This window comes from Cornus florida, unplaced genomic scaffold (assembly GCF_030987335.1).
Source record: "Cornus florida cultivar Cherokee Brave unplaced genomic scaffold, ASM3098733v1 CherokeeBrave_3.0.0_Hap2_Chr02, whole genome shotgun sequence".
Classification (NCBI taxonomy): Eukaryota; Viridiplantae; Streptophyta; class Magnoliopsida; order Cornales; family Cornaceae; genus Cornus; species Cornus florida.
The window spans coordinates 42500559-42572647 of NW_026775572.1; the positions used below are offsets into that span (position 1 = coordinate 42500559).

A 72089-nucleotide genomic window follows, 5' to 3' on the forward strand; every position below is an offset into this window, starting at 1 on the left:
GTGCTTAGTTGCAAAGTTGTTTAATGAACATGCCTTGCGTTGAATTGTTCTCTTGAGGTTATATATATATACATGATGACGATGATGAATATGTATGATTCAGTTGATAAAATGCAAGCATGTGTATTGTCAATTTCATTCATGTATGATTCCATTCATGGCATGGGCATAGTTTAGGAAAAGTGAGGTTGAAATGATTCTTGTAAAGAAATGTGATTGAAAGGAAATTGTGAGAAAAAAATTTAGAAAGGAACCGGGTATCGTGAGTCCGAGGCTAACTGGACCTAGAGTGCGCGCAGCTCGGTGTAGGGCGTGAAAAAGTTGACATTAAGAATGTTAATCCCGGCTCGGTAAAATCAGTTAACGGCTAACATGACCTAGAGTGGGCGCCGGTATAGGGTGTGAAAAAGTTGACACTAAGAGTGTCAATCCCGGCTCAGTAAAGTCAGTTAACATAGGTGGATATTTAGGGTTGGTTTGAGACCACGCTTGAGACAGTTACACAATGCATTGCATTTCATGGCATTTCTAGCCAACTTGAACTCGTTCAACCACCCTAAACTGGTTTAAATGTCAACGTTGTTTTGTCGTGAAAATTCACTGGCCAACTTGAACTAGTTCAAGGCCTTCAGCAGATTTTGGTAACTCTGTTTCCTGGTCTGTTTTGATTCCTATTTGGTATAGACTTCCTTCCAAAATTCTATGCACGAATTTGACTTGGTTTCCAAGTATCTTTAGGTCTTTCAAACTTCTATATAATCTCTTTTTCATTCAACATTAATGGATGGCTTTTGGGAACAAAAAAAATCATTATTTTAAGAGAGCCTTTTTGAGAGATATTTCAGAAAATCAAATCTAATTTTTTTTATTTTTATTTTGAGAACACACACATATATACACAAGTGATTTAGTAGTGTTGTTTTCTATCTCATTGAAATTGAAACATAATTGAAGATTCAGATATTCCGAAAAACAGATCTATTTCTTCTGCATCAAATTTAAAGCAAATACGAAGAATTCCATATCACACTTTGAACGGATCAAGGCACTTGCAGAGTGTTATTGATCTACCAGCAACCTTTTTACAGGGTTTGAGGCATAATTCTGAAGTTAAGAGCTGTTGGACGGGAGCTCGCAAAGTCAGAGACATTCAGCAGATTGGGTATTGGTAGAACAAATAGGTGTGACCCTGAGTCAAAGTTCAGTGCATTTTGCTTCATACATAGTGGATATTTTTACACTCGGGATAGCGCAAAAATCTTTGAGGTTTCCCAGTTGGTTTCCTCACTAACTTTACTTTTTATCTTTGTGATATTGCTTAGGTAATTAATCAATCACAAAAATTGGATAAGTTGACTTAATAATTTCATCTAGGTCATTTAGGGATTTAATCACAACTAAATCAACTAACAGCTGCCGCACCACGTAACTTACAAGAGTGACATGTGATAGGCTCAAACCCTAAACTCTTTATCTTTATATATATATATATATATATATATATATATATATATATATATATATATATATATATATATAAGTTCAGTGCATTTTGCTTCATACATAGTGGATATTTTTACACTCGGGATAGCGCAAAAATCTTTGAGGCTTTCCAGTTGGTTTCCTCGCTAACTTTACTTTTTATCTTTGTGATATTGCTTAGGTAATTAATCAATCACAAAAATTGGATAAGTTGACTTAATAATTTCATCTAGGTCATTTAGGGATTTAATCACAACTAAATCAACTAACAGCTGCCGCACCACGTAACTTACAAGAGTGACATGTGATAGGCTTAAACCCTAAACTCTTTATCTTTATATATATATATATATATAGGGGTCGACTTGGTAATTATTTGAAAAGTAAAGGTAAAAATGTAATACAAAAAAATAATCGGGTGAGTTCAGGGCAGAGTATAACTTTCTCTTCTTCCATTAGGGATAGTTCCAAAGTTAGTTATAGCAAAACATAAGTATTTCTTAAATGCTTGCTAAAGTTATTGGAAGGCGGTGACTAAAATATACTGTTTGCAAATATTGATTATAATCAAATTCCAACATTTTCATAATAATGAAAACCCCCTCCAACAAATAATCTTACATATCATATAAACAACCTACCATCAGGGGTAGAGCTAGGATTTGAATTCAAGGGGGCATAGTGGGATTTTTTTTTTTTTTTAAAAAAAAAAAAAAAAAGAATAAGAAGAAGAAAAAGGGAAAGAAAAATGAATTTTGAAGGAAAAACATGATTAAATAAGAGAGATATGACCTTTTTAAAAGGGTACTTAAATAAATTTTAAAAGTAAAAGAGAAAAAATAGAAAAAGTTTAAAAAAATTTTGGAAACTAATAATTTTAGGGGGGCATAATATACTAATTTCTATATAAATATATGTAAAAAATAAAATAAAAATCATATATATACATAGGGCGAGGCCAGGCCAGGCCACGAGGGGCAGGTGGCCCTCTGGGCACACACTAGCTCTGCCCTTGCCTACCATGTAGTGGCATTCTATAAGGAAAAAAAAAAAAAAAAAACTTAGAGATCTAATATCAAACCTTCTTAACCATTGTGCCTAAAAACAGCTTACATGAACTATCCAAGATCACATGAAAACTAATTATCTCACTTAATGGATCTGCAAGAAAAAATCTTGGGATAACCAAATGACTTTACCTGGATAATCACCTAGATGAGCCTTGTCCAAGGTGGGTGGTGCATCAACAAAATTCATGCCTATAAGTGTTATTACAACTAACACACTAACAACCAAAAATAAAATTAATCAATATGTTGAATAAAAATTGCAAGCACCAGTACAAGAACAATATCGAATCATTGTGTACCAAACAAAATCAATTAAGTAGAATGCATGAGAAATTTAAACTACTTAAGAGTATATTACTATATTTATCATAACAATGTGACAATTCTATGACTAGACATAATTTTTTAGAAGCCGGACAAAGATAATTTTGGCACTAATCGACACTAAGACAGTTTTGTGAGCACATGAAGACGGAATTAGACCAAAGGTGGAGATTATTGAGTTTTGTGGCTCGAATTTAGTGTGTATGCTCTGGAAAAGATGGACATGTTCAAATTATTTGGATCAAGTTGATCAATTGTGTGAGTCGTACGCAGCGGAAATTACTTAGAAAGTTTTTGTTTGTTCTAGAAAACAGATCTGTGTGCTTAACTTTACTTATTTTATGTTTTAACAAGTAAACAGTTAATCACATATAGATAAAATAATGCAGAGTATAAAGTTAGAGATGACACCAGGATTTTAGCGAGGAAACCCAGTTGATAAAATACGTCAACTATTATGGGAAAAACCTCGTGGACTGTGAAGTCCAAAGTAAACCAATCCACTATGCTTGAAACAAAGTATACCGAACTTTGACTCCGGCTCACACCCTATCGTTCTACACCACACCAACCGCTGACGATCCTCTGGCTTTGCGACTCCTCATCCAACAGCAACTCGATCTCAGACTGACACTTGATATTTGTAGAAGAGTAGTAGGTAGATCAGACAACACTCCACGAATGCTCCAACCCTTTCAAAAGTGTGATTGCACTTACTTCTGTTCTTCAATCGTCTGAATGATTTAGAAGAATATCTGTTTCGTCTGATCATTGTAGATGCAATAATATGATCACGATCAGGATTTGAACTCCACAACTCTAACCTAACTAGGTGAATATGTGTATGTTCTAGGAAGACTATAGAAAAATCAACTTTGATTTTCTGAGAGGGATTTTCTTCTCAAGGCTCTGTATGATATATGAATAATGATTAAAAGCCGTGAATAAACCTTGTATATGACATGGTTTATATAGAGGTTTGCAAAGTCCTATACCTTCATAAAATAAAGGTAATCTCGTGCATAGGACTTTAGAAAGAAAGTGGAATAAAAAAGGATTCAGTAGGACTTGTGAAACAAGGAAACCTGTTCCCTTCAGGACTTGTGGAACCGGTTCCCACTTTGGCTACCGGTTCCCACTTAGCAGAGTGTTATCTTCGAGATGTAGCTCTTGGAACCGGTTCCCAAATCTTGAACCGGTTCCCACTTGACAAACTCCAGCTTGAAATTGGATTGTCTATATTCTAGTAACTTTGAACATAAACCATGTAGGTAATTGTGTCCCAAGTGGGAAACGATGTCTAAATTATCCTTATTTCCTGTTCAACAATCAATATTACTTTCTTCTCTTATTCAACCTCTGAATTCCGCAATCGCTGTCAAGTCTTATAAAGTAACTGAAAGTACAACTCGACTAGGACTTGTTTTGTTACCGAAATACACCAATTTCACAAATTGGAATGAGTGAAGATTGAACATGTTCAAGTTATTTGGAAGCCGTCCATCTAGGGTGCAAAAAGCTGAATATTTGGGAAGTATTAAGTTGCATTTTAGAGTTGAAAACTGATATGGGAACTCCTTATAAATAAGTTGGGGAACTCTTGTCTAACAAGGAATTGGGTTTAAACAGTATACAAATAGAAATGGGTGTGAAAGATTAGAGATAGAGAAAGAGTAAAGATGTAAAGAGCTTAAGGGTGATTATATGGGGAAAAGGTAGAGTATATATAATTCTCAAGTAGGTGAAGCTCAATATAATATGAGGACTTATATATGTTTAATAATTTATAAGTAATGATATTGATTGATTGAACAGTGAACACTATGGAGTCCATCTACAATCTACCTTCTACTTTCACTAATTCTCACAATTATAAGTTAAATATATGTCTAATAATTTATAAGTAATGATATGGGAAAAAATTTTGAAATGAGGAGAGGAAAGGAGAGTGAGTAAGCATAGAAATTTGGAGTTTTAATAGAAGATATAATTTAAGATTTTAGAATAAATTAAATTGAATCTCTACTATTAGTTGAACAAATTAAAAATATTATACAGGCTGATATATAAAAGGACCTAATATTTTTTAGGGGCTTAACTTCCCCAAAAAAAGGTAGAACTTTTAGTGGGTATCGATAAATTGGAGTCCGATAATAAAATGAAATAGAAAATTTAGAAAGTCAAGTAATAATTTTGGGGACTAACTTTCAGAAAATAAAATATTAATGCTTTGTTTGGTAGATAAGAAGAAAGGAAAAGGGGTGGAGGATATGTAGGAAAAAAGAAACAAATTTCATTCATTTGGTAGGGAGGAGACATGCAGCGAAGAGAAAAAAGGATGAATGAGCCATCCTTCCTTTTTCACAAAATTTTATCCCTCCAAATATGGGCACCTGAAAGGGGAAAAAAAGGCTACTGTAGAAGTTTTTAAATTATAAAACCTTCCTTATAATTAACACACTTTCTTCTTTACTCTCATAACAAATAAAATAAGGTATTATCTTATTCTCTTATCTTCCATCCTATCAAATAAAAAGAGGAAATGATATAATATTTTCTCTAGTGATGTCTCATTCATCTCTTATTTTCTCCATTTCATTCAATTTTCTTCCCTCTTACCAAGCATTTAGGGGCCTTGCTATTAGTTAGTTGGAGTCCAATGATAAAAGGAAATAAAAAAGTTTAATACTAATATAAGAAAGCAATAATTTTAAGGGGCCTTTCTGGTGGCCTTAGGCAGTTGCCTAAGAAGATCATGTTCCTAGTGTAAAGATGTACTCAAAAGAGATGATGAGTGAGTGTGGAATTTTGACATCTGGATGTTTATTCTTCCTTGATACATAATAGTGAGATCTATCTCTCCATAGACCTAACTCTAAAGTTAGGTAAACCATGTAATATATTGTGATTTGTATTGATATGTATAATTGTTATTTTCATATACGATTGTGTTGATGTGATAAAAGGAAATTAATATCCCTAACATTTAACCCTCTCAATCAAAGAATGTAGTCTAACTCACAACAACAACAACAACAACAACAACAACAAAAATGTGAATTTTTTCAAAGAATGTATTTTAAAAGTTAGTTACCACCTTCGTGAATTTTTTCTTTCCCCCTCAGTTATACTACATTCTTATTTTGAGTCTACTCTCTTTCAAAGCATGATCTGGTTCAATAGTAAAAAATTTCCAATAGTAGAGTCATGACTCATGAAAAGTAAACTAAAAAGATAAATAATAATAATAATAAGAGGTGAAGTGCATAAAACCAACATTTAATTTGAAAAGTGTATAGATAACATTGCTTATTTTCAAATCACATCATCATAGTATGAAAAATAAGCAAATAAGGATTTTTAATCCCAAAAAGTGACATGTGCGGATCATGTGACCGAAAACTGTTCTTTAATACCAATGCTACCCTTTTGGACTTCCTAAACTGCCCCTCATTCATTTCCCCCTCATTTTTATATAAAATAGCCCAATTTCATTATTTTTGTCTCTATACATACTCGCTCTCTCTCTCTCTATATATATATATATATATATTTCTCTCCATAATTTCTGTTCGTATATATTTTTTCTTCTGATTCTCTGTTCCTTTCTAACGGTTCTCTCCCACGTATGTAAATTCTATTTCTTTAATACTAATAATAAATAATAAATAAATTAAATTTATCTTTCTTTAAAAATTATACTTATATTTTAGTGTGTATTAGAGGCTCTCTGCATGTCTATGTGTGAGATGTTGTGTTGTGCGTATATACAATAATAATTTTTTTTATATAAATAATAATATTTTCTAAAACATAAAAGTGATTTACATATTATGTTAGTAATTTATTTTCTGATATTCACGAGATCAAATAATTAAATATTAATTTATCAAAAAAATTAATAAAATTAAATATCAATAAGAATAATTTATATACACCTAAATGTCTATACCTATTATATACTCTTTTAAGATTAAATCTATGATTAAGTATTAAGGGTTTATCATCTGTATAAAAGAAAATAGTTTATTCCATACGAAAAATATATAGTATTTTTATATTCATTTATATTACTATTCAATAAATATTTGTAGGAATATAATTTGACACTTGACTTTATATATATATATATTTTTTACTTCATAATTTTTTTTTTATTTAATGATTTTTTACATTATATTTCATTTGAATTTACTCTCTAATTTTGTATGAGCCCTTTTAAGTAATTTCAACTTCTACTCATCTTTTATTATTTTTCTAAAGAGAATATTGAGGGGCATTTTTGTATTTTTGCATATCTCACTTTATTTAATTGACAATAAATCCTTGTTTGCTCACTTTTCATACTACAGTGGTGTGATTTGAATATGAAGGATGTTATTTACACACCTTTCAAGCTATAGAGATTTTTTGCACTTCACCCAAAAAATAAGTAGTAAAGTCAAACAAAATCTGCTCCAGAGCGCCTCTCACTGGCCAATGAGGATTCAAGGGTTGAGATGAAACCACCTCTGTCCATTTACCACAACACCGCCTAATCATCTTCAACTCAGCACCCAATTAGCAACTTAGTCAGCAAAGTTACTGATGTACTTGATCATTTTTTTTTTTTTTTTACCACATGTACTAATATTCCCACATAACATACACTTTTACATTATATATATACAAATTAATCTTATATACAAAAATATATCGGTACAATTCAGTATCCAAATATACTTATAACAATATATTATATACAAAAATATTTTATTCCATTCATTTTCAGTAAAATTACAAATCCCCATACAACATACAGTTATACATTGTATATATACAAAAATATATCGGTACAGTTCAGTATCCAAATATATGTATAACAATATATTATATACAAAAAAATATTTTATTTTATTCATTTTCAATAAAATTACAAATCTCCATACAACATATACTTATACATTATATATATACAAAAAAATATATACAAATCTTATACAAAAATATATCGGTACAGTTTAGTATCCAAATATACATATAACAATATATTATATACAAAAATATTTTATTCTATTCATTTTCACTAAAATTACAAATCCTCATACAACATACACTTATACATTATATATATGCAAAAATATATATACTAATCTTATATTAAAAAATATATATAGGTACAGTTCAGTATCCAAATATACGTATAACAATATATTATATACAAAAATATTTTATTCCATTCATTTTTAGTAAAATTACAAATATTAAACATTGTTTATGTATTGGTACAATTCAATATCCAAATATAAATTTATTATTTTGAAATAATTGATTAATTATATAGATTTTAGGGTTTGAAATTGTGAAATTAAGTTGTGGAAGTTAATTTTTTTAACGTGTTAAGAAAATAAGTTGATTCTATATGCAATTCATATACGATACATATTTAAAAAAGTTGTGATAATAATAATTTGATTCTCTAACTTTTGTATTGTATATTATTACAAAAAGTAGGTGATGGAATATGCAAATCTTCCTACATATATGTTGAAAGTATTTGTGATTCTTATTATTAATTTAGGAATTGTGAAATTTAGTTGTAGAAGTTGATTTTTTAACGTGTTAGGAAAATATGTTGATGCTATATGCAATTCATACATATATATGTTTAAAAAAGTTGTGATAATAATAATTTGATATTTTCAACTTTTGTATTGTATGTTGTTACAAAACGTACGTGATAGAATATGCAAATATTCCTACATATATGTATAAAGTATTTGTGATTCTTATTATTAATTTAGGAATTGTGAAATTGAGTTGTGGAAGTTAATTTTTTTAACGTGTTAGGAAAATATGTTGATGCTATATGTAATTCATACATGATACATGTTTTAAAAAGTCTTGATAATAATAATTTGATCTCTCCAACTTTTGTATTGTATGCTATTACAAAAAGTAGGTGATGGAATATGCAAATCTTCCTACATATATGTTGAAAGTATTTGTGGTTCTTATTATTAATTTAAGAATTGTGAAATTGAGTTGTGGAAGTTAATTTTTTTTAACGTGTTAAGAAAATATGTTAATGTTATATACAATTCATACATGATACATATATGTTATTACAAAAAGTAGGTGATTGAATATGCAAATTTTTCTACATATATGTTGAAAATATTTGTGATTCTTATTATTAATTTAGGAATTGTGAAATTGAGTTGGGACTTAATTTTTATAACGTGTTAGTAAAATATGTTGATGCAATATGCAATTCATACATAATACATGTTTAAATAAGTTGTGAGCATAATAAATTGATCTGTCCAACTTTCGTATTGTATGCTACTAGAAAAAGTAGGTGATGAACTCAGCCTTCAATTTTTTTGATTATCACTGGATTATTGCCATATAAGATAAACTTTGATATATGTATATATATCATTATGAATAAAGTTACAAGAAAATCAAAATAACAACCTAATACTTATAATGATCGGAGTTTCAGCTTCTCGCCGGACCGTCGAAATTTTTTTTTAGGGGAATATCTCTTTCTTAGAAATTATAGCTTCTCGTCAGAATGTATGGTGATTTTTTCGACTAATTCTCCTTTTGTTTGTTTCAGAACAGACCTTTTTTGAACAATGAGATCCTTTTGCTTATTTGTACGTCCTCGGTTCAACTTCTTCGCCTGATAATATGACTTGCTCTGCTTTTTCTTGAAAATCTTTATGTTTATGTGTAAGAAACTCTCTTGGTTGCCTTGTCTAAATTGATACCAATGATCTTGGATGAGGTTGAGTTTGGATATTTCAAATTTCAGATAGGGATTTCCTATTTGATATTTCAAACTCAGTATATATTGCAGAGTTTTAGGGGGAACGTTAACTTTCATTTTTTTGGGGGGGGGGGGGGGGGGGGGGGATTGAAAATTGAAACTCAAATACAGTTTGCAATAATATAGAGTATAAAGAAGTATGTATAAGACAAAGTGAAGTAATGTAATACTTCTGAATTTCATCATTTTCCATTTTTTCGAAATTTTTGTCATTGCAAGGGCATTTTCGTCTTTTCTCGTTTTGTGTGCCGGATACTGTGAAGTGTGCCAGTTGTGTCCGTAAGTTAGTTTGGGGCATTTCATTGAGTTCAAGACTCTTTGAAATACAAGAGTAACTATTTTGACATTTTTCAATTTTTCAGGCCGGACGGTCCCGTGTGGGACTCGCTACCAGAATTGTTGCGTACGGGGGTGTTGGTTGAGCCCATTTACATCTCATACATTTTATTTGATGTGTTTTATATGGATGCGATTTAATATGTTTGTGTGTGTATATAATTGTGGTGTAAAATAAAAGAATAAAAAGAAAATTTTAAATTAAAAGTGGTGGGACCCACCACCATTTTTATGGCCTAGAGACCACTTTGGTCTCATTCTCCCTCTCTTTCCCCCGGCTGTGCATTTCTCTCTCTCTTTTCTTGTTCTTTTTCTTTTTTCTTCTCTATTAAATTTCAATCCTAGATTTTTCCCTCAATTTTTGGGATTTTTAAGTGCCGTTTGCGGCAAATCGGAGAGCACGACGAGATATACACATAGATACCAGCAATTCACACTTTTGGCCACCTTAGGGATTTCAAAAAATTGGACTCATTTTGCGGCTTTTTCTTTAAATTGAGGTAGGAATGTTCTAATACCCATTTCTTTGAGTTTTGTGAATTAATCTCCTTTAATTGATGTACAAGCATGTATATATTGTGTTAAATTCTTGAGATATGATTTACATATATTATATACATGATTTTTACATGGTGTAAAAAGTGTATGATTATATGATAGCTTCTTTGATAAGATGATACATGCATAGATATTTTATTTTATGCCTTACGTAATTAAGTTGTTGGACTTACTAATTGAAAGTATGTAAAATGCCATTATTTAGGAAATATGAGAATGTGATTTTGTGTGAAAATTCATATTTTAAACATGCTTGAATGATGTGGATGATATGTAGGAAATTTCTATATTGTCATGGCATTGAAGATTTGCATAACTCATGCATTCATTGGGAAAGAAAAGGGAAAATGTGTTTAAAAAAAAAAAAAATGAAATTGTTTTTGGGAAAAAGTTTCGGAAATGTTTGCGAAAACCCAGACGCCTAAGAGGTGCCTAGTGGTTCGTGGTGTTAGTGTAATCTAGTGGGGGGCTAGAGAGAGACTCTAGTGTGGTTGAGCTACCTAGGCCAGACGACGCTATGGAGGTGCCATGTGGTCGGGGAAAGCTAGCCAACCCCTCTCTCGTGACACCTTAGAGGTGCCTTGGGTTGGATTGCTCTAACGGTTTGGAAGTTGAAACGGTATTGTTTCTGAAATAGGGAGTGACATTGCATGGCATGGCGTCGCATTGGCATACATTGTGTATCTTGTGATTAGATGACCTGTACATGTACTTGTGGTTACTATTGTTGCTATGATTTTCCCTATAGCATGATCTCGTATCTCGTACTTCTTTTATCATATGCACGTGCGAGGTCATAAGAAGTGCGTCTTAGATACTTCTTACTGAGCTATATGCTCACTCCATCATTTTAATATTTTTTTTTTAGGTTTGGGAAAAGAAGGGGCGGACGACAACCCATCGTAAATTAAGACTGGACTAGAACTCTTATTTTGTTGTCTTTTGTATAGAAACATGATCATATACCTTTTATAAAAAATTAAGTGTAACTTGTATAGTGTTATAATGGTAGAATTTGTGTAAATAAATATATTTCATGAACTGTAACTTAATTAAAGTGATTCCTTGTTTGGATGAAATGGAAGAACGTGACATTTTATATATAAGTGTTGATTTTAGGGATGTTGTATATTATTGCATTGTGCGTTGGCACATAATAGATTAGTTTTGAGACCAGTGAAGCCATTGCATTTTTGTGTATTTCAACAGGTTGTAGAAGGACTTTTTCTGCGGAGGTCATGCCAAAATTTTATTTCTTATTATTATTATTATATTTTTGGTATCTTTTTGGATAGTTACAAGTAAATACAGCTTTAATCCATTTGCCAACTCAGCAATTTACCCTTCACTGGACAGTTCCAGTGATAGGTGCAAAGTTGAGGATTTTTGTGCAGTAAAATCGATACCAATACCACCAAAAAATGTAGTCTAACAACTCACTTTTTAAAATTGAAACCTGAAGGTTGAAGTTATGATAAAGATTAAAGGCAAGTGAGTGCATATGTTATTTGCCAAGATGATAAAAATAAAAAATAAAAAATAAAAAATAAAAAAAATAAAAAACAAAGTGTAGATAAAGACATTTACTTTGGATCAATGAATTAATTAAGCAAGCAACTCCACCTTCATAAATATATATATATATGGCTCTTTGGATGAATCATTGACCAAATTATTATAACAGTTCTCTACATAAGAATTGAAAGGAAAAATTCAAATTGAGTGGAATAACATTGTAGTGTACATTCGACACATCATTAGTTTGGCTAAATATATAAAAGCAAATCCATGCTTTCTTTGTTTTACTGACTATCCTCCAAAGGGAGTCCATGCCGTGGGAGGCAGATGAGCACCGCTTATTGTTCCTCCAACTTTACTATTTTTGTCTGAAAAAAATAAAATAAATAAATATAAAAATAAAATAAAATAAATGATTATGGAAGAGAGTACTTACAGCTGTCGGGAATGGAGGAAAAGTTTCTCGCACACATTGCAGGTGAAAACTTGATAATCCAAATCACGAACAAGAATGCGCAGCATACGATAGAAGAAGAGCTCGGAGAAGATTTGCTTATCATTCTAATTTGTTTTACTTATGCTTTCTTCTTTCTCATGTCACATTTCATACATATTTATACATAAAATAACACAACTGCCAGTCTTCTTTAGCTGGCCATAAAACGCAATCTCCATGGTATTTAATGTGCTTAAATTGTTTCCAATACAAGTCTACACGCCATAGCATCAAGGAGAATTATTTTCAAAGGGAATAGTCAAGTCCAATGGTTTGACCGAACCATTTGTAATTTGAAACTTTCTATGTTTCAAAGTGAACCACTGTAGTGATCTTTAATAATTTATTTTATTGTATTTAATGCTGACAAATTATCCGATCAAGCAATTGAGCTTGATTATTAAGTTAGAATAGCATTGTCCTTGTATTAAAGACCAACACCCAAGTCTAGATGCTTAAATTAAGTTAGAATAGCATTGTCCTAGTATTAAAGCTTTCCTTGTCATTTTAATTTGTTTCTGTATAGGGATCCAACGAAAAACTGAACAGAGGAAGTTGTAGTAGTAATACTATGTTTAAGGGATAATAATAATAATAATAATAAAATACAACTATGTCTAAGCATGATATATATATATATATATATATATATATATATATATATATATATAATGTGTGGTTTATTTCTGCTATTCTGAATCAAAGCACTATTATGAATCTTGGAGGAAATCAAAGGCTTCAAAAAAAACCACACATTCTATTGACATACGGTGTGGTTCATAATTGGTTGTAGCTGGTATGCATTACCAAGACTTGACCAATACCAGTCTACACTAATAAGCATGCCCTGTTGCTTACATACCCTATTTTTATCACTCTTTAGATATATACTGTCTTCTGCATCAACCAATCACATAATTCCCAGTCAAACACAATTCCCAAGCAATCCACACTAATTGATTTGACCAATACCAGTCTACACTTATAACCGTACCCCATTGCTTATAAGTTATACCCTATTTTAGTACTCTTTAGATATATTTGGTCGTCAGCGTCACCTTAATTCCCAGTCAAACACAATTCCCAGACAATCAAACTAATCCGTAGCCTTAACAATCTTTTACGCTGACCACACTCTTTAAGCACAACATACACTGAAAACAGTAACAGCAAATAAGGAAACAATATTATCCTCGTCAAAGAATGAACAAGACTGACCAAGACCAGTCTACATAAAACAGTCAAAACAAAACGTGCTTTTCAATTTTAAAGCAAGAAGGGAGACACCTAAGACATCGGCGGCTATGGACAAAAGATAACGGACGGCCAAGTAAATTTCAAATCAATTGTATTTTTTTCGGGTAAATAAATAATTTTTTTGGGTAAATTCAAATCAATGGTATGATTTGGAGTTATAGCCAAAAAAATATAGTATGGGATCTGTAGCATAAGATGTATATAAATAAGAGCTTTAAACCAACATTTGCTACACATCAAACATAAGCCATGGGGTCTTCAACCTTAGAGAAGGTCCTCTCATTAGTCTTGTTTGTTGGGTTGTTGTCTTCACCCAATTTAGCTTCTGCTTCTGTTCAAGAAGCTAAAGCTCTCCTCAAATGGAAAGCCAACCTTCAACAACAAAATATTTCTGTGCTAACTTCATGGATTTTACCTTCTAATTATAATGCCACTAGTTCTTCAAGCCCTCCAAAAACAAGTGCCATCCCATGCACTTGGTCTGGAGTTTCTTGCAATGTTGATGGAAGTGTCACGAGACTGAACCTCACAAATTCAAGTGTGAACGGTACTCTCTATGATTTCCCATTCTCATATCTTCCTAATCTTGCATATATTGATCTCAGCATGAATGGTTTTTCCGGTAGCATCCCACCTCAAGTTGGTAAACTCACAAAACTCATCTATCTTGATTTGTCCATCAATCAGTTTTCCGGAATAATCCCACCACAAATTGGCCTGCTAACAAATCTTCAAGTCCTCCACCTATTCCAGAATCACCTAAATGGCTCAATTCCTGTAGAAATAGGCCAGCTACAGTCCCTTTATGAGCTTTTTTTGTACTCTAACGATCTTGATGGTCCCATTCCCACTTCTTTGGGCAGTTTGAGTAACTTGGCTTATTTGTATCTCTATGAAAACGAACTGTTTGGTTCCATTCCTCCAGAAATGGGAAATCTCATCAATCTTGTCGAGCTTGATTTGAGTCAAAATTTGCTCACAGGTCCCATCCCTTCCACTTTCAAGAAATTGAATAAGCTTACCATGTTGTACCTATACCAAAATCAGCTCTCTCATCCAATTCCCCCAGAGATAGGAAACCTGAAGTCCCTTGAGAGTCTGATCCTTTATACAAACAATCTTTCTGGCTCAATCCCGGCATCCTTAGGTGATCTAAGCTTCCTAACTCAACTATCTCTCTATGAAAATCAACTCTCCGGTCCCCTTCCTAAAGAATTAGGGAAGTTAAAGTCTCTCAATGATCTACTATTGAGTAAGAATCAACTCAATGGTTTTGTTCCTGCTTCATTTGGTAATCTGAGCAACTTGGAGAACTTGTTCCTCCGCGACAACCAACTCTCTGGTCCCATTCCACGAGAAATTGGGAATCTGGAGAACTTGGTTATACTGGCAATGGATGAGAATCATTTTTCTGGCGATTTGCCTGAAAAGTTTTGCCAAGGCGGAAAACTGAAACAATTCGCGGTAAACAATAACCACCTTACTGGTCTTATTACCAAAAGCTTGAGAAACTGTTCCAGCCTAACCCGAATGCGCCTGGATGGAAACCAGCTCAGTGGAGATGTATCTGAAGTTTTTGGTGTCTATCCAAATCTTCAATTCATAGATTTTAGTAACAACTTCTTTTTTGGTGAAATGTCTTATAGGTGGGGACAGTGCCGAAATTTGACTAGCCTAAAGATGGCAAGGAACAATATCACTGGACGAATACCACAAGAGTTGGGAAATTTATCTCGACTTCAGGTGATTGATCTTTCTTTGAATCAATTAGCTGGGGATATTCCAAAGGAACTAGGGAAGTTGGACTTGCTAGTGCTTGATTTGAAAGATAATCAACTTTCTGGCAGTATACCTAGAGAACTCAGACTACTAGTTGATCTGTTGTATCTTGACCTGTCCAAAAACAGATTGAGTGGTGCAATAGCTGGAATTCTAGAAAATTGCTTGCAGTTGCATTACTTGAACTTGAGCTACAACCGTTTTAGCCAAAATATTCCACCAGAGATGTATAAGTTAGCTCAACTGTCCGAGCTAGACTTGAGCCATAATTTTCTAATGGGAGAAATATCTTCGCAAATTAATAATTTGCAGAGTTTGGAGGAGCTAAATCTCTCCCACAATAACCTCTCTGGTTTCCTTCCAGAGTCTTTTGAAGAAATGCATGGGTTGATATATGTTGACATATCCTACAATGGGTTTCAAGGTCCCATTCCCAGCAACAATGCCTTTAGAAATGCTACCATAGAGGAATTACAAGGGAACAACGGTTTGTGTGGCAATCTTACAAGATTGAAAACTTGCGAAGATGGCCAACACATTGTGAAAGAAAGCGACAAACCCATGTTAGTTCTTATAATTGTATTACCTCTTATGGGAGCACTTTTACTTCTTGGTGCATTCATTGGACTCCTCATCATGTATGGAAGAAGAAAAGGTAAAGCACTAATTGAACAAGGTGATTTGCTGTATGATAACAATCTGTTTTCAGTTTCCAATTTTGATGGAAGAGCAATGTATGATGAAATCTTAAAAACCACCAACAATTTTGATGCCTCAAATTGCATTGGGCAAGGAGGATATGGAACTGTCTACAAAGCAAAGTTGCCATCAAACAATATAGTGGCTGTGAAAAAACTTCACCCGTTGTCTGAGACAGAAGACGGTAAAGGGTTTTTGAATGAGGTAAGAGCACTGACAAAAATTCGACATAGGAACATTGTAAAGCTATATGGTTTCTGTTCACATGCTCAACACTCTTTTTTGGTTTATGAGTATTTTGAAAGAGGTAGCTTGGCCACGGTCCTGAGGAGAGATGAAGAGGCTAAAAATGTCGATTGGCCCAAAAGGGTGAATATCATTAAGGGGGTGGCTCATGCTGTGTCTTACATGCACCATGATTGCTCACCACCAATTGTTCACAGGGACATATCAAGCAACAATATTTTGTTAGACCCCGAGTATGAGCCTCATGTTTCAGATTTCGGCACTGCTAAGCTTCTAAAGCTAGACTCCTCGAATTGGAGCACACTTGCAGGCACATATGGATATATAGCACCTGGTAAACATAGCTTTGTGTTCTTCTAACTGATTTGACATATATAGTACTCCAGATCAATTATACATCATCATATTTTACTTTTTCTTTGCAGAGCTTGCTTTCACAATGAAGGTAACTGAAAAGTGTGATGTGTATAGCTTTGGAGTGTTGTCACTGGAAGTGATCAAAGGAAAGCATCTAGGCAATCTCATCACCTCATTATCATCTTCATCTATTGATCAGAATATAATGCAAAAAGATGTGTTGGACCAACGCATTTCAGCTCCCTCAACCGAAGCTGAAGAGGTGTTGATGTCAATTATAAAACTGGCCATTGCATGTTTAAATGTCAATCCACAATCCAGGCCGACCATGCGCATTGTCTCTCAGATGTTGTCAACCCTAATACTACATTCTTAGAACCATCCAACTCAGTTATACAATGTGGAAGAATAGTTACCTAGTGTAGTATTGATATACTACTAAATAAAACAAAATATGTGCTCAACATATTTTGTCACCTTTTGTACCTTTTTTTTTTTTTCATACTCCATGTCTATATATAAACACTTCATATCAATAGAATGTCTAGTATGTTTGTTCAACGTTGTCCTAAAATGTGCATACATAAGTTTGGGTGGCGGTTCTCCGTGGGTATCTATTGCAAAAAACCATTACATTTCAAATCCCATCTTATCATTACACAAGATAAGAATGAATACACGACAAGTACGAAGAACTAGAAATCCCATCTTATCATTACATAAGATACGAATAAATACATGGCTCTAATTACAAAGAACTAAAATCCCTAACTTTTAAAAAACTTGATGTTATGATTCATAGCATCGAAATCGATTATCCCAAACACAATATTAGGGTAAAGTGCAAGAAACTCCCTATTATAAACATACATAAATATACATAGATGTGCAATAAATCGTCATCCTATTCAGTATAAAGTATATAACCTCTTAACATTTGAAAAATGTGTATAAATTGCATATCCATCCTATAACCATTCTCAACAAATTATAACCAAAAAGTCAAAAATCCAAAATTATCCTTTTCAAAATTACCACAATGCCCTTCAGTGACTTATATATATTGTATAAAAAGAGAGGGTAAGAGAGTTCGAAGAGAGAGAGAGAATGGTTAAATAGTTTAAGACATTTTGAGTTTTTTAACAAATATATCAGAATGACCGGTACAACTTCATCGAGTGACATGTCCTTTTGAACATTTTCGCACCTTTTACGAGTTTTTTTTTAATTATTCTAATCATGATTCATCGTCGCAGGTGTAGATCAATATCATTGTAACAATACAAAATTAGTTATTACAATCGTGAATCTTTTGTTTGAGCACACGAGTCAAAAAAAGCACCAATACAAAGCATAATTCGATTTTAATTTGGGATTTTAATGATTTTTTTTTTTCTTTTTCTTTCTTGAATGCTAATGATTTTTGTTGAATTTTTTACTGATCTTTAACACACCTATATATGAATCTGAAGTCGATGTCCTTTCTTAAAAGGTTTGGTGAGTGTATGTTTTACTAAATTTATGAATTATAATAGATTTAAGTACAAAATAAATACAAATTAAACAATATATAAAACGTGAGAAGAGAAAAAAATAAAATGATAAATATGAAACTTAATATATATTAAAAATATATAATACAAGTCAAAAGTGTAAACTATAATTATTCGTGTTAAGCCATTCATCACAAATAAATATGAATCCCATGTCTTAGAATTTCATGATTTTCACATATCTATAATGCATAAATAAATGGTTAGATATAAATACCTCGATTCATAATATCAAACCTTATTGAGATTAAATCTAACTTTTAGATCCTTTAACCACGAACTAATCTGCAACTCTGATCAACAGGCAAAGGTGGAAACTGGTTTCTCTCTCTTGGCCTTTTGCACACATAAAACTTTTACGTGTTGTATCATTAATTGTACATAATTGATGGAGTATATGCACTTTTATATAAGCAGAGAGAGGACCAGTTTTCCTTTTAGTAATACAATTGTACTTTCCATCAAAGTAAAGAATAAGAAAGGAAAACACTTCGCCAATAAGTAATTACCAAAAAGGTAATTATAAGTTGACCAACTAATATAATATTAATCTGATACATATTTACTTAACCATTATTTAATGAAATATATCACATGTCCAAAACATGTGGGCCAGACAATTAATAAATAATCTTACATTCTCCCACTTGGCCCATATGATAACTTCTGTAGTGGTTTAGTAAAATAGTCATTAGTGTGCACCATAAATCAGATTGACTCATTAAGTTGATCATCATAAATACCATGGTAAATAAACTACCAATGCGAGTCATAGCGGTTATATGTTCTTAAATGACACAGTCCCTTCCATGTACCACAACATTAATAATCTATTCAACATAGTCTATAAATGAGAAATTTCGATAATGATCTAACAATAATGTCTTTTCCAAGACTATTCCTATTACCATTTATTAAAGTTATACGTACATGTACATTAATTAATAGGAAATATCATAAACACATTTAATCAGCGTAAAATGTCAAATATATATAAACACTGTTAAACAATCCACAATTACAAATAATCATCACTGACTACATTCAAAACTCATTCTTTCAACATTTTTCATGAATGGGTCTTGGGTAGTAGTTCATTCGTTAATGGATTGCAATCATAAATTGTGTGCTTATATATTCAATAGACATTTGTTGTTTCTAAATATCTTTTTTAATGATAAAGTATTTCAACTTTAGAGTACCTATCATTTTTCATACAAGAAGATCAACAATTGCAGCATAAATTTTCAACAATCTAAAAATAGTACCCATAATTCTAAGTTCTGAAATAAATTCTGCAACCATAAATTGTAGCCTTAAAGCATGCTACAAATTAAAATTTCATAATAGACAAAGTAATAATAAATTACTTTGCACTTTTTCATAATATTGTTCCTCTAACCAAATCTTCTAGAACTCTCTTAATATATGCTTTATGAGACAATTCTAAAAAAAAAATCAATGTGATTTATTATGAAATATTTCTATTCCTATCACGTATGATACCTCATCCATATATTTCATTTCAAAGTTCTTAGAGATAACTTTTAGTCTCATAGAATAAACTAAGATCACTACTAGTAAATAAAATATCATCAATATATAGAATCAGAAATATAAACTTACCCCCACTAACCTTCTAGTATATACACTGATTAACAGTGTTTTCCTTAAAACTAAAAGAAATAATGGTATCATTAAACTTAATATACCATTGTTAGAAAGCTTGTTTAAATTCATATATTGGTATCTTAAGTTTACAGACCATGAATTCTTTACCCTCTAATGTGAAACCTTCAAGTTGTTCTATATGGACTTCCTCTTATAAACTCCTACTCATAAAAATTGTATTCACATCCATTTGATATAACTCTAAAAATAAGTTACTAATGCCATGATATTTTAAAAGATTCCTTCTTAAATACTAGAGAGAATGTTTCTTTATAATCTCTTTATTCATAACACTAATCCATTTAGTAAAATCATTACTGTTAATGGCTTGTGAATATGTAACCGGATCCGTATATATCTCACTATATATCAAAATCAGATTCTTGCAGTTATATCACATAGTCATCCGGAATAGCAGATCTCCTTTCTTTTTTAGATCTTCTCAATGTTACTCCTCTGTGATTCTTCTACAATCTTTTCATTAGTGACAATCTCATTATGGAGTTGTTGATCATTCAATTGTTTTTCGTTGTTATACGGTTCAATAACTGAAGGAACAATTATTTCCTTATAAGTTATGGGTAAAGAGATTTGTACCCTAACTTCTGAAATGATCAAATTCTTATTTTTATTATTCCCACTGATTTGACCATTCTCAATGAATCTGACATTACCGGTTTCAATAATTATCGTACTATATTTAGGATAGTAAAACTTAAACCCTTTAGATTACTTAACATCCACAACATTATGGGTAATAAGGAATTACTTAACATACTCCTAACCAATTCCATAAGAGTACAATTACGCCTTACAGCTACACGCTTTTGCTGTGGCATGTATAGCAAAGTGTATTGAGCACAAATGCCATATATTTCAAGGAGTTTAACAAACAGTTAGAGTATTAACCCGTTTCATCATACTTTCCATAATAGTCACCACCTCTATATGACCTTATGATTTTCACTTTTCTATCTAATTGTTTTTCAACCTCATTTATAAATACTTCAAGAGTACCCACTGCTTGAGATTTTTTATACAACAAATAGATATATCCATAATGTGAAAAATCAACTATAAAGGCGATAAAATACTTTTCTCCTCCAAAAGATGAAATATCAAAAGGTCTACAAATGTTTGTATGAATAATTTAAAAAAAAAAAAAAAAAAAAAAAAAAAAAAAAAAAAAAACTATTTACTTGTTGTGGCTCATTTCTTTGTGTGTTTGGTTTGTTTACCCTTAATATAATCTACACACACACCAAAATCAGTAAAGTTTAGATACTGAAGAATCACATACTTTACTAATTTTCCTAACCTTTCACTAGATATTGACCTAGTCTTTTATGCCACAAGAAAGATAAATTTTCTATTAATTGAGTTACACTTAATTCTAACATTATGATGCAAGATCAAAATATTTTTAATAAATAAACTATCAAGTTTGAATTTACAGAACTCGTCAATAATAATACTATAACTTACAAATTAGAATTTCTTGAATAAACATCATTATCAAATTTAAATGAAAAACTATTAACAAAAAGTTTTGAAATAAAATCAGAATATAGAAAATTGAATAAACATAAAAATTTTAAAATAATTTAAATAAAATCCACTATCTAACATTAAACATAATGTCACAATGGTTTCAACAAAACTTTTTCCCAATTATCATAAATAAGAAATTCTTATTTGAATTTGTGGTTTAGGCCATAAAAAATTCTTGCATCTATTAGAAACATAAACATTACTACTTAAATCAACCTATCATATATTAGAAAGAATTTCAATAAGTAATTCGAAATATACAAAAGTCAAAAGCTTACCATTTTTTTCCGAATCATTCTTTATATTCCATGTAATCTTTCTAAAAGTGTTCAATACATTAATAACACTTTTTCATTATTACATTAATTTCTTCATTATTACATTAATTTCTTTTAGTAGATTGGCCTAAATCTTTTAATTTTGGGTGTTGCTCACTTAATGTCTTTTTCAGGCTTATTCCCAAAATTTATTTATAACTTATTGAGTCATCAGATGAACATAATGATTACCTTGCTACTTAAGTCTTGTCTCCTCCTAAATTAACATAATGGTCAATTAAATCACTTTCCACTTGTCTTAATAATGTTAATTCTCTAAATGACCCATACTGAATAGATAAGAAATCGAGAATAAATTGAATAAGAAAATTCTCATTCACAATCATCCATAAGTTCTCAATTTTGCAGCAACATTAGTCATCTAAAAATACATTCATACATGGTACAAGTACCAACAAAAATGCATAGTAGTTATATCAATTAATAATTTTCATTTTAGATATTTATCTACAATACGAAAACATTTTTATAATCAAATATTCCTTAGCACTATTACTATGAGGAACAATTATTCACATAACTATAATGCTTAATCTGTTCGATCTCTCCCAAACTTTATGAAGAATCTTTTCTTTCTCACTGTTTTTCTCAGTATTAACAGTAGGTTTCTCAATTTAAAATACTAAATTTTAATTAAGCATACCTAAATTTTGAGCTCAACTTACTCATTTCATTATGAGAAGTTAGTCCTATTGAGAATCAGAACAGATGTAACATGCACATTAAGAGATATAATAAAACAAATATAATAAGATAAAATGCTCACAACAATAATACTTTGAGTTAACAACATGTTTACATAAATAACTTAAAATATAAATACAATGTATAACTATAGTACCCCTTTGGGTGGCAACTATAAAATACTAATAATGATACTTACATGTATTTATGTATATATACCTTCATTGGTGATGTATTATTTAATTAAACAGATAAGTTACCTTTGGATATCCTATATCTACCCAATTAAAAAATACATACAATCCCTTCATGTTCATTTAATCACTTGAGGAATTATTTCTAATAATTAAATAAACTCAATATTCATGAATATCACAAAAAATTATAAGCATCATAATTTATGAAATATTGCAATTATGTTTACTACTAAAATTAATATTCATCAACCATTATGGTTAGGCCATTTTGGTATCTACTAACCCTCGCATAATATGAATATTAAATTAGCTAGTAACTAATTAATCATTAATTTACCCATTTAATATTATACACACATACTCATAATTGTCGATTGAAGTTTAAGCAACTTTGATCTCAAAAACTTAATAGTCCGAAATTTCATAGAAAATATCTTTTTTATTTTATATACATAATAAAATATATTATTTTTATTTTCAAACTTGAAGATCATAATTGAATCAATCTAAAATTGATTCTCCATCTTGTATGTATGTTTGAGTACAAAATAATAATTTATTTATGTGTCTAATAAGATCAAGTATCTAGACTCACAAATTATTCTAGAAATTCAAATTTTTAATTAAAGAAATCAATCTATAAAACTATTTAATCATGCAAATCACAAACTTAGTTTATATAATCATTCTCCATTAATGTATCATATATGTAATTAACTATATATGATACAATTATATATATAAGTCTATACAAAAAAAAAAAAAAAAAAAAAAAAAAAAACATTTAATAGTGAAATTGATCTCCTCGATTTAAGCAAAAGCAAAACTAATTTTCTCAATTTATCTAGTCACAATATATGGCATGAGGCATTTTATTTGTCTTATTATACATGCTTATACATGTACCACTAAGTGTTTAACTTTCAGGGTTTGGAAATCGGAAATCAGAATCAACGCATTAATCAACTAGATCCAAACATATCCATGGTGCCAACTCAAAATTATATGTGTGTGAATTTCATAAAAAATAAATTATACAATTATTTATTTTTATTTTTATTTATGCAACTTTAAAAGGAAAATCATGAGTTCCTAAACCTTACGCTCTGATATCACATGTAAATTATAATTATTCGTGTTAAGCCATTCATCACAAATAAACATGAATCCAATATCTTAAAACTTCATGATTTTCACATATCTATAATGCATAAATAAATGGTTAGATATAAATACATCGATACATCGATTCATGATATCAAACCTTATTGAGATTAAATTCAACGTCTAGATCCTTTAATCACGAACTAATCTGCAACTCTGATCAATAGGCAACGATAGAAACTGGTTTCTCTCTCTTGGCCTTTTGCATACATAAAACTTTTACGTGTTGTATCATTAATTGTACATAATTGATGGAATATATGCACTTTTATATAGGCAGAGAGATGACCAGTTTTCCTTTTAGTAATTCAATTCTACTTTCCATCAAAGTAAAGAATAAGAAAGGAAAATGCTTCTCCAATAAGTAATTACCAAAAAAGTAATTATAAGTTGACCAAATAATATAATATTAATCTGATATATATTTACTTAACCATTAATTAATGAAATATATCACATATCCAAAACATGTGGGCCACACAATTAATAAATAATCTTACTAAAAGTACCAACAAAAAAATAATAATAATCACACCTCTAACTCATATCACCATCAATCTTAGAAATTTAAACTTTAGTTTAAAAGGCGAATATAAGTTTGATGGAAACTTGCCTGAATAATTCAATATAGAATGACACATTTGTTCTATGCATGCTTTGAACACTTAAGCAATCATTGGCATTAACATAGCAACAATTTCATAATATAGCATTCATCTTGAAATTTAAGAAAGAACAAAGTAGTAATTCTCAACAAAAGTCAAAGTTCAAGGCATTAAGAAACTCCTATCTCAAAGTGCTTGGCCAAACATGGCCTTAAAGTAAGCCAAAATTTTGAATTTCCCGAACCCTACCAACATTCATGTCAATTTGTAGTCCTTGCAAAGCTCATCAATTTTCCCTTCTTGATCATCATCAAAATACTAGCCTAAGCCTCTCAAAAATGGCCTTGAAACATATATGTGTATATGTATATACAACATATGTATGTAGATATAGAAAAAGAAAAAGAAAAAGAAAAAAAATGAAATTGTAGAAGGACTGAGAGGGAGAGAGAGATTCCGCCGAGGTGAAGGAAGAAGAAAGGGAGAGATTCCGCCGAGGTGAAGGAAGAAGAAAGGAATGGGTTGGTCAACTTTTGACCTTGTGGCTAATGGCTTGCCACTTGTCACAATTTGGGGGTTCTCCTTTTGCTAAATTCCTTCATTATCTCCTCCTTTCAATCAAATGCCAATATCTACTCAATGTATATGTATGAGTTAATTACAACGACACTATCTGAGGTTTATCATATTAACAGTCATATATAATTTAGTTCTTCTTTTAACAAGACACTTCTTATGAGAATTTTGATCCAAACAAGCCCTTAAAATATTGAAAAAGACAAAATTACCCTTCAATATTTAATTCATTTTTATTATAAAATATCATAACTGAAAATTCAAATTTACCATTATATATATACACTATTACTAACACCATCATATCATATATAACTATAAAACTATATATATATAGGGTAATGTTACTGCGAGAGCGCTCTCGCAGTAGCACCAACGAGCTCTCAATCTAAACCGTCGGATTCAAATGGCTTGAGATTAGGAATAAAACAAATGTTTTTTTATTTTTTTTTTCTCTCTCCTCTCTCTCCTTCAGCTTTCTGTTTCTCTCTCCTAACTTTCAGACTCTGTGTTTTCTCTCTCTCTAGCTTCATTTTTTTCCATCTTCAATACTTCCCGCGAAGAAGAGAGATGAGAGTAAGAAAATGGCAACCAGGATCTTCCTTTTTCCAGCGAGGAGGCGGTGGTGAGCAGAAAGCCCACTGCGATTCAACCACATCCAAGCAATGCCGACGTTCATCCACAACCCATCTTGCCCGCTGTTCTGTCAATCGCCGGCGTGCACAAGCCACCGTCCCTCTCTTCACTTTCTCTCTTTACCCATCTCAGTTCTCCAACTCTTCCATCATATCAATTTTCAAGGCTGATCCCACCATCTCTGAATCAAAAAACAAAACCCAAAACCATCACCACCCATCACCGCAATCAACCCAAAACCATCACCACCCATCACCGCAATCAACCCAAAACCTGATCCGAAGAACTGGAAATCCATCACCACCGATTTTTGTTTTCAATTTTTTAATTTTTACCCATCACTGTTTGAAAAAAAAAAAAAAATTTATCTGATTTTCAATTTTCTATATATATATATATATATATAAGTACAGTATTGATGCAGGAGTTCTGAAAAAAAAAAAACAAAAGAAAAAAGAAAAAAGAAAAAAAAAACAAAACAAAACAAAACCATCAAAGGCCATCGCCAGAATCAACAACAGTGAACAGCCAAGGTCACCGCCGCCCGCCGGTGAATAGAGAGAGAAGAAGTTTTTTTGGGTTAGGAAGAAGGGGAAGATGAAGGAAGAGAGAGAGAGGCCGGGGAGTAGAGAGAGAGGATGCTTTTTTGGGTTAGGAAGAAGGTGAATTTGGCATCTGCAAACTTAGAGAGAGAAAGAGAGCAAGGTGAGAGAGAAAAATAGCCGACAAAATTTGGCATTTGTCTTCACTTTTCTTCCAAATCCCTAAGCAAACAGATCGGGTGGCCTATATGCGAGAGCGCGCCGCTGTTGTTGCGAGAGCGCTCTCGCAGTAGCATTACCCATATATATATATAATATATATAACACCAATATGGGCCAAGAGAAAAGCATCAGGAAGACCAGCACCGCCGCCACCTACACCACCGCAACTTCCACCCTCTCTCCACTGTAACATCCACCACCTCCCTCTGCTTCCACAATCTCACGACTTCTTTCCTCCACCTCTGCCCCCCCCCCCCCCCCCCCCCCAGCCCTTCAACACCACAAGATCAAAGCTTTCATCTCATACCATCTCATCTCATCTTATTTCTCTCGTCTAGAAGAAGAGCAGCAGCGGCGACGAGGCCTTCATCCTCTCCCCGACGACACCTACAACACACATATTACAATCCAATCATCATTGTCGTCACCCAACCAAACCTTAATTGTCAAATTGCAAACCCGTAACCAAAACCAATTCACAAAACCCAAGCGCAAGACCCAAACCACAAAACCCCAACACAGATCAAAGCCAAGCCAAGCCAACCCAAAACCGTCACCACTGCCAAAATTTGTCTTGCCGTGGTCAGAATATCACGGTAGTCACCAAGCCTGTTAGTCATAACCGGAGTCGTATCTCGCCGCCTTGAAATGCAATAAAGGAATTCCCGATTCACTCCCCGATCTGAAGTGTCAACGTGTCGAGGACGTCTCGATCGCCATTGTCGTCGAAGAGAAGAAGTCGTTGCCCTTGGATGAGCGTAGCAATGCGACGGACGTGACTGATTCACTCAACCCAGTCACCGGAATTGATGGCGTCGAGCGACGGTGGTGCTTTCTAGCGACGTTAAGGTGTTGTGGCGGCGGCGGATTTTATATTTTGATTTTGTGATATTTGATAGCTCTATCTCGAGCACCATGGTGGTGGAGGTGGAGGTTGGGCTATGGTAAGGGCTATATAGTGGTGGTGGTGGGTGTGAACAGGTCGTGATGGTGGCTGTTGGTTTGGTTTATTAAAATATGAGTAGGGTATTTTGGTCAATAAAAAATAATTGTATTGGATAAATTGGCAATTGAATGTGTGAAAGGGCAATAATATCAATTCACCACGTGTAAAGACCTTTAGGTGTCCTTGTTAACTCTATCAAGCCTAAGGGGTGTCATTGTTCAAAAATGGCCCAACTTGTATATAATTGTCATTATGGTAAACCTCAAGAGGTGTCATTGTAATTAACCACATATATATATATGTGCAAAAATCCAGAATATTCCCCTCCCTTAAAATGGCAAAACCAGGAGAAGTTTCTGAGCCCGAAAATTGTTCCTACTTTCAAAAAAATTCTAAAAATGGTTTCGTCAATTCTAATGGACTTAAAATAATTAAAAATACACTTCTAAAATTCTCGGTTCAAGAAAATGACCAAAACGGCCCTCGAAAAAATAAATAAAATAAAATTTAAAAAAAATTCAGAAAACTAGGGAACATTACAACCTTGAATTCACAAGGTGATACCTTGAATCTACCAGGAAGAAAAAAGATTCACAGAGGAATGATTCACAGAGGAATCTGATAATATATTAATAATTGAATGAATGATGCAGTATAAAAACCCTGACAACATAAAAGGAAATCTTAGAAATGTAAGAAACTAGTGAAAAATTAAGGAAAGAAACTTAATTACTAAAAACTGCTAAATACCAAAAAGGAAAGCAAATCGAATTGAATTCGGTCAAAAGGTGATCTACCTCGGTAGCAAAGTTGCCGCTATCTGCGAGTTTGGTCGTTTTTAATAAAATTAGGCTCTTTCCGGGTCAAAAATGAATTTATCTAAATCATCCGATAAAAAACTTATCAGCTCGTTTGACCTTTTGACGATTCAAACAAGTTTCAAAATTTTCAACTAACTATTCTGCATCACTTTTTCTTTTCTTTTTTTTTTTAAAATTATAAATAACACATGCACCTACTTTTAGGACTTAAAATTCTGGACCTTTCATTTTTGAAGTTGAATAAATACTATCGATTTTGGTGCTCCATTTAGGAAATTTAAGAAGATACCACTCCAACTATATAAATAGATTGACTTGTTATTCCTTTGACAACTATATTATTCTTAACGAAATGGTGAATATAGGGGAGGGACCGGAAATGATACATAGTTTTGTCTTGTATGGATCCCACGCATCATAGTTAAAGATTATTTTCTTCTGATTAGCTAATCATTTTAGTATGATAATAGTTATACTCCAATTAATAAAGAAAATGTAAAAAGTATTTTTGAAGTAAATAAGAGTGTAATATTACTCCGTATAACTTAGATTGAGTAGTTTAAGACATATATCTGATTTTAACGTAGACGGTAAATTATAAAACATTTTATTCAAACTTAAAAATTAACTACACATTCATGCCCTTGGTCCAACGAATGAAACTTAAAGTCAAGGAATTCATACCCCTCCTGTGTAGAGAATCCGGGTAGTCTGATGCACGAAGCTTCATTAGTAGTGCAATATATACATAAAATAATAATAAAAAAAAAATATTGTAGTTGCGATATAACTTATTCTTTGCACAAGTAATATAAAGTTATTGCATAAGGATAGAAAGTTGTTGCATAAACAATGTAATACGCATAATATAAGAGTTGCATACAAAATTCAATTCTTTAAAAATAAAAGTTGGAGACAAAATTCAATTCCTTAGAATGTTCAAAAATATATGTCCATTCTGGATAATCAATGTTAAAAAATATTACTTTTACATTGAGGTAAGATATTGAAATTTCATTAAGAAATAGGAATTAATTAAGCAAAACATAAGTCAATCTCTAATTCTGATCTTCCTCCCCAATCTGATACTATGGTGTCTGTATAGACCGAAATTTCGTTATGGTCCAATTCTGACAGGTAATAAATACAAGGCTTTACAATACATTTTATTTAAATTTAAAATATTATTAGAACCTTTTTGGGTGGAATTTTTTCTTTTCTTTTTTCCTCTCAAATATGTTATGAAGAATGTTACTTAAAAATGCAAAATTTACTCCAAATCAACTCTCTTTCAAGGGTTGGTCAAATCACCAAATTCGGCTAGATAGAGCCTCATAGTAAAAATAAAAAATAAAAAAATTCAAAGAGTATAAGTCATATAACTCATGAAAATTATACTAAAAAGGATATAAGAAAAAATAAAAATAAAAAAGTTGTAAATTCAAGTTCAATACCACCAAAGAATGTACTCCAACTTACCTTTTAAAAAAGGTTCAAGTTGGCAAGTGAGTGTAAGCCAAGTCACATGGAGCGGGAGTGTAAAAGCGTTAGAATTAAGTTACACATAGTGAGAATTTGAGTCAGAACTTACGCTGAGTGTAAGAGCAAAAACTTTGTTCGGAGCGTAAGAACGACACCATTGAGAAGGATCGTGTGATTTAGCATCGTGTGATTTAGAAAAAAGAGTTAAAGATCAATATAATATTTACTTTGCGTCAATGAATTAATTCAGCAAGGAAATCAACGTTCATAAACAATAGGGTTCTTAAGAAGAATCATTTACTAATTTATTATGACAGTTCCTTACATAAGAACCAGAAGGAAAATTCAAATTGAATTTAATCATGAATAACCTAGTGGCATACATTGGAGGCATTATTAGTTTGGCGAAACATATATATAACAAAACCATGCATAATCACTGATATTCCCACCACAAACATGTGAATGATCGAGCTGCTTTGTTTGTTCTACTGACTATATTTCTTTGACGTCCCAGGTTTAAAGCTCCGATCGGGAAATCCAGGATTGCTTCTTTCCCCGCCAATTTTACTATCTTCATCTGCAAAATACCAAAAATAAATAAATAAATAAATAAAAATAAATAATAAAATAAATAATAAATAAACAAATAAATAAATAAAAATGAATATGAGGGAGAGTATTTACAGCTGCCGGGAGAGGAGAAAATGTTTTTCGCAAAAAGTACAGGTGGAAAAAAGATAATCCAAATCATGAACAAGAATGCGCGGCATGTGATAGAAGAAGAGGTCGAAGAAGATTTGCTTCTCATTCTAATTTGTTTTACTTATGCTTTCTTTCTTCTGAGATCTCACATTTCATACATATTTATACATAATAAAAAAATAAAAAAGGACAACAGCCAGTCTTTAGCTGATCTTAAAACACAATTGTGACTTTTGTACCACCTTGGCATAAAAGAGTTTGGAAAGGAAAGCCAACTTTCAACCTAAGTGCGGCAGTCATTAAAGAACAACTTACAAGTTATACGCCCAAGTCAAGACGCCTAAATTAATTAGTATTTTTTTTTTTTCATAAATTAATTAGTATGGGACCTTTAGAATAAGATGAAATGACGACAATCCAAGCCATGATAATCAGGGACAGAGGGAGTTAAGGCGCACGTGCCCCTTGAATTTTCTCCCTTAAATTCTGTATGTGTTTTCTTATTTTTGTTTTCCTAAATTGGTTTTTTATATTCTACATATGTGTTTTATTAATTTACCTTATTCCAAAACTATATTTTTCTGCATATATAACTTAAGTCACACAATTTGTCTAAAATGGCCCCGCTATCAAGCTCCGCACGCGAATTTGCAATTTGGGACTCGCACAAAATTTATTATATAAAAAAGCACATATGTAGAATATAAGGAAACAAAACTGTATATATATATATAGTAATGATCTCTTGCTCCCCATGGAGTAAGAAAATTCATCCGCACTATAGATCTAATCTAACGGTTACTATTTCTAATTTCTAAATTTAATATTTACCAATATCACTAATTACAACAATAAAAGGTAATTACCTCAAAAAAAATTGAAACCTCTTCACCTCTGGAAATCACGCCTCTCTCAAACAAAAAATTATAAGAGACAAAAAAATATATATATATCTACACTAATTATACATGTTTGGAAATATACCACTAAAAGTCTAAAAATTTTCTCAATAGGAGAATATTACAAATAAACCACGCATCTATTAGTGAGAAAAGTTAGCTTATTTATTACACATATATATAATGGAATAAATAATAATGAATATATTTACTTATGGATTTAAATAAATAAAAAAATATAAAATATATATGTCATGACCTAATATAATTTTATTTAAACCTAATATACCGACGCTCCCAAGGCTACTCTTGCACCCGCTCCGGCTATTGTGACTTAGTACATAACCACCTATTTCTCTCCATATTTATATATGTTTTTTCCTAAATCCATATTTATATTTATACCCTCATAAATATTGATTTTATAGGTATATTATTCTCTAAATATTAAATATAATATACAGTGTGCCCGACAGAAGAAGAGATGGAAGAAGCTTTCATGTTAATTTATTAATAGGCCAGTTTGGGAGAGATTCCTTGAACCTCAAAAAGTCTTTCCAAGTTTAAAAAGTCCATTTGAAAAAATTTGTGACCTTTGCTTACACATATGTAAAGAATTTTCTCAAAAAGCCAATGGTTAGAAAATCCATTTCAAATAACTAAGAAAATATAATTTTGGAAACCTCTTTTAAGAAGCCAATGTTTTTAAGAATAAATTTGTTATTTTAATAATTTGCCATGTATGTTTCATAAATGGACAAGATTGTCCTATATTCTTTCTTAGTCCTTGTTCCACCACAGCCACATTCCACCACCACCACTTTCCATCACCACCTTCTGCCAGCACCACCTTCCACCACCACCATTATGACCTTCCACCACCACCACCACCATTGCCACCCAGCCGCCACCTTCCACCATCACTACCCCTTTCCATCACCACCTTTCGCTACCGCCACCACCACCACCTTCCAACATGCCACGGTGACTTTCCGCCGCCATCATCACCCTCCACTACCACTGCCACCATCTCCCTCCACTACTAATGACCACCACCTTCCACCACTGTTACCTTCTACCACCATCTCCGTCGTGACCTTCTACTACCACCACCATCGTCATCGCCACCTTCCGCCACTACCACCCACCACCATCGTCGCCACCCTTAATCGCGACCTTGCATTACTGCCACCACCGCCGACATCATCATATTTCACCGCCACTACTAACATTGCTATTGCCTTCCACCATTGCCGCATTCACCCTTTTATTGGAGGCTTACAATAATTGTTAAGGATAAAATATATTATTGTCAAGAAAAAATTAATTTAAAAGTTAAAGTGAATTTAAGAAATGTACTCACCGAACATCTTTTGCTTATGAATTCCTTTCACCAATGCCTTATCAAGACGTAGAAAATATTAATTTAAAAGTTAAAGTGAATTTAAGAAAGCTCCCCCGAGGTTATTTTTTCAAGACGTAGAAAGTGGGTTTTGGATTTAAGCGGTTGTCCTTTCACAATAACTCTCCTCATTGGCTACTTTAAGTCTCATTAATTACTTTTTCTCAATTCTCAACGTGAAAAATATAACCTGCTTTAAAACAAAACTCACCTTTTGAAGACAAAACTACCCTTTAAATCATTTTTTATTACCTTTCTTGTATATCCTCCCTCAATCCATGCATATGCGTGTAGTATATATATAATTTTTACTGCCTTTATTTATTTCCTTTTTTTTTTTCCCTAAATTGTTGCCATTTGCCTTTTTTCGCGTCCTTCCTTTCAAAAAAATTTTTTTTTTATCAGTTTATATATATCAGAAGGGGCTAATGGCGAAAACTGAAAAAATAAATAAATAAATAAAAGGAAGGACGGGAAAAAAGGCTAATGGCAACAATTTAGAAAAAAAAAAAGGGGAAATAAAGAAAAAATGAAGGAAAAAAATAACTAGTAGTGGCAATTGAAATAAAAAAGAAAGAAATAAAGGCAGTAAAAAAAAAAATATATATATATATATATATAGACACACACACACTACCCGTATATGAATTGCGGGAGGAGATATAAGAAAGGTAATAAAAAAAGATTTAAAAGGTAATTTTGTCTTTAAAAGATGAATTTTATTTTAAAATAGGTTATATTTTTTATGTTTCTCAAAAATAGAGAAAGAAATACAAAATTTCACTTTAATTGACAATTTCCAATACTGAAACACGTGGGATGTGTGGAAAAATCTGGAATATGGTAGGGTTCATAGTTATTGTAAGCATCACCAACGATACAAATCTAAACGCCGTAATGTGGAAGTCCAATTCTCAAGTGTTCGCACCTACAAATTCACAACCATAAAGCGGTCAAAACAAAACCGTTTTTTTTGCACCGGAAAAAAAAATTAAAAAAAAAATAATAAACAATACTTTTTTGTGTAATTCTTCAAAACATGCGGCAAATGGTGAGACCAATACCATTTACCATTTACCATTCAAGGGAAAAAGATCCAGACCTGGGCTTCTATGGACACGTTTTTTCCACATGATTTCATTTACCCTTTTAAGGGACAAAGACCAAAACCTCGGTGGAAAAAAAAATGGCTCGATTCCTAAAGTAATAGGCCAAAGACCAAAACCTCGGTGGAAAAGAATAAATGGCTCGATTCCTAAAGTAATAGGCCAAAGACCAAGCCTCGGTGTCAATGGACACTTTTTTCTATGGAGTGAGTCAAAAGATATACATCAAATCAATGGTATTGTAGTTGTAGTTCTAGTTATAGCCAAAATATATAGTGTGGGACCTGTAGAATAATATGTATATAAATAAGAGCTTTAAAGCAATTAAGCAGCATTCCTACACACATCCAAGATAAGCCATGGGGTCTTCAACCTTAGAGAAGGTCCTCTCATTTGTTTCCTTACTCTTGTTTGTTGTGTTGTTGTCTCCACTCAATTTAGCTTCTGCTTCTGTTCAAGAAGCTAAAGGTCTCCTCAAATGGAAAGCCAACCTTCAACACCAAAATAATTATGTGCTAACTTCATGGATTTTACCTTCTAATTATAATGCCACAGCTTCCTCAAGCCATCCAAGATCAAGTGACATCCCATGCACTTGGTCCGGAGTTTCTTGCAATATTGATGGAAGTGTCACGAGGCTGAACCTCACAAATTCAAGTATGAACGGTACGCTCTATGATTTTCCATTCTCATCTCTTCCTAATATTGCATATATTGATCTCAGCATGAATGGTCTTTCCGGTAACATCCCACCTCAAGTTGGTAAACTCTCAAAACTCATCTATCTTGATTTGGCCATCAATCATTTTTCCGGAATAATCCCACCACAAATCAGCCTGCTAACAAATCTTCAGTCCTCCACCTGTTCCAGAATCAGTTAAATGGCTCGATTCCTAAAGAAATAGGCCAGCTAAAGTCCCTTTTTGAGCTTTATTTGTACACTAACGATCTTGATGGTCCCATTGTTGGGATTTATATGCCCTGGCATAGCAAATTCCTATTTGGATTATAGTGACATATGTTCCTGACATATCTGAAATATTTATGATTTATATAATTGGTGAATTCAATGTATTATGTTTCGATTCACTATGAAATTGATAGTGTTCCTGTGATTACAAGAAATATTTATATATATGTATGTGATGGCAATCAATGCATGATATATACATGGTAATTATAAATTGTTCATAGTCGGTAATTATGGATGGACTCATAATTAATTAAGACTTGAACTGAATCCGTGTTAGGTTGAGATATATTGCGAGAGCCGTCGTATGCAGTTGCTCCCTAGCACCGTCATAGCATTTGACTCTTAAGTATGAGAAAATTATAGACTCTTTTATTAATTAATAATTACTTTGATTTGTTCGACGGATTCTTCGGAATCCTTAGACCGACACTTTGGGTAATTATGTAATTAATAGTTAGAGGGTTATATTTTCAATATTTGCATCATTGCTACTTGTATTTATTTTGTATTGATTATGGTTGATCACAAAGTAAATTCGAAGGCCTTCGTATGTTTTTAGACAAAATAATTTATTATATATTTATTTATTAAATTATTATTTTTGTCAAATAAATGTTTTATTGTGATCGAGCCGAAAATAATCAAAGGTACCAAAATAAATATATTAATTAAGTAGTCGGATTGATGGCTTTATTTATCCGATAATTAATTATGCATAGAGGGGTCAAAGTGCAATATTGACTTAGAGGTTATTTATTATTTAATTGGAATTCAATTAATTTCTTTTAGTGGAGTAGAAATTAATTTATGAATTAATTGAATTGGGTCCATGGACCGGGCCAATTATTAATTCATTGTAGCCAATAAAATAATAGGCCCAATGGATTCTCACTCATAGCCCAACTTGATATTGGAATCATCTTAGATTTGAGACATGTGAATTAGAGATTGAGAAGGATTAGTTGTTTCATTTTCTTTACCTTTATGTTGCCTATAAATATACATGGTCTATGTATATTTTAGGGGTGATTTTTGGTAGAAGGAAAAAGGAATATATATTTTCTCTCTCTAGAAAATTAGGGTTTATGTTCTCATCTAATGGAGGCTCCCACAAGCCTAGTTTTCCAAGATCATTCATGGAGGCATATGAGTGATTCCTAAAGGCAAAACAATTACCAAGAAGATGGAGATCCAAGGAGAATGCATCTTACTAAGGGATCTACAATAAGTGAGAACATTCACTTTAGAGGAGAGATCTAAGGTTTACTCAAACCTTAATGTAAGTATTCAATCTTTTAATCAAATGATACATCATGTTTTATTTTTGCATAAAACTTGTCTCTATGTAATGAATCAAGATCTATGAATTTAAATCCCTCGAAAAGTTTTTAAAACTAGTACGTTTCCCAACAGTGGTATCAGAGCATGGTTTGATTCATTACTAGAGATCATGATTTTATGAAAATCATCATTCATGGATCCAAATTTATATATGCATATGTATATATTTTTATATGATCATGATGTATGTATATTTGTGATTGGATGAATGTTGATGAATGTTTGGGCCATGGATGAAGCTTATAGGTTATTGGAATGTAATTTTATCTTTGGATGAATGTAATTAAGGCTTTGATTTAGCCGTTTGAAAGTTCAATGATGTAATTTAATTTTTTCCATTGTATTTCAAATTGTAAATTTATTTAAAGCCATGTAATCTTCATCAAAGGATGTTATGAAGCTTCAAGAAGGTCCGAGAGGGTTAAATTAGGCTTCAGGAATTTTCTAGGATTTTTTAGAAATTTTTCAGAATTTTTTTGGAATTTTTTAAGGCCTAATTTAATTTCTGGATTTTTTTATTATTTAATTTCTGGTATTTTTCGGCGATTTTCCGGTGATCGGAGGCTAGCCGGCGGCGAGAGGTACTGCTGGAAGTCTTGATCAATCAGGTGTGACGCGGTACACAATCATACTATGCAACCTGATGAGTTACCGCTGGATTAAATCAACATAGGAGCTTTTATCACATGTGGCGCGTGGGATGGTGCAATCAGCACCTTAGGAACAAAGCTGGCGCGTGAGGAACACGCGCCAGTACATTCAGAAGCTCAACGCGCGTGGCAGCGCATGATGGCGCGTGCCACGCGCCCAATGATGTCACCGGCACGTGGCAGCGCGTGAAGGCGCGTGCCACGCGCCTATGGCTATTCCAAGCGCGTGGGGATGCATACCAGCTTCCCTAGGCGCATGCCAGTGCGTGTAGGGTCCTTCGGGCGCGTTCCAAACGGCGTTTTGCTTATCCTAACGCGTACCAACTTCCTATAGGTGTTGACGGACTGTTGAAGGACGCTCGTACAATACTTAGAGTAACTAAATGTTAAAAGCTGAATCCATTGGCCATTTAAATTGCTTCTGTCTGTTATTTATTTATTTAACTGATGCATGGAATAATTAATTGTTTATTGTATTCATGCATTGGATCCATGATATTTAATTAAATGACTTGATTTATATTAATTAAATTATGAAAATTAATTGGATTTGATTACTAATTAATTAGAGGCCACTTATTGGGAAACGAAAAATTATTTTTGTAAATTATTTTTGAAGTGTGCCTCAAATTAAATATTAGTGAATCATTTAAGTCCAAATATTTTCTAAATTTAATTAGATTAAAATCAAGACGTTTTGCACACATTATATCATGTAAATGAATAAATTCAAAACCCTAATTATGAATGATTAAAAATTGAGTGGGAGCGGGGAGTTTTATACATTACCCCATGGCCTTCGTTATTAAAACCATTGTAATTAGATCTTCAAAAATAGGGCCCCACGCATGATTTGAAGATCCTTAATATTATAAGAATGGTTGTCTCATGAAAATAATAATATTAAATGTTCATTGTAATTAGATCTTTAAAAATAAGGTCCTACGCATGATTTAAAGAGTCTAGATTATAATGACAAGATATTTAATATTTTATTTTTCATTAGAGCATTAATAACGTTATACACTCAATCTAAAATCAATAGTGTTAGCTCCCCAACGGAGTGGTCTACACTAGGTGATTTTAGAAAGGCTAAACATAATCGGGAATCATTTCATATAGATAGACAAGGCATTGTCTTAAGAAATATGGAGATGATGGGATTTGCCCGCTAATAGCAATAATGAACTTCGCCAACCGAATAAGTTATTGGTGTATTGGTTATCCGATTTTTCATGCAGTGGTTAAGGGACCCACATACTATTTTAATGGAAGTGCTCGCCTAATAGTAAATGAATCTCAACAATAGTAATAATGAACTCCTCCAAGAGGATAAGTTATTGACATATTGATTGGTTGATTTATTATACTACAGAGTTGAGGGACCCGCATTAATTAAAAGGGATTGTTCACCAATAATGATAATGATCTCTTGTTCGATTGAGATTTATTATATTATGTGGTTAACAAACTCATTTTAATTTTAAATATGCATGATAGTATTAATAATTCACCTTGCATATCGTATGAATGCATTTATATTCAGATGAATTATGTCTAATCCATTTATCTGCTTGCTTATATATTCTATGATATTGGACCTCATTTATAATGACTAGAAAAGGAATTTAGATATTTTATTCACAACGTGGTGGTACAAATGTATTTACTACTCCTAAAACCTAATCCTTTTACTTTAAGATACCCAAGAGAACATTAATGCTTTGAATAAGTGAAATAAGGCAAATGAGATGAATTGGTGCAGTATTCTAGAGTTTACCTCGAAAACGCTCCAAAGCTAACATTTACATTATTTTATTTTCTTCAAGCATCATGTTAGATGTCAATAAGATATTTTGGTGAGATTAGATAGAGAGTATGCCAAAGTACTATATCAGACTTGATTAGGATCAAGATAGCCTAAGGAACTCTAGTATGAAATCGAATTTTGAAAAATGATTGTTTATTATTTGAAAATTAGCTGGAGATCAATAAAGCTGACTTGGGTGGTAAGTTTCAAGTTGACATGATTATTGCCTTGTTACCAAACTCGTTCGACTCTGTTAGAGTGAACTAAATAAGGAATCAGTTTGAGTTTACACTCGCTGATATTCTTATAGAATTGGTAAGAGATGAAGGGATAATCAAGAGTATGGGTGTTCCTATCAATCTAACCTAGTCTATACCATCTTCTTCTAGGCCCAAGTGGACGGGCAAAGCAAATAAGAAGGATGATAATAGGACTAGGCTAGCACAAAACATGGGTATTCAAAAAGGTTAAAGGGAATAAGGCAGTGTATGTTGAGGGCAAAGAAAACTGTTTCTTTTGTCGCTAACTAAAACACTAAAGGACGAACTGTTTAAGCAATGACGTGGCATAGGAAAATATATATTTAATCATTGAGCCATGTTATGTGGATGCGTCTATTAATTCCTGATGGATAGATTCTGGAGCCACTAAACATGTTTGCAATTTATTGTAAGGATTTTAGGAATCCAGAAGCCTTGATGATATGGATATATATTTATCTTTTGACCTGATGCCAAGGTTGTAGTTAAGTCAGTGGGAGTATTACATCTGAAATTAGAGAGTATGAGGATATTAGTATTAGAGAACTATCTTTATGCACAGAAGTGAAACGCAATCTCATTCTTATTTCACTTTTGGTTTATAAAAACTGTGTTGTTATTTTGTAAAACTAGTTTTATAAAATTGAATAAATATGCGATTGCTTCTGGTGCATTGAAAGATGGTTAATATACTATAATCACAAACTCTTAAGATTTGCAGGATGTAAAAACTAATGTTGCATCTTCTAGATTGAATGTTAAGAGAAAAATTGTTATTCCTGAGTCATTGTATTTTTAATGTCTATTTTTGGGTTGTTATCAATCAAAATAAGATTCAAAGATTGGTCAAAGAAGGTTAATTACCTAGTGAGGCAAGGGAGCCTAAACCAAACTTGTGAACCCTGTTTTGAAGGATAGATAACTCTTAGGGCTTAATCAGCCAGATGAAATAGACATAAAGGACAATTGGAGTCGGTACACACTGACACGTGTGGTCTTATGAACATCCAAGCAAGATTACTCACGTTTTGGATAAGTTTATCTGATGCAACACAAGTCTTAAACTCTTGGTATTTTCTGAGAAGGTTAAGACTGATGTGGAACACATATTAGGTAAACTTATCAAGACACTTCGATCTGATCGAGGATATGAGTATTTCTTGGGATAGTGCAAAGACTATATGGTCAATGAGGGTATTATGTACCAGTTTTTCGCAATTGACGCTAAATGTATTTAGGTGTCAAATAGGAATAACAGAATTCTACTTAACATGGTTAGATCTATGATCAACTATGCTACATTATCTCTTTCATTTAAGAGTTTAGCGTTAATGACATCAATGCGCATTATGAACTGCATTCCATCTTAGTCTGTCTCAAGGATACCGTTGAGCTGTGTTTTTTTACTAAATATTAGTTTGAATCATATGCACATATGGGGTAGTCTTGCACATGTGCGCTTGATATGGACAAGTAAGTTGGAAGCAGATCATAGGCATGCTAGATTTGATAACTACTCTAAATGTCACTAGGATGGATTATTTTATGATCTCAAAGATAAAAGTTGATTGTTTTCACTCACTGTTTATCTATAGGAGAATCATATTATGAATCACATACCTAGTAGCATAATGTTAGAGAATTTGGTATGAATACCAGATGTACCACATGTGAACACACTTATTATAGAGATTGAGAATAATAGATGAATTCCCTATTAATGCGTTAGCATCATCTACTACACAGATTCTTGCATCGGTACATTGATGTAGTGGGAGGATTATCATCCAATTCGACAGAATCATGTTTTTAGGTGAGACCATTATGGACATCCCTGTTAAACATGAGTTGGACCCAGTAAGCTACACGGAAGCGTGAACCGATGTGGATAAAGATCGTTTTGGTGAGTTACTATGAAATCAGAGTTGGAATCTATGTATTCTAATAAATTCTGGGATCTTGTAGAACTTTCTAGTAGGGTGATTCCTATGGAAGGCAAGTTAATCTACAAAAAGATACCAGAAGATTTCTTAGTGAATAAATCATGAGTGTACAAGGGAATGTCATTATTTTTCTAATTCTATGTATATTGATGACATCCTACTCATTTAGAATGATGTGGAAGTTATGTCATCAATAAAGAGGTAGTTGTTCAATTACTTTTAAATGAAGGATTTTCAGGATGTAAGTTAGATTCCTAGGATCAAGCTTTTGCAAGATCAGGTTAAAAAGGAAAATAGGCTTATCTTAATAATCCTATATTGATAAAGTTTTGACCAGGTTTGGTATGCATAACTCAAAGAATGAGTTCTTGCTTTATTGATATGGATGGCTCTCCCTAGTAAGTAGTTTTTCAAGACTATCAAAGGAGATTGAGCAAATGAGACTGGAACAATATGTTTCGGCATATGAGAGTCTCATATATGCGATGGTCTATACCAAACAGGACATCCGCTACATAGTAGGGATAGTCAGTAGAGATCAGTCCAATACTGGACTTGACAACTGGTCTATTGTGAAAAATATCATTAAGTACCTAAGGAGAACCAATGATATCATATTCATTTATGGATGTGATGATATGGTCCTAGTCAGGTATGCTAGTTCTAATTTTCAATCAGAAGTAGATACTATGAGGTTCATGACTTAGTGTATGTTCACTTAATGGAAGAGAGATCAGTTGGTAGATTGTTAAGCAGATTTCAACTGCTGACTCAAACCTGTCGGTGGAATATATTGCAGCCTTAAAGGTGGCAAAGGAAGCCTATTAGTTTGATCTCACTGATTTAGAGGTTGTGGAGTATACTAGCCTGCCTATTGAGCTATGTTGTGACAATAGTGCAGAAGTAGTCCAAACCAATAACCCAAGGTTCCATAAATGAACAAAATACACTGATAGGAAGTATCATGTTCTACATGATATTGTCCAGTAGGAAAATGTACTTGTGGCTAGAACATTGCATTGGAACACAACTTTGTTGATCCATTAACAAAGGTGTCATCGATCAATAGTTTTGATCAACACCTGGATAACATTGGAGTTAGATGCAATTTGAATTGGCTATGAGGGCAAGTGGGAGCTGTTGGGATTTATATGCCCTGGCATAGCAAATTCCTAATAGATTATAGTGACATATGTTCCTGACATATCTGAAATATTTATGATTTATATAATTGGTGAATTCAATGTATTATGTTTCGATTCACTATGAAATTGATAGTGTCCCTGTGATTACAAGAAATATTTATATATATGTATGTGATGGCAATCAATGCATAATATATACATGGTAATTATAAATTGTTCATAGTCGGTAATTATGGATGGACTCATAATTAATTAAGACTTGAACTGAATCCGCGTTAGGTTAAGATATATTGCGAGAGCCGTTGTATGCAGTTGCTCCCTAGCACCGTCATAGCATTTGACTCTTAAGTATGAGAAAATTATAAACTCTTTTATTAATTAATAATTACTTTGATTTGTTCGGCGGATTCTTCGGAATCCTTAGACCAACACTTTGGGTAGTTATGTAATTAATAGTTAGAGGGTTATATTTTCAATATTTGCATCATTGCTACTTGTATTTATTTTGTATTGATTATGGTTGATCACAAAGTAAATTCGAAGGCCTTCGTATGTTTTTAGACAAAATGATTTATTATATATTTATTTATTAAATTATTATTTTTGTCAAACAAATGTTTTATTGTGATCGAGCCGAAAATAATCAAAGATACCAAAATAAATATATTAATTAAGTAGTCGGATTGATGGCTTTATTTATCCGATAATTAATTATGCATAGAGGGGTCAAAGTGCAATATTGACTTAGAGGTTATTTATTATTTAATTGGAGTTCAATTAATTTCTTTTAGTGGAGTAGAAATTAATTTATGAATTAATTGAATTGGGTCCATGGACCGGGCCAATTATTAATTCATTGTAGCCAATAAAATAATAGGCCCAATGGATTCTCACTCATAGCCCAACTTGATATTGGAATCATCTTAGATTTGAGACATGTGAATTAGAGATTGAAAAGGATTAGTTGTTTCATTTTCTTTACCTTTATGTTGCCTATAAATATACATGGTCTATGTATATTTTAAGGGTGATTTTTGGTAGAAGGAAAAAGGAATATATATTTTCTCTCTCTAGAAAATTAGGGTTTATATTCTCATCTAATGGAGGCTCCCACAAGTCTAGTTTTCCAAGATCATTCATGGAGGCATATGAGTGATTCCTAAAGGCAAAACAATTACCAAGAAGATGCAGATCCAAGGAGAATGCATCTTACTAAGGGATCTACAATAAGTGAGAACATTCACTTTAGAGGAGAGATCTAAGGTTTACTCAAACCTTAATGTAAGTATTCAATCTTTTAATCAAATGATACATCATGTTTTATTTTTGCATAAAACTTGTCTCTATGTAATGAATCAAGATCTATGAATTTAAATCCCTCGAAAAGTTTTTAAAACTAGCACGTTTCCCAACACCCATTCCCGCTTCTTTGGGCAGTTTGAGCAACTTGGCTTATTTGTATCTCTATGAAAACAAATTGTTTGGTTCCATTCCTCCAGAATTGGGAAATCTCATCAATCTTGTCGAGCTTGATTTGAGTCAAAATTTGCTCACAGGTCCCATCCCTTCCACTTTTGAGAAATTAAATAAGCTAACCATTCTCTGCCTATACCAAAATTAGCTCTCTCATTCAATTCCCCCAGAGATAGGAAACATGAAGTCTCTTGCGAGTCTGATCCTTTATATAAACAATCTTTCTGGCTCAATCCCGGCATCCTTAGGTGATCTAAGCTCCCTAACTCAACTATTTCTCTACGACAATCAGCTCTCGGGTCCCATTCCCAAAGAATTAGGGAAGTTAAAGTCTCTCAATGATGTACTATTGAATGAGAATCAACTCAATGGTTCTATTCCTGCTTCATTTGGTAATTTGAGCAACTTGGAGAACTTGTTCCTCCGCGACAACCAACTCTCAGGTCCCATTCCACAAGAAATTGGGAATCTGGAGAACTTGGCTATGCTGGCAATGGATGAGAATCACTTTTCTGGCGATTTGCCAGAAAAGATTTGCCAAGGCAGAAAACTGGAATACTTTGCGGTAAACAATAACCAGCTTACCGGTCTCATCACCAAAAGCTTGAGAAACTGTTCCAGCTTAACTAGAATGCGCCTCAATGGAAACCAGCTCAGTGGAGATGTGTCTGAAGTTTTTGGTGTCTATCCAAATCTTCAATTCATGGATATTAGTGACAACTTCTTTTTTGGTGAAATGTCTTATAGGTGGGGACAGTGCCGAAATTTGACTAACCTAAAGATGGCAAGGAATAATATCACTGGACGAATACCACTAGAGTTAGGGAATTTATCTCGACTTCAGGTAATTGATATTTCTTTGAATCAATTAGCTGGTGAAATTCCAAAGGAACTAGGGAAGTTGGATTTGCTAGAGCTTGATTTGAAAGATAATCAACTTACTGGTCGTATACCTATAGAACTTGGATCACTAGCTTATATGTCGTATCTTGACCTGTCCATAAACAGGTTGAGTGGGCCAACACCGGGAAATCTAGAAAAATGGTTGCAGCTGCATTCCTTGAACTTGAGTTACAACCGTTTTAGCCAAAAAATTCCACCTGAGATGTATAAGTTAGCTCATCTGTCCATGCTAGATTTGAGTCATAATTTTCTCACAGGAGAAATATCGTCGCAAATTGAAAATTTGAAGAGTTTGGAGGAGATAAATCTCTCCCACAATAACCTCTCTGGTTTCCTTCCAGAGGCTTTTGCAGAAATGAATTGGTTGATGTATGTTGACATATCCTACAATGAGTTTCGAGGTCCCATTCCCAGCAATAAAGCCTTTAGAAATGCTACCATAGAGGCATTACAAGGGAACAAAGATTTATGTGGCAATGTTACAGGATTGAATCCTTGTAAAAATGGCCCGGAAAGTAACAAACTCATTCTAGTTCTTTTAATTGTATCACCTCTTGTGGGAGCACTTTTACTTCTTGGTGTATTTATTAGAGGACTCATCCTATTCGAAAGAAGAAAAGGTAAAGCACTAAAAGAACAAGGCGATTCGCAGGATGAAAACAATTTGTTTTCAATTTCCAATTTTGATGGTAGAGCAATGTATGATGAAATCTTAAAAGCCACCAATGATTTCGATGCCTCAAATTGCATTGGGAAAGGAGGATATGGAACTGTTTACAAAGCAAAGTTGCCACCAGATAATATAATGGCCGTGAAAAAACTTCACCACCCGGTGTCTGATGAGACAGAAGACGGTAAAGGGTTTTTGAATGAGGCAAGAGCACTGACAGAATTATGACATAGGAACATTGTAAAGCTTTATGGTTTCTGTTCACATGCTCAACACTCTTTTTTGGTTTGTGAGTACATTGAAAGAGGTAGCTTGGCCACGATCCTGAGCAGAGATTAAGAGGCTGAAAATGTGGATTGGCCCAAAAGGGTGAATATCATTAAGGGGGTGGCTCATGCTGTGTCTTACTTACACCATGATTGCTCACCACCAATTGTTCACAAGGACTTATCAAGCAACAATATTTTGTTGGACCTCAAGTATGAGGCTCATGTTTCAGATTTCGGCACTGCTAAGTTTCTAAAGCTAGACTCCTCGAATTGGAGCACACTTGCAGGCACATACGGATATATAGCACCAGGTAAACATAGCTTTGTGTTCTTCTTACTAATCTAGTACTACAGATCAATTATACATCATCATAACTTACTTTTTCTTTGCAGAGCTGGCTTTCATAATGAAGGTAACTGAAAAGTGTGATGTGTATAGTTTTGGAGTGTTGTCACTGGAAGTGATCAAAGGAAAGCATCCAGGCGATCTCATCACCTCATTATCATCTTCATCTATTGATCAGAATATAATGCAAAAAGATGTGTTGGACCAACGCATTCCAACTCCCTCAACCGCAGCTGAAGAGGTGTTGATGTCAATTATAAAACTGGCCATTGCATGTTTAAATGTCAATCCACAATCCAGGCCGACCATGTGCGTTGTCTCTCAGATGTTGTCAACCCTAACACCACATTCTTAGAACCATCCAACTCAGTTATACAGTGTGGAAGAATAGTTACCTAGTGTAGTGTTGATATACTACTAAATAAAACAAAATATGTGCTCAACATATTTTGTCATCTGTTGTCATTTTTTTTTTTTTTTTTGGTACCTTTTAGTGTGTTTTTTTTCATACTCCGTATCTGTATATAAACACTTCATATCAATAGAATGTCAGTATGTTTGTTCAATGTTATCTTAAACGTGCATATATAAGTTTGGCCCGTTTGGGTGGTAGTTCTCCGTAGCTATCTATTGTTTTGATACAAGATTAAATTGTGACAATTGTGGTCCAAACAACTTACATTTCAAATCCCATCCTATCATTACACAAGATAAAAATAATACCCGGCTCTAAGTATCCCATCTTACTATTACAAAAGATAAGAATAAATACATGGTTCTAAATACAAAGAATTAGAAGCCCTAACTTTTAAAAAACCTGATGTTATGATTCGCACCATCAAAATCTATAATCACAATATTAGGGTAAAGGGTAAGAAACTCCCTATTATACATACATACATACATATATGTGTGCAATAAATAGTCGTCATATTCAGTATAAGTATATAACCTCTTAACATTTGAAAAATGTATATAAATTTTATGTCCATCATATGACCATTCACAACAATTATAACCAAAAAATTGAAAATCCAAAATTATCCTTTTTGAAATTACCACAATGCCCTTCAGTGACTTATATATATTGTATAAAAAGAGAGGGTTAGAGAGTTCAAAGAGAGAGAAGTTTAAGACTTATTGAGTTTTTAACAAATATTTTAGAATCATACAACTTCCTCTAGTGGCATGTCCTTTTTAAAAAAATTCGCACATTTTATGAGTTTTTTTTTTTTTTTTTTTTAATTATTTTAACCATGATTTACCATCGCAAGTGTAATATCATTGTACCAACACGAAATGAGTTATTACAATCGGAATCTTTTGTTCGAGCACACGAGTCAAAAAATGCACCAATGCATTACTTTTTAAAGCATAATTCAATTTTAAATTGGGATTTTAATGATTTTTTTTTTTCTTTCTTGAATGCTAATGGTTTTTGTTGAATTTTGTACTGATCTTTAACACACGTAGTGACCAATATATGAATCTGAAGTCCTTTCTTAAAAGGTTTAGTGTTGTCCTTTCTTAAAAGGTTTAGTGAGTATATGTTTTACTAAATTAATGAATTATAATAGATTTAAGTACAAAATAAATAAAAATTAAACAATATATATAACAGAAGAGGGAAAAAAAATAATAAATATGAAAATTAAAATATATTAAAAACATATAAAAGAAGTCAAAAGTAGCAACAAAAAAATAATAATAATCACACATCCACTCATATCTCACCATCAATCTCAGAAATTTAAACGTTACATTTAAAAGCCAAATTATGATGGAAACTTGCCTGCATAAAGGCGAATAAGAATAATGGAAACTTGCCTAAATAATTCATTATTATTGCTCATTGGTCCTTTCGATTTTAGTTTTTTATTTTTAAATATAGAAAATTTATTGCTAAATCGGCTAAATAAACTGAAAGTGAGATCAGATATCTTGCGCCGCAATGTGTTCAAGTACTTAATGCTTTTACAATTTATTCCAAAAAGATATCATCCAGTACTCTGCCAGCACATAGCATTTCAGTAGACCCTATCAATCAAGACCGTCAAAACGGAGATCCACCTCGATTTAACTACGTGGACCCTTTTAATAATCGACACCGACTTTGATCACTTCACAAAATCCAAAACTTCCCTCCGAACAGTCTCACATCCAAACACGCCCCGACAAATCCAAACAGAGATCCACATAAACCCAAACTCTCTCTCTCTCTCTCTCTCTCTCTATCTCTAAAAATCACACTGATTTCTTTCTGTTTCGTCAACTTCACGCCCGCGGCGTGTTTCAGCCGTTTCTCTTTGGTTTCAGTACCAATTAGAGGTATATCTATGAATCTCTGTATATATATATATATATATTACAGGCTGTTTTTTTGTATTAATTTCAATCACTACTGTATTATATGATTTGATTCATCATCCATGGCTTCTCTTCACGCCGTTTTGGGTTTGCTTTTTGCTTTTTTATGTGTTCATGCTTGTTTTGGACTTGTTGATTTTTTATTTTATGTTTGTTCATGTGATTAGATGTGTTTTTTTTTTTTTTTTTTTTTTTTTTTTGTATTTATTATCCATTTATTTTTTTAGTTTGTTGTGATTTAATCATTGAAAGTCTGCGTTTTTTATTATCTTATTGATGGCTATTTGATGATTATACGCTGTTTCTATTCTATTTGCTTCTAGTTTGGGGTTAATCTGAGTTTTTTTCTGTTTGATTAGATCTAGGGTTGTATATGTGAAAGCTTATATCTCTTTGTTGCTATTATTGTTTATCTTTTAGTTTTATATCTTATTTTTTGGCCTCTTATTTCATCTAGGTATATTGGCTACTTTTAAAATTTTGGGTTTTCTTTTCAGAACAGGATTCCCTAGTTACTTGCATTATTGTAAGTTTCTTAGACGGGCTTGTAATGTGCCACTGTCACTTAATAATTTAAAGAACAATGTTTGAACCACATGTCAATTCTTTAAAATTCAACTAATGAATTATGTGTGGTAATACAGAGAGATTCAACATCCTTGTCGTTTGTTTTCTTTCGAGTCCAAAAGGTTTAGGCCCCCTGTTTATTAGAACTACCATTTGGAATCAAATTGATTTTGGAATATTTGTTAAAAGTCCATGCATTTACGTGGGTATATTATGCATATGTATTTGGGGTTTTTGGAACTAGGGTTTCACTTAGGTTGTGTGAAGTGGAAACTTTTGTGAAACTTCTACAAGGAGTATGGAAGTGAACCCTGCTGCCTTATTTTTTATTTTTTCATTGTTTCCTTAGTCAAGTAAGATACCAAGCCCCAAAGGGTTGAAGTACAAATAGACTCCAAACCCAAACAGGCTTGCAAGGATTAATTTTTCATTGTTTCCTTGATTGGCTTCTTTTCATCATTAAATGTAGAAGACTTGTCTACACTGACTTTCTCCTTTTCTTTATTAGCTTTATTTTATTTTTATTTTTTAAAACAAGTGATTCAACTCAATAAGCCTTATTTAACTTCCACAAATTGGCTACTTGAAGCCTATTCCCCAGAGAACTTTATATAAACCATATACTCTGATTAAGTGCTTGACAATCTCGTCTTCAATTGGATCACTTCTAAATTTTCATGAATGCCTGCCACTCTTTTCAATAGTTCCATAACTCCTTACTTTACATATTTAAATATTTCTATAAATGGACTTTTAACCAACATGTATTAAACATAACTACATATAGATTAATTTAATCTATTTTATTTTCTTTCTTAGTGATCTAGTTATATGCTATTCGTCTTTAATTATTATGCTTTGGAAAAATGGAACAAAAGTTATAATTTTCTAAATGAATAATGTGCTGATGTTATGCTTTTGCAGAAATGGCCTTGCAGACTGCCGATCCTTCCCATGCCACCTCTGCCCAAACTGTAGGAAATGACTTCGTGAAGCAGTATTACCACTTACTTCATAACTTTCCTGAACAGATTCAAAAACTTTATCAGGATTCAAGTGTCCTAAGTTGGCCAGGGCTCGATGACAAAATGACATCTGTCACAACCATGAAAGTATGTTTTCTGAAACAAAAATTATAATGCATTATTAAAATTTCTTGCTTAGATTTTAGAATAGTCAAGCTACACCATTAATTCTATAGAGGGGGCAGTATGAAGCCAACAATGCGTTTTCATCAATACTCTTATTCTTACTATTTTGATAAATTAGTACATGAACATCTGAAGCTTTCTGCAATGTGACAAGATTTTTTCGTGTTTTAATTTGATGGTTAATTGGATATTTAGAATATTGGTTGCCCATAAATCTCTTACCTTTTTAAAAGTCTGTTTAGGGTGAAAAGTTATGATTGATAGTTTAACACAGTGATACTGTCTGGTTGGTATCTTAGTTTTTCTAGCATCAGGGCCATCTATTGATTTTGTTTTTGTTGCTGTTCATAGTCTGCTTATCTTCTCTTGAGGAGTTACCGTCATACCTGCTAGCAAATATAGCAGTATTTGCTGTGGTTGTCCCTCACACGGACGAGTGGGGGCCACACCCCCATCAACTCTTTTCATATTTTAATATTTGTCTGTGTAATTTTAAAATTGTAAAAATGTGCTTTAGCCCTTCCTTTTATAGTTGTTCTCGCCAAACTCCTTTTGCACATCATTTTCCACAACCCACGTCTACTTCATTTCCTCCAGTTCGGCCATCAAGATCACTCTTTTACCCTCTTACTTTAGTCTATATCTTGACCCTAGGTGAATATGCAAAAATCCCTAACACTTTTTTTTTTTTTTTAACCAAACCTTACTTATTGTTAGATTTTTTTTATATTATTTTTTAGAAAACAAATATATATATATATATATATAATGATTTTGTTAGCATCAGTAGATTTACCTTTTTATGAATTGGTTATTTGAAAAATCAAAACTATGATAGAATTTTGCAATTTATTGAAATTATTTCATAGATCAGTAGAGGTACTCCTCTAGTGCTTTCAAAACATGAAAACTGGTTGAGGACAATTATAGATGTATTAAATAAAAATATTATGAATCAATAAATAAGTTTTCTGTATTTATTAGTTTAGTAAAAAACATAAATCCTTAATATTGTTCAATGTTGCCTTCTAAATTACATTTCTGGCTCTGCCACTGAGCATTTGGTGCACCATGAGTGCCAATCAATGCAGCCCATCAGAAAAATAAAATGGGTCGCCTGTGGAGGGCAAGGCAACAATTGTAGGCAATAAAATAAACATACAGAGGAAATTGTTTTCCATGATATTTTCATTCAGGAGAGTTTTGTTGTGCTTGGCTAGCTGACTTATTTCAAAAGCCCGCTTACTCCTATTCATCAAATTTTTAGCTGCTGAGTGTGTCAAAATTTTAGCACAATTAAGAGTCATCCCTCTCTGTAAGTGAGCCTCTTTTCTTGACTTGCAGTATTGTTGTTAAAGTTCATGGCAATTATGTTTTAGACTCTAGAGGGAGATCTCCACAATAACAACATTTGGATAGTAAAAAAAAGACATTTTCTTAGTGCCTTACACTCTTATGTATAGTAAAGTTAAAGAAATTCAAAGAGCTGTCATACTTTAAGTTTTAAAAACTGAAATTGGGAAGTTTATATGGTCTGCCCTCTTTAAATTCCCTATGGAATACTCCCTTTAAATTTCATATTATGATTTTAAAAAATAGTGAAAAATGTTTAGAAACAAGTAAAAAGCCTTACACTTTTATAATAGTGTGTGTGTATATATATATAGATTTGCTGAAACAGTTGGTATGACCTTATGGTTCCATTAACAGCTGTTACAGCTCCGTAATGGCTTTTATATTCATGAAAATTAGCGGGCTGTTATATTGGCTTGAGGCAATATCTCTATGTGCCTACCATTATGATCTGTAGGCTGTAGCAGCCATTGCTTGAAATCATGATGGTTAATGGTGGTACATCCAGGTTTTATTCTTATGGTTATTTGTAATGATTTCTTTTTTCCCCAGTTATCTGCATAAGCTTCTATATTTGTGAACCCTGTCTTTGATATTTTTGACTTAATAAGTGTTTAATTTCTGGTTCTACTTTACTTTCGTGAGCTGGGGCATTATTTTCAATTTTTATTCATCTTGAAGCAGGGCATTAACGACAACATCCTCTTGTCAGAGTTCAAGTACTATAAAGCAGAGATAGCAACTATAGATGCTCAAGACTCTTGTAATGAGAAAGGGGTGATTGTTTTAGTAACTGGTTGTTTAACTGGGAAAGACGATCTGAGAATGAAATTCACTCAGACATTCTTTCTGACCCAACAAGACAATAGCTACTATGCCTTGAATGATATTTTCAGATTTGTTGATGGAAATGAGCAACCGGGGTTTACTCCGTTGGCAGTCGATGATGTTGATGAAAGTGCTCCTACTGTGTCTGTAACCCCAGATCAGGGTTCAATGGCAGTCGATGATGTTGATGAAAGTGCTCCTACTGAGTCTGTAACCCCAGATCAGGGTTCGATGGCAGTCAATGATGTTGATGAAAGTGCTCCTACTGCGCCTTTGACCCCAGAACCTGGTCTCTCTCTCTCTCTCTCTCTCTCTCTCTCTCTCTCTCTCTCGTTTTAGTTGATCACGTCTGGTTGCCCAATTGTATTTTTGTGCATGCATGTTTTGAAGTGTGAGAATGTTGTGTGACCTTTTTCTTTTTCTGGTAGGGGTGGAGGGATTGGTTACATATACCATTCTACTTGGGAATGATCAAATACTATAGTTGTTTTCAGAGCCTCCTTGTTTTCCTGATCACCCCATGTAAAATCACACATTTACTCCTGCTGATTCAATATTACGTTTGTTTTCAGAGGATGCTCGTTCTCATGATCACACCATGCAAAATCACGCTTCTAGTCCTTCTGAGGAGGATAGTAATGATGACAGAAAGGCCCGGGATCCATCAGACATCAAAGGTTCTCTTTTGGAGATTGACGAGGGTTCAGATGTCAGAGACATAGTTGTTGCCGAATCCCCAGTCACTTCCTCACATAATGATGCAAGCTCAGTTCCCAAATCAGCTTCTGATGTCCAAGAGAGTTCCCAAAAGATGTCTTATGCATCAATTGTGAGTTATTTTATACAATTAATGTTTCAAAGGTGTTTAATTATTCTTGAACTTGATCTAAATGTTTGGATTCTGGTATAGCTAGCAAAGAAGAGTACAGTGACCTCTCCAGTCCATGTAGCTACTAGTACTATTGTGAGGGTGGCACCTTCAAGCACCGGGCAAAGCTCGCATGCCTCCGTGGCTCCGAAAGCAACAGCTCCTCGCAACAACAGTGTCCCTCAAAGTAGTAATGATCAAGCAGAAGGTATCTTTTTACTTTAACGTGTAGAATGTTACCCGGAATTGTATTGTATTTTACTGTCCTCTATAATACTAAATTTATTATTCCGTTAATATAACTTCACCCTACTTATTGCAGTTAATGGCATATATGTTGGGAATCTGCCTACGGATGTGACAGTTCAACAACTCGAAGCAGTGTTCAAGATGTTTGGACCTATTAAACAAGAAGGCATCCAGATTAGGAAATTTGAGGTCTGATTTAGCTTCTACTTCACATTCTGTTTCATATTTTTTGTTTACACCGGTTACATGTTTATTGTGAAAAATTCAATGTCCAGGAAGACGGGTTCTGTTTTGGATTTGTAGAATTTGAATCCTCGGATGCTGTGCATAGTGCGATTGAGGTATTTACCTAGAAATTTCTATTCGCTTGTATATTTTGATCATCTGTTATTTTTGGAAATCTTTAATGTTGGTTGTTTTAGTTTTTGCTGCTTTAATTGATATCTTTTTTTACAAACCAGACCATGGAAAGTCACTGCCTGCAAATTCTAGCATTTAGTGCCTTAACTTTTTTGTTACCCTGAACCTCTTTCACTTCTTGATGCCTCCCACCTCATGATCAGAACATTAGGTTTTAAGTTGATGGACCAAAACAGTTTGGAATCTTTATATGCTTAAACATTATGTTCCCTTTGTATCAATGATTAATTGCTAGAATCATGTTCTCTTAATCTGCTTTACCTTGTATGTTTATGATTATGATGATGCCAGTGTCAAGCCATCATTGTTTATTCTTCCACTTGTTATTCCTCCTCAACCATAATTTTGATTTGAGCAAAGGCTAAAATGCAATGAATGGTTGTTGGATTTTTTTTTCCTTCTTAAAATGGTTTTTGGAAGTTTGAATTTTTTATAAGTGGAACTTCTAATCTTCTATTTTGGCTATTTTACTTTGTGAACTTATAAATATTCTTCAATTTCTGCAGAAGCTGTAAGAATTTTGTTGTTTTTCCCCCCTATTGATAGTTCTGGCTAAAACGGTTTGATGTTATTAATTTTTACATTTACATGTAGAATCTCCTCTAATCTACTAATGTTTTGTGGAAGTCCCAGCGAGTTTTCCTGTATTTGTTTGTCTATACAAGAAAATTTTAGTTTCCCTATTTTAACTGCCTCTAATAAAAATATGTGCTATTCCAGGCTCGTAAAGTCACGGTTGGGGAAAAAACAGCATATATTGAGAAAAGGAGAACTGTTACCCGGGGCAAGGTTCATAATCCTGGTAAGTTCAGGGACATTGTTTGTTTTCACACTTTAGATTATGTGGAATGTGACCACCCCTATGTGAGATTCTTTAAACCAATTACATTTACTTTATTGGGTAGTCTTCATTTAGAGTGGAGAAGGGAATGGTTTTTGTCTTCCTCCAATCTGTGTTGTACACATTTTTCAACACTGCCTCCCTTTGGTTCTGGTTTTGCCCAAGGATGACATGATACACTATTAGCTTTTTCTTTTTGGTTAGCTGCACCTGTTCATTGCTATCAATAAAAGCAGAGATTATCTAAGCTTTTTCGAAAAACGAAATTTTTTAGGGGCTTCTTAGAATTGGTGTATTTGGTTACAGAACAGCAAAAACAACGTTGGCTGATTATATTTTGATCAAACAATTATCATAAGAGGCTGTTTTGGTTCTTGCTTGCAGATGGCATTGGTAGATGGAGGTTCTCGTCAGGAAGGGATGGAAACAAGTTTAGGGGAGATGACAATTCTAGGGGGAGGGGAAAATTTGGCGGTGGAGGCCGCAATCAGCAACGCACTGCAGCGGCTAATCAGGGGGTTCTCCAGAATGGGAGTGGAAGGGTTGGCCGTCAAGGTGGCATGAAGTAGAAGAATTGCTTACTGCTTGAAATTGTTGATACTTTCATTATTATTATAATGAAAAAAAGGTACCCAAAAAAAAATAATAATAGAGGTTTTTTTTTTCCCACAGTTTTACGGCCTATTTTTGCTAGATAAGATGGGAATTTGTGTAATTAGAAAAATTTTCCCCATTTTTAGAATTTTGAATTGGGTGGGAGACATATTTTGAAAACTCAGGAAGGATTGCCAAAAGGTTTTCAGTCCAATTTAGGAAGTACTAGACCACAACTTGTAACTTGATATTATTGTGATCTATGATTTTTTTATAATTCAAAAAAGTAAATCTAAATTTGACTAGAGGACAGTTTACATGTGGTAAATGAAACTTATAAGTTAAATCGAACTAATGAGATAGATTGCCTAGGAACTTTTTTTTTTTATATTAATTTTGTCATGTCTTCTACTACTGTAACTATATTAATTCTAGTATAGTTACGTTTGTAATTATCGTAAGGGTGTGAGTAACATGTATTTATGATTTTAGTGAAATCTCGTCGTTCATGGACCTAGCTCCTGAGTTTGGGGTTTGGATCTTTTCATGTAATTCTTATGTTATGGTTTGGAATTATTTTTATATTTTTTTCCTTTTGTTGCGTCCAACAACAAGAATTGGAGTGCACACAGTTCGAAAATTAGAGCCGAATCGAACCGTAAAACTAAAAGAATCAAATTGAACTAAATTGTGAAAAAGTTAAGATTGTTTTAACGACTGAGTTCGGTTTAATTTTACTGTTCAATATTATTTTATAATTGAATCAAATATATGTATATAATTATAAATATATATTATATAATATAGTGTTTTATGATATAATATTATGATATTTAGTTGAGGGAATTAAAAGCTTAATCTTATTATAATATAAAATATATATGATTTTTTGATGGCATATATTTTTCCTTTTCAAATGAGCATTCACATTCCTTTATTTTTCCTTATCCAAATTCCCAATCACGGACGAGAAAGTTTGGTTTAACTAGCAGCAATCTTGGTAAGGTGTCGCGTGGCTGTGGCTTGACAACGAAGCCTGTAATTCGTTGTCGTATTTAGACGAATTTGCCCCAAAACAAACACACCCCCTACTGTCCTTTTTTCCCTTTAACCTGCCTGCAACACGTGGCTCCAAGTTCATGTCGAGGAATCTTTTCCCACTCCCCCCACATTTTCACATCAATGACGTGTCCTCTCTCTCTCCTCTACACTTTATGTCACTCTCGCTCTTTATGTATCACACACACACACTTTCTCTCTCTTTCTATATATATATATATATATGTAATGGTCATATTGGGAGCAAAGTGGCAACATGTGCTTTTTCGTGGAGTATTTATTTGAGCAAATTATTATTGACACAACACTTGGAATTGACCCTAGACCCATGACCTTTTTAATCCTTAAAAAATTATCCACGTGTCAATTTGTTAATTTTGTGATGGAAAGAGGGACAAATTAAAATTGGACTAATTTACAACCAAAGTAATGAAAGGTCAAGTTTGCACGTATTTTAAGTTTAATTATTAAATTAATTGTAAAACTTAAAATTAAAATATAGTGTGTTTTAATATCATGTTAAGGTATGCAAATTTAAAAAAAATTAAACTATTAGGAAGAATCTAACTTTAATATCTAATTTTTTAAACACTTTTATTGTTTATGATAATTGACCGTAATACAATAGTATGACCTTTAATTAAGAGATTGAAAAGAACAACTTGTGAGTGTTTTTGTTTTGATTTCAAAAATAAAATAAATTGATGTCGCATTTTGGAGTACGGAATTAGTATCTTGAAATTGAAATTATAAAAAAAAATTAGTTCAAAGTCTAAATTATATTTTCTATAATTTTAATTTCAAGCTGCTATTCTGTATTCCCAGACACAACAAGATATTTTGAATTGATCTTTTAGTAGAATTAAGATCCTTTATGAAATATATTAGGCAATTTTTATTTATATTGGCGTATAATAGTTTGTAGGAAGACTTATAAACATATGTTGAATGCATTATGCATAGCATAAACAAGTGTAATTTGATTGTCCACAACATTATAAATATATTTTTATTTATATTATGTTGAATTTTGAATGAAATATCTGATTTTTTTTTATGATAATCCTTATTGCATAATTTAATTATCCACAACATTATATGTGAATTCGTATTTTCAAGTTTTGAACTCCAATTAAGAATGATTTAGAAAATGGTGTTCAAAATGTGAATCAATATCTTACAATCAAGTCTACCATTAGTCATTCAAAGAGCAGTGATGGAGAGTCTGAGTAGTTGGACAAATTCAAATAATTTTATGTTAGTTGATACTTTATAAATAGGAGTAATGATACTTAGGCCTATTTATCTGGTCTAATAACTTGACCTAATTAATTACTATCCTCAGAGGTCCTATTAGAGACCGACTGTAATAAATCTAAGGGTTATTATGACTTGTAAGTGATTCAATTAGTTATTGTGCCTGATTATTCACTTTAAAAATCAATTCCTCAAAAATATTGATAACATTATTTTTTATTCACATAAATAAGAAATTGTTTAATTTTTAGACTTCAAATTATTATTCTTATTAAAAAGTTTATAGTTCATTTTAAAATTCAATTACAAGATAAGAGTTCCAAGTCACTATGGGGCCGCCAAATGGGTGCATCTTGCCAAGAAATAAAAAACCTAAAATTCAATTTGGTTACTTAATATTGAACTAAAATAGAATTTAAATAAGATTCATTCAATTTGTTATTATTTTCACAAATCTCCACATCATTCTCAATAATTTCTTAATAGTATTACTCATAAAAATAAATAAGTAAATAATAATAACAATCATAAGTAATGGCGGTTGAATGGTATGTCTTTCACCATGTATGAACCCCTCTACTTAAATAGAAGTGTCTTGCAAGTAAAAAGTAATATATATATATATATTATTGATGTAAAAAGAATATTTATTAAAAAAAATACTTTGCATGAGTGGAGAATACAATTTTCTTTTGTTCTCAAGGGTATAGTGGTATTAGTGGGATTCGGGAAATAAATCCTTACGGTTTCGCTTAAATAGTGCGTTGTGGAGCCTATATACATGTTTTAAAGAGAGAAAATAAAATAAAATAAAAATAAAAATAAAAATAAAAATTTCTTTTAATAGTCTATTTTGAAAACTTAAATATATATATATATATAAGTGAGAATTGCGCTCAAACAAAAAAGCCCGGTAATTTGTGTGGGACCTTCAACCATTTTGCCACGTGTGTGTACATATGGTGTTTCGACACGTTGCACTTTGTACCAACACCGGTCCTCCAGCCCACACTATAAAAGCTGCAACTTGCTCGTGTGGGTCCCACTTTCATTCATTACAATATCACACATATCTTATCTGGGTCCACGTGCGTCATCCCGCTTACTCCCCGATTTATGCCGTTGATTTCCTCGTTGACTGTTTCTAAATCTCGTTGACTATGGCCAACAAGTGAAGCCTACCTACTCATCACGTGGACTAAATGGGAGAGACGGTCCCCAGGGTTGGGAAATCATGGAATTTTAATGCACATTTTAAAAATTAAATTGAATTTATTCTATATTTTGAATTTTCATAGTTTTTGAGCCATTCTTTTTATTTAAAACAATTTATTTTTATCATTTTTTTTATCACTAAAATAAATATGACAAATTAGAAATGACAAAGAGTCATGCATGAATAATAAATCAACTTTGATTTTATGAAATTTAAGTAAAGAGAATTTTAAAATATTACTAATAAATGAAATTCTGCATAAAGAAATACAAAACAAGTCTAAAATTGAAGTACTCTAAAAAATTATAAATAAAAAAAAAGAGAAAAAGATATGAAGCCTAATCACTAAAAACTACTATTAATTATCAAAAATTAGAATAATCGGAATCCATTTAGATATAAATGTAATAAAAAAAATTGAAATATATAACCCGACATAAAAAAAAAAAAATTTGATTTTGAAGTCTTAAATGATAGAACTTGAAAAAAAAAAAAAAAAAAATTCATCATTTATCATGCATGACTAAAGCTGAAAAGTATTACTTGTTGGTCTGATTTGAAAGTAACTAAATACATGTATTTAACCTTTGTTTAATTCAAACAATTTTTATGGTAAATTACATTGATATTCTTTGAGGTTTTGGTTAATACCACTCAACGGAAGATTAATTATTATTTTTTACATTGACACTTCCCAATGTTTCAAAAATGTGCATTGACACTCCTTTCAAACCTCTGAAACCATATAAAATTACCTTTTTACCTTTTAACTTGTCAAAAGTTTCATTTAAATCATGAAATTACAAATTTTACCTCCAAACTATATTTAATGGACCAAACTAATCACTTAATATTTTCTATACATATAGATATAGTTTATATATAATAATATTTATACCACCATAACCACCACCACAACATAAAAATAAAAAATAAATTATTATTTTTTTTTTAAATAATTAACTAGATAACTGCACACCAACACCAGACCACCACCACCACACCTAAACACCACAGTAGAAAAAAAAATTGAAAACAACCATGGCCAGTCAAAAAAAAAAAAAAATAGTTAAAGATTATGGTAGATAAATAGGTTTAATGATGAAGGTAGTTTTGTCAATTAATTGGGCTTATATTTTGTAAATTAATTGAATTAAATAATCAAGAGCAAATATGGTATTTGAAACCACTAAAAGTGTCATTGTTAAAAAAAAGTTATTGATCCGTTTTAAAGTGACATTGACCGATATCTCAATACAATTTACCCCATTTTTTATAATGTTGGCAACTTGATTTACATCAAACTATGTAAATTCAAATTTGGTAGAAACAAAAATATGGATACAATTTATTATTTTTTAGGGCAAGTTTCTAAAAACCCCTAAAACTATCAATAAGTGATCATAAAACCCCAACCTGTTTCTAAAAACCCCAACACTATTATAAAGTTATCACATTGCCTCAATATCCGATTCCGACCCGTTAACCGGGCTGTGAAATGACAAATTTAACCTTATCATTTAATGTTAAATTAAAAATAGAAAATTATTATTTATTAAATTACAAAAATACCTTCTCCTTTTTTTTTTTCTTTTCTTTTTTTTTTTCTTTTTTTCTTTTCTTTTTTGTTTCTTCTCATCATCATCTCCGGCAGCAAGAATATTGCCGGCGATGAAGCTAATCGCCGCCGGCAGCGACCAAACCAGGTCGTTGTCGGCTTTCTCTCATTCCAGCGAGGTCACTGGACTGGTCGCTGCTTACCATTGCTTATTTCTCATCGGCGGCCCAAGGTTGTACCCTTCTTCTACCGATCAACTAGGTTGCCAGAGCGCGACCTGGTGAGCACCATGGATGACGACCAGAATCTTTTCAAAATTGAGAGAAGAATGATTCACCAATGAAAAGTGTATGCATCAACGTCATGAAGATTTGACGATGACGCCATTGAAGCGCCGAATCTCGAAGTCACAGATATTAAGGAACCATCGAGAGATATGGAGAAGAGCGAGTGAAAATGCTACACGATGACTCACCCACCTTTCTCTTCTTCCACTATCTCATCGTCTTCATCTTTCTTCTCAGGGAACCTAATTTAAATGAGAGAGAAACTTTATGCTCTTCATAAAAAAAAAAAAAAAAAAAAAAGAGGCCCATCAGACTTGAATTTCAGAACATTCAATCACACGCAAGATTTGACCATTCCTCCATCTCAAGCCCAATCTTCCTCCTCTGTTTCTCACTCCAACGTACCCATTCTCTCTCTAGAATATCAAGGAACCCAATTCTTCCAATTAAAGGCTCAGAAGTTACAACCGCAACATAAGTAGAAGAAACAGAGTGTTGAGACCAGAGCAATGGCTTCAAACATAAACACGATTATGAAGAAAGAGTCGTTGATGAACCCAATCTGAAAAGTCAGCCTCTTCCACCGAAACCCAGAACTCCTGAACCTCCATGTCCACGAACTCTTCTTCCCCAGTCTCTTGAAGCTGAACCACGGCTTCTTCTCCATCTCTCTCTCTCTTTACTTTTTCTCTCTCTATATTTTGTGTTGGTGCAAATGTATGACATGTAGTTTGGTTTATTATACACAATACTGGAGCTATCTTTGCTTTGATTTCTTCATTGATACCTGGTTTGGTCGCTGCCGGCGGTGATTTGCTTCATCGCCGGCAGTATTCTTGCTGCCGGAGATGATGATGAGAAGAAACGAAAAAGAAAAAAGAAAAAGAAAAAGAATAGGATAGGGTATTTTTGTAATTTAAAAAATAATAATTTTCTATTTTTAATTTAACATTAAATGATAAGGTTAAATTTGTCATTTCACAGCCCGGTTAACGGGTCGGACTCGGATATTGAGACAATGTGATAACCTTATAATAGTGTTGGAGTTTTTAAAAATAGGTTGGGATTTTATGATCACTTATTGATAGTTTTGGGGGTTTTGAGAAATTTGCCTTATTTTTTATTATTGTGTGTGTGTGTGTGTGTTTTTTTTGGGGATAAAAATTCAATTATTACAAGAATGTTATACATACATATTTTTTTTTGGGACAGACAGCTAAGCTGAAACGACAGCAGACGAAAAAAAATAAAAATCGTCGCGGCATTACGAGGCCGAAGATGCAGCAGACACGTGGCGACTAAAAGAATCCGAGGACAGATCGACACGTGTCGAATCCTCACCTTAAAGACTCGTTACCTTTTCGATACAACCATCCATTGAATCTCCCAAAAACAGGACTCACCACGTGTCACCTTAAAACCTCCCCTTCCTCGCCACTTGTCCTTGTCACGTACTTTCGTTGTCTCCAACCAACCCCATTCTCGTCATTTCACAGTTCCCTCTCTCTCTTCCTCTCGTTTTCTTTGTTCTTTTTCTCTCTTCTCCTCTCTGTCTCTTAATTCAATTCAATCTCTCTCTCTCTCTACAATTATCTATACTCTATTCTCTCTCTATTCTTCATACCCTTTTCTTGTTTTTGGTTTTTCCGGCGAGTTCTAGCCGGAATCTTACTATTTTTCTCACTCCATTTTTTTTCTTGTTGCTAAAATTTTGAAATTTTATCTTAAGATGAGGTTAGTTTTCAAATTTCTGCATCTGGGTGTTGCTCAATCAGATCATGGAGTTGTTATATATGCGTCTTCATATCGATGGAGTTGAGTTTAATCATTATATATTTTGTCTATCTGTATTAATTGGTGGGTTTGTGATAATACCATGGACGAGCCTATTGAAAAGAAAACTAGCACTGGAATGGAAAGACTTTCTCTGCAAACAAACAGGTTTCCTAGAGATTTGTTGCAGAGTTTGATGGTTAGTGATACGAACAAATTTGTGTTGGGAAATACGACGAGTAACGAAGAGGATTCGGAGGAAATCGAGCTGAATCTTGGGTTATCATTGGGTGGGATGTTTGGTGTGGACAAGAGTGATAAGAAGAGGTTAATGAGATCTTCGTCGATTGCTGGGTCGATTCCAATTGGTAGAGACGATGATGCGGTGGCTCCGCGGCCACCGGTGCCGTATCCGACCCTGGTGAGGACTTCTTCGCTGCCGGCGGAGAGCGAGCAGGAGTGGAGGAAGAGGAAGGAGTTGCAGACGTTGAGGAGAATGGAGGCGAAGCGGAGGCGGTGTGAGAAGCAGAGGAGTTTGAAAATTGATAAGGACGGTGGCGGTGGTGGTGGCGGTGGCGGTGGAGGTGGTGGTGGTTTTGAGGAAGAAAGGAGGGAAACTGAGGGGATTTTGAGGGGGAGGATTGAGAGAGAGCAGTATGTGGCGACGGCAGCGAATAGGTTTGGTTCGTCCGTGGTGCCTGTGAGGCTACCAAGTTGGGCTGCTGCTGGTAGACAGGGCATAAATTCCGGTGGGATTGAGGCGGTGGCAGGGAAAGGGAAGGGGAATTTTATAGGTGGTGGTGGTGGTGGTGGTGGTGGTGGTGTGGAGGGGGTTGGGCACCCGTCGTCACAGGGTTCAATGGAATCACAAGGGGGAAGTTCTTCCGGGATGTCGGAATTGGAGAGTAAACCTCTCCAAGGTATCACATTTTCTTCCTCTGAATTCATTGTTCTTGTCTCACTGATTTTATCAATTTGATTTCTCCAACAACATTTAACTTTTATTAATTGCTCTTTATCCCCAAAAAAGAAAATAAGAGACAACCTTTAATTGCTCTTAACATATAGATTGGAATTTATGGTTGTATTGCCAAGCCAGAATTGAAATTTGTTTTAGAACTATAAATAATAAAATTTGGTTCTTTTGCTTGTTTAGTGATAGACTTCTTCTTTTTCTTTTCTAACATGTTAGTTAGAAGATAGTCTATTGACATTTTTGGTATCACCATTTCTATTCTCTATATTTTATATTTTCTTTTACATTTTCTCTGATTGATTATTGAGATGTTAATTCGCTCTGAAGATCTTCATTTTTTAACTTGCCAAAGATTTTGAAGTCAAGTATGATTAGGTACAAGGGAGGTGATATTCGCACTGCATTTTTATACTTTTGCACTCCAATCTTAAAGGAAATGACATCTCTAACCTTAATTTTAAAAATTAATAATTATTTTTCTCAAATATCACAATTACTCTTTTGCAATTATGGTAAGATCTTTTGGTCTCCCCCTCTTTCCCATTAACGTTTTTGGTATCTTACATTTTTTTTTTTTTTGTTAATCTCTCTTTTTCTCTTGCATCCGACCTTTTTCTAAACTCTTTCTATATTTTGCATTAACTTTCTATTATCTCTATTTTTAGGGTTTGATATTGAATTTTGTAAGTAATAATGAAATATGTCACAAATGAAAAAAATAAAAGAGTTAAAGAACGATGTAGTTAGTCTTGTTAGCATAAAAAAATATTGAATAACTATTAAAATTTCATGAACAATGACTCCTTTGATGATAATAGTGATGGGAATGGTAATTTGTTTTTTTTTTTAATTTTTCTTTTCTGTTTTATGCTTTGTGTTTATGTTTAGATTTTTTTTTTTTTTTTCCTAATATGATTATTAAGAATTAATTTGGATGGTGATGGGAATGGTATTTTTTAATTTTTTATTTTATGCTTTGAGTTTAGTTTGAATTTTTTTTTTCCTTAGATGTGATTTTTAAAAATTAATATAGAATTTATTTGAATATTTAATTTTATGCTATACTTTTTTTTTTTTTTAAGTTAACCCGGGGTGTCCGGGATGACACGAACTCTTAGGGCCCCTCAACAATCCGTCTAATCCCCGAGGACCCGGCAGGGCACCTCCTCACCCGGGTCGGGTAAGTCACTGCAGGGACCGCGGAGGTTAGCCATAAAGAACACCTAGTGAGACTCGAACCCCAGACCTTGGGCTTACTAAGTTCCAAAAACCAGCGAGTAAACCGTTGGGCCATATCCGAAATGGATATTTATGTTATACTTGTTGACAAAGGAAGTCCTAATTATTCTGATAATAAAATTAAAAGACTATGAATTTTGTGAAAAAAGAAAAAAAGTTAAGAAAGTAAATAAGGTAAGAAGAAAAAATTTATAGTGAAAAGGGGTAGATGTGGTATTATAAAATGAGAGAGGATGTATTAATGAGTTTAAGGACCTTCTTGTCATTTTCTTTAAAGAAAAAAAAAATGAAGTGCAATGGTACAAAAGTGGAGTGCAAATATCGCCTCCCTATAAAGGTTTCTCTCTTTGCAACTACACAAAAAAAAAAAAAAAAAAAGAAAAAGAAAAAAAAGAAATAGCAAACAGCCTTCAAATTGCTACAGCAAAACAAGGGATATATATATATATATATATAAGGAAGGGAGTGGGTGTATGCAAAAAAGTAATATGAAGGTCAATGTAGTTGAAGTGTTGGCATAGAACAAATAGCAATTTTAGACTACGTTGTAAATTAAAATATTAGATTGGAAAAGGTTCAAGTAACTTAAGACTAAGTGCAGAGGTCGAATACTAATTAAACATATTAAAACTGGCCATGTTGGCCAATAGAAGTTATAAGTAAATGGCAATGAGGATTTGTGTGTTGCATTAATAATAATTGAGCATAAAACAATCTTGTTACAATATATTGATTGATAGCTTAGTGAATCCTTGCCTTAAACCAGATAGAATATGCAACATTCATGTTTTAACTCACAACTCTAAAACAGAAACATTTTTCGGAGAACTACCAAAGACGATTCTTTGAATCTCAGCAGTTTTTTTACTCTTCAGATAATAGTTTTGGAAAACTGTAAATTAAACGAACAAACCCAAAAAACTGAATTAAACAGGCCCTGAGATTTTTATTACTGTGTCCTTCTAAGAATGAGATAAACTATACTAAAATGCACTTCAGTTAAGTTAAATCCTAACATTCCTTTGATATTTTGTTTCGTTTTTAACCAACCGGATTTGCACTTCACTTAAATTAAATCCTAACATTCCTTTCATATGTTGTTTTACTTTCAACCAACTGGATGTGTTTGCCACTTGATGTTCTTTAGGAGCTGACTTTAGTTTTTTATATACATTGTTCCAATTTAATTAAATGCATATACCAAATGTTTCGGCCGGGTTACAATATGTTCCCATAGGGGTAAATGGTGAGTAAGTTTCTTGCCAAGGGGAAAAAAAATAAATAAATATTGGCTTTGTCTTTTGGGAGTCGAGAAAGAACAAGCCAACAACACAAATCTTCACTTCTAGTTGAGTACATGAATACACTTCATTGTCTTGAAGTTCTTTGAACTTTCAATTTCGGATATCGAACATTCTGTTTTAGCATGCACCATTAAATGCTTCATATGTGTAGCATCATTTGATCTACAACAATTACATGTTTAAGGCCCATTATTTAAATAACTTCAGCTGTCTAGACAACTATGATCTTGAATATCGAGTACTGTGAAGTTTGTTAGAGTTTACTCCCTCCTCCTTATGGTCATTTCTATTGACAAGTGACTACTGTTTTTAGTTCTTACTAGTAAATTGCGATTTTGGTCATTAGATTTGGTTTCGTCTAGTGATCCCTCTTCATTTCTGGTGCTCCAATTTATGCTAGAGCGCAAGTCCTCAAAAAGGGTTTTCTGTTGGTCTTTGTTTATGGTATATTTGGCAATAATCCTTAATTATGATATTGTATGATTTTGTTAGCTTATTTTACTTATTGTCCAGTGTTTCAATTAACTGTTTCATCGCAGTGATATCTTTCTTATATAATGTAATATTCTTTGCGTTTTTTCGTAACATCGTTCAATATTTGGCCTTATATAGTCAGAGCATCAACCAGACTTGGACAAGATTTAGAATGGAACTGAGGACAATGTATGCAAAGATTTCAAAGATTGATGAGAGCTTGAGATTATTTATTATTTTTTACTTGCTGCCAAAATTTTAGAATGTTAAGCCATTATATTAAAAAATGTGTGCACTTGTGAAAATATGAATGTAATGGCAAGAAAGGACTGGAGGAGTTTATTTTATCTGATTTTGTCATGTAAACCAAGAACTAATGAACGTACTAGTGAGGATGAGTTATGTGGTTTAAGTTGAGAACATCACAAAGGTAGGAGCAAGGCCAACAAGTATTGAGCTTTCAGAAGTTGTGTTGACCTTCGATTTAATGAAATATTAAATGGTCGTAAGAGAATTTAATTGCCAAAAAAGATGTGTTGTTCCAAGCCATAGGCTACGCTGACTCAAGTATTAAGCTGAAATCCTGATATTGTTGAAAATATAAAGAAACTTGTAATGCTAGTATGTGACATTATAAAGATATGGATTCCCGGTATTTGAGAAATTGAACAATCTCGATTAGTTTAAGAAATATGGGGAAAATTGGGAATTTGTTAAAAAGCATCACTCCTTTTTCTGCTGCTGCTCTACTTTCTTCTCCTTTTCTTCTCGTATTAGTTCTATATATATATATATTTATAAATGTTTAGTTTTCAATTTCTCTTATATTACTAGCATAGTTTGTAATCCTTTGGGCAAAGTTGTTTTAGTTTTTCTTCTTCGAGTGATAGGTAGGGTGTGCTATTTAATGATAAACACTATACATCACATTCTATGTCTAGATTTTCTGCATTGCAAAACATGTGCAATATGATGAAATTTAGACTCTGCACAATATACACATAAATGAATATCTTATATATTTGATCTGAACTTATTCGTTTACAATGTTCGTTTATATAATAGGATCTAGTAGTTTCGGTGAAGCAAGTCCTGCTAGCCGTCAATCTTTCCAAGAGCGAGGCAACCAGGATACTGTGGGTTCTTCTGGAACAAAGACGAGGGAAAATGATAGTAAAGTTTCGGTAGCTGAGATAGCAAGTCCGTCTAAGAGACCAAATGTTGCTGAAAACAGAGGAAGGGAAGGAAAGGAAGTGGGAGTGAAGGGAATTGAAGATATGCCTTGTGTTTTTACGAAAGGGGATGGTCCTAACGGGAGAAGAATAGATGGGATTTTGTACAAGTACGGGAAGGGAGAGGAAGTGAGGATAATGTGTGTATGTCATGGTATTTTTCTCTCCCCGGCCGAGTTTGTCAAGCATGCAGGTGGTGGAGATGTAGCTCATCCACTAAAGCATATAGTTGTAAACCCTAATTCTTCTTTCTTGTAATTGTGATGCAACCACCCTAAAAAAAAAAAAAAAACAGAGAGTAAAAACGTTTCCGAGGATAATTAGTTCTTTGTTTATTTTTGTTCTTTCTTTTTAAAGATTAAATATTGAATGATCAATCGTAATGCTTGATAGAGAATGTTTGTGAATGTTTAGAAGAAAGAAGGTTTAAAAGAAGAGAGAAGAAATTAGGGCGTTAGATAAAAAAAAATGGTTATAAAAAGAATAAATTCTGGTTTTAGGGTAGTTCACTCTTGAAATAAGTTGTGTATTTCTGTAGCATATAAGAAAATTGTAACCAGACTCTATTGCCCTTGTACATGGGTAATCAATGATATGCTCTCACAATTTATGGCAATTTAAAGTGGTTGAATGTCAAGGCAATCCTCATAGTAGCATACATGACATTAGTTAAGTACTATATTTCATCCACCAATGCTCTACCACTTCTTTCGTCGTGTTAATTGTGCCGGCATCCTGCATCACCAGTACAACGCACTATATTGTAGAGCAATAGTCTCGTAACAAAGTAGAATATCATGAAATAACAATGTAACTTAGTTGTTACATTAGTGATGTAAAGTTGTTGCATAGGTAACGTAAAGAGACAAGTTGTTGCATAGGAGAAGATCTGGATTCGGTAGAGCAATGCACTATATCGTAGAGCAATAGTTTCATGACAAAGTGGAATATCATAAAATAACAATGTAACGTAGTTGTTACATAAGCGATATGAAGTTATTGTATAGGTGACGTAAAGAGACACAAGTTGTCGCACATGAGATGATCTGGATTCGGTAGAACATAGGATGGTAGCAGGTTATCTTTACACACACAGTGTAGTGATTAACAATTTGTATAGTTACTTTCACATCTAACAATTTGATGATCCCTTTAGAATTGAGGCTTCTCGAGTCAAGTTACTGCAGTTGTTTACCTTTGCAGAAACAAAAAAAAAAAAAAGAAAAAAAAAGTTTAATATGATGACATTCTGTTCCTGAAACACAAAGGTAGTGTTACCAAACTGCGCCAAATTTCTTCAATCTGTCCTACAGTCATTGTAGAAAATTCCTGTGTTATTTTCCGCATCGTTATTTCCTCCATTAGTAATTTTAAGTATACACATACAACGTAAAACAAACGAACTTTTGATACTTGAATATTCAACTCCAGCTACAGGAGAACCAGGAACAAAGAGCTTTCCCCTCCTATTTGGCCCGACCTTTTGGTCTTAAGAATGCTGGTTTTAAGAATGAGTAGGTAAAGTTCTGCTCAGGCTACTGTATACTAGAGAACGAGTGTGATCATGTACCATATCTATGAACGTGATCAAAATTGTGCAAGCCAAAACTTTGTTACGCAGGGGCTTTCTTTGAACCATAGTTCACAGAAAGATCAGTTCCTGATGAACATTGTAGAAAATAGGCATTCAGGATTGTACAAAATTAGCCATTTGAATAGGAAAATCAAGCTATATGGGCAGCCAAACCTTACTAATCGTTAGCATGACTACTGATTAGAATGCATTCCATTCTCTGCACTTTCGCATAGCCTGAAAAATCGAAAAGATGAGACCAGGGAAGGGACAAACAGTTGAGAACTTTAGGACTCTATGAGGAGGCAGCATTGCTAGGGTTTCACATGGGTTTGACGTGTCCGACAGAGTCACTTCAAATCACATAACCTGCAATACTCTCATCAAAATTCAAAACGTCGATTATAAACATGCAAAAAGTATATCTGACATGGCTCAAAATGCTAAAAAGGGAATATTATTGTTAGTAGCAAGTAATGAGTTCACCTTCAGAAACCAAGTTTATTAAGAAACCGAAAATCCTGATTACCCTACTGGCAACATGCAAAAAGGTTCAGCCAGAATAACAATATATCATTCGAAATGAACACCGATCACCAAGTTTTGAACAACAAGAGGCACGAAACAAAATAATTTCTAAGACTAGCAATTCAAGACTCACTGAAGATTAGATGAATCCACCACAATGTCAAAGTATCTATAGTCAATCAACATGCTCAACACTGCCATATTGTAAACATGAAACATCAGCCTAATTCATTTGATATAACACAACTGCCTGCAAAGCTCGAGAATCCAATTAGAAAAGGTTGAATTTATTTTATGAACTACAGGCATTTGTGTGATTCTTCAGTATCCTTGGGCTTATATCCAAATTGTATAATGATCTTATCATATACCAATATTCAGCTCAAAAGACCAAGATTCATATCATTATATTACTTAATTGTTGTCCTGCAAGAAGTAAAAAATGGCTGCAACAGAGAAACCACAACCTTGGAGCAAAATTTGAGAGATGCATGAGACTGGGTGCAAAATTCCAAATTACAAGTCTGCTTCACCACTTGATATTTGAATGTAACAATCCAGGAGCCTCATTATCTGGCTAGCTTGAAGGAGGTTGAAGTTGCTTCAGCCGTTGGACAACTCGCTTCATTGTAGGCCGGGTAGAGAAGCTATCAGCAGTGCAACTAACAGCCAAGTGCAGCACGTCCACCATGTTGTCATGCGGACCAACATCCCATAGACCAGCAGTGAAGACCTCCTTCGCCTGACCTTCTTGTAGTAGCATGCATGCCCATGAGACGATATTAAAACCATCATGATGTGTAGCAAATGAAGGATCCAAAGCTCTTTTATCTGAAATCAACTCAAGCAGCAATACGCCATAGCTGTAAACATCTGCCTTCTCAGTTACACGACATGTCAGAGCATATTCTGGTGCTACATAACCGTATGTTCCTGCTACACCAGTTGTTGCATGGGTTTCGGAAATTCCTAGAAGTCTAGACAACCCAAAGTCTGACAAATAAGCCTTGAAGTCATCATCCAACAAAATATTACTCGGCTTGACATCACGGTGTAATACACGTGGATTACACTCGTCATGCAGATAAGCAAGTGCACTGGCAATATCTAGAGCAATCTTGTGAATTATTTTCCAGCTAACAGCTCTTTTGGCTCTTTCCTTGATAAATTTTTCCAAATTACCTCCTGGCAGATAATTATAGATGAGGAACATCTCTGCTTCACTGACATGGTAACCTATCAAAGTTATGAGGTTAGGGTGTCTTATCCTTCCAAGGGCCGTAATCTCAGCATGGAACTGTGGAATACCTTGGCACCTTTCCATTGTAAGCCTCTTTACAGCCACTATGGATCCTGGACATATTTCGGCTTTGTAAGTGGCGCCAAAACCACCACTGCCAATGCAGTTGCTTGCATTGAAATTCCCTGTCGCCCGAACAACATTTTCAAAGGTCAATACTACCCCCATGTCATGGAAAACTATTATTTCCCCTGTACTAGAGATGGAAGGTTCTAAAACTTGAACCCTAGAATTTGGTACCCGTTTTCTTATGTAAAAGAAGAGGATGACAAGAGCCAGAAGAACAGCAGCAATGGCTGATGCAGACACTATGGATGCAACCTCAATAGAATTAATTCCTTGTTTCCCACTCCCAGAGTCACTTTCGGATTGAGAAGCTGAAATATTTTGTGACTCACTGCCACCATGCAGTCCTGAAGGTGATACAGTAAGATTGTTTACACCAAAATTGTGAACCATTAAAAATCTGGAACCGGAAAATGGCAAAGGCTTTTCAAAGCAAGCTTTATATGTAAAGAACAATAGATAAGCAATGGATGGGTTGTAACACCGGAAAAGATCCGATTCCAAGGAAGGTATATGAGAGCAAATGCTGTCATTAATATTAGGGATTGATCCTGACATGAGGTTTTCATTAACATCAAAGACAGCCATACCAGGAATTGGAAGTTTTCCATTAAGCTCCCCAGTGAGCCTGTTTGAGCTCAAATTGAGAAAATGCAGGTTCTTGCATGCTCCAAACACCCCAGAGAATTCTCCAGTAAAAGAATTCTGAGCTAAGTTCACCATTTCTAAGCTATGACAACGACCCCAATTGCTCGGAAACTTGCCTTCAAGATTTGCATTTGGAGCCCAAACAATTTGCAGCTTTGGAAGCATCGTAATTTCCACAGGAATGGATCCTTGGAAAGAATTATAATCATTCCTCGCAGATCTAGGTAATCCAAACGCCGCCTCTCCACCTAGTGGATCAAAAAGACTTGACAGGACAAGAACCGACAATCTGACACAATGTCCAAGCTCCACAGGGATAGGACCACCAAGGGTATTCCTCGAAACATCTAGAACCTCAAGCCTTGAAAGCCGACCAAGCTCACGAGGAATAGCACCATCCAACAAATTCGAAAACAACAGAAGTGTCTGTAATCGACTACAATTTCCCAAACTAGGCGGAATTTTCCCCTTTATGAAATTACCGGACAGATCGATATGTTGAAGATTCTGACATTTAGTTCCCCATTCATACGGAACCA

General features: G+C 33.3%; 4 protein-coding genes and 1 pseudogene across 5 annotated transcripts in view; 4 read left to right on the top strand and 1 right to left on the bottom strand.

Annotated features, from left to right (window-relative positions):
• The first annotated feature begins 14107 nt into the window (after positions 1 to 14107).
• Positions 14108 to 17315, top strand: LOC132296129 (MDIS1-interacting receptor like kinase 2-like). The gene is made up of 2 exons (XM_059794366.1): positions 14108 to 16916; positions 17008 to 17315. The coding sequence occupies exons 1-2, from the start codon at positions 14108 to 14110 to the stop codon at positions 17313 to 17315; spliced, it is 3117 nt and encodes a 1038-aa protein (XP_059650349.1).
• A 26500-nt stretch (positions 17316 to 43815) lies between these two features.
• Positions 43816 to 46177, top strand: LOC132296130 (MDIS1-interacting receptor like kinase 2-like; annotated as a pseudogene).
• A 1773-nt stretch (positions 46178 to 47950) lies between these two features.
• On the top strand, positions 47951 to 55137 carry LOC132294783 (nuclear transport factor 2-like). 2 transcript variants are annotated; one of them, XM_059792765.1, is made up of 9 exons: positions 47951 to 48150; positions 49681 to 49868; positions 51942 to 52377; positions 52661 to 52917; positions 52999 to 53164; positions 53279 to 53394; positions 53481 to 53546; positions 54346 to 54427; positions 54851 to 55137. In XM_059792765.1, exons 2-9 carry the CDS (start codon positions 49683 to 49685, stop codon positions 55033 to 55035), a joined length of 1494 nt encoding a protein of 497 aa, XP_059648748.1. In that variant the 5' UTR covers positions 47951 to 48150; positions 49681 to 49682; the 3' UTR covers positions 55036 to 55137. The 2 variants fall into 2 exon arrangements, with proteins under 2 accessions (XP_059648748.1, XP_059648747.1); XM_059792764.1 differs by having other exon boundaries at positions 48002 to 48150; positions 51945 to 52377.
• A 6844-nt stretch (positions 55138 to 61981) lies between these two features.
• Positions 61982 to 67798, top strand: LOC132294785 (ninja-family protein AFP3-like). Its single transcript, XM_059792767.1, has 2 exons — positions 61982 to 63130; positions 67269 to 67798. The coding sequence occupies exons 1-2, from the start codon at positions 62314 to 62316 to the stop codon at positions 67691 to 67693; spliced, it is 1242 nt and encodes a 413-aa protein (XP_059648750.1). The 5' UTR covers positions 61982 to 62313; the 3' UTR covers positions 67694 to 67798.
• A 531-nt stretch (positions 67799 to 68329) lies between these two features.
• LOC132294784 (LRR receptor-like serine/threonine-protein kinase RPK2) overlaps positions 68330 to 72089 on the bottom strand; it is a 4705-nt gene continuing 945 nt past the window's right edge. Inside the window, exons 1-3 of the mRNA XM_059792766.1 lie at positions 70004 to 72089; positions 69183 to 69377; positions 68330 to 69095 (exon numbers count right to left, since the gene is read on the bottom strand). The exon at positions 70004 to 72089 is cut by the window's right edge and continues 945 nt beyond it. Of these exons, the coding sequence (XP_059648749.1) occupies positions 70114 to 72089 (1976 nt within the window). The 3' untranslated portion in view covers positions 68330 to 69095; positions 69183 to 69377; positions 70004 to 70113. The remainder of the gene's footprint in view (positions 69096 to 69182; positions 69378 to 70003) is intronic.

Excerpts from the sequence above, each read along its gene's own strand:
- LOC132296129 (XM_059794366.1), top strand. The coding sequence starts at position 14,108 with ATGGGGTCTTCAACCTTAGAGAAGGTCCTCTCATTAGTCTTGTTTGTT. Across the intron at positions 16,917-17,007 it reads ATATGGATATATAGCACCTG|AGCTTGCTTTCACAATGAAG; the intron begins GTAAACATAGCT and ends TTTTCTTTGCAG.
- LOC132294785 (XM_059792767.1), top strand. The coding sequence starts at position 62,314 with ATGGACGAGCCTATTGAAAAGAAAACTAGCACTGGAATGGAAAGACTT. Across the intron at positions 63,131-67,268 it reads GGAGAGTAAACCTCTCCAAG|GATCTAGTAGTTTCGGTGAA; the intron begins GTATCACATTTT and ends TTTATATAATAG.
- LOC132294783 (XM_059792765.1), top strand. The coding sequence starts at position 49,683 with ATGGCCTTGCAGACTGCCGATCCTTCCCATGCCACCTCTGCCCAAACT. Across the intron at positions 53,165-53,278 it reads TAGTAATGATCAAGCAGAAG|TTAATGGCATATATGTTGGG; the intron begins GTATCTTTTTAC and ends TACTTATTGCAG. Across the intron at positions 53,547-54,345 it reads CTGTGCATAGTGCGATTGAG|GCTCGTAAAGTCACGGTTGG; the intron begins GTATTTACCTAG and ends GTGCTATTCCAG.